Here is a 72,089-nt window from a genome sequence, read left to right on the forward strand (position 1 = left end):
GCACCCCTGACTTGTGATAACACAAAAGGTCTCCAGGCATTGTCAAATGACCTGAGGGGAGGGGGAAAGTCACCTGTGTTGAGACCCATCACCTTCAGGGTCACCTGGGACCTTGTTACAAACACACATTCTCAGACCCCGCCCCAAATTGGCAAAACCAGGAACTCCAGTGGGGCCCAGGAAACTGGTTAACTCTCTGTGAGACACAGGCACTCTGAGGTGGAAGAGGACTCGAGAAAGGCCCTGCAGTGAATCACTATTTGGTGACAGACAAGTCACAGGGGCCACAGCATGACCAAGATGTTGCACACCATGGGTGATAAAGAGCCCAAAGCAGTAGCCACCTGGGAGGGTTTGCAGCCAACACTTCCCTCTGTGCTATCTCCATGACCTTGGCCAAGTAACCTGATCTTTCAGTGCCTCAGTTGTCACATATGGAAAATGGGGACAACCAAAGCACTGTTCCTCCTACAACTATTGAGGGATGAGGAAGCTTTTATGATAAGGTGCTTAGAAGAGTGCTTGGCTCCTAGACCTTCAAACAAGTCAACTAACTGGTCTTGTCTTCATCACTGGCCTGTCTTGCCCCCGATTGTTGAGTCCCCTACAAGCCAGCCAGTCATGTGCTTCATTCTCTGCCACATCCTCAGCAGGGAGCCCTGGCCTGGCCTGGACCAGGCTCTCAATGAACATCGGTGGAGAAAGGCATTGCAGTGCCCATGAGGACATGAGAACACCAGCAGAAGCCCTCTGTCTCAGGGGCTTGAACTTTGCTGTGGATCCTGTATGTTCTGCAAAGGGACCCCAGCTTCCTAGATCCGATTCTATTAGAAGGTGTCTTTGCAAATGTGGCAACTGGGCAAAAGTGAGCTTCTCCATCCATGTGGATTAGTCGGGACGTCAGGTATATCTGCAGGCATGCTCTAACCAACAGTCAATCAACACATGATTAGAAAATCATGGAAAGACTAAAGATGGGGGCGGGGTGCTTCACATATGCCAGGTGTTTTCTTCCTCTACTTCTAGGATTCTGTCTACCCACCTCCTGAAGTCAGTCATACAACTATCCCCATTTCAGATATGCAAACACTGAGGTCCCAAGAGGTTACAGAACATGCCCAAGCTCATTGTCTAGTAAGCAGTGAAAGTGTTCTTCTCATGCTGGTGTCTGATTCCAAACCCACACCTGCCTTTCTTCCCAGGGCACTTCCTGGTCTGCACACAGGGATTACATGCCTTAAGATTGGGAGGACAATCCTAATTTCAAACCTTCTACCTCACGTTATGCTGAAGACAATCCTAAGCAGCAGAGCACGTGTCTTATTTGGTTTAAAAACTCCATCTCTGGTAGTAATGAGATCTCTCTGCCACAGCCCTGCCAGACAACAATTTGGGACCACAGGAGTGTGGAGAAAGAGTGACCACATGAGTGTGGAGAAAGAGGACATAATTCAGGAAAGTGAAATACAAAGAAGCAAGAGCTGAATATACTAGAACAGACAGGACCAGCATAGAGAGCCCAGCTGAGAGAGGCCTGGAGCAGGGCTGGGGCGAGCCAGTGCATTCCACGGGTATTGATGAAGGTCTGCTGTGTGCCTGGCACTATGCTGAGAAGTAGACGCTGCATTGAGTACAGTCTCTGACCTTGCCCTGCTAAAGATCCCAGTCTGGGGATTTAAAGCTGGATGACATTGTCCAGCACTATGCATTTCTTCACACCCCAGCTGACCTAGAGCCCCCAGCACCATGGCCCATTTGCCTACAGTGAAGGCCAGCAGCAGCTTTCTGCCATGGGTGACAGGAGTGGGTAGAGAACCCCCAGCTCTCTCACCCTGTAGGAAGGCTTCCATTAGTAGCATGATCTACATGGACCCCCAGCACTCCTTATCAGAACTGTGCTTAGTCACTCAGTGACAACAACTGGCTGGTACACCCTGTCTTCCAGTTCCTAATCACTTCCTGTTCCCACCTGGAGTTTTCTAGCATCGCCTTCCAAGAAAACTACTTTCTAACAAATCTGGATCCCAGAGTCCCCACACTTTACCTCAGGGAAGCCAGAGCATGAAAGAAGGTTCTAGAAAGATGTACAGTGATCCCAGTCTATCTGGCCATTTCATGCCTGAATTTATAGTACTCCTTGGCTGCTCTGACTGCCCTGATAGGTTTAGGAGAAAAGACAAGCCATATTTTGGCATGTAAAATGCATTTAGGCCAAGTCACTTTCACACAACCTACCAAGTAGGGGTAGAATCTCATGAAATTTTAAGTACAACAGAATGCCGAATGCCTACTCATTGCAGTGAAGAGATGCTGCAAATAAGACTTAGAAGACGTGCTGCAAACAAGACTTACAAAAGTGTCCTCAGAGAAGATTCTGTCATTCTGCATTTGCTTCTGAAATTTGAAGCACACAGTTCTAATGAGCCCAGGAAGACAAGGTTGATACCCAGTTGAGTTGGCATATGATGTGCCAGAGCTCAGGACTTCAGGGCTGCTGTCAGGTGGTTCCTGGGCTCTTCTGGTCCTCACCTTCACTCAGTGTCTTTTTGTTGGTGATGTAGTTCAGCAATGGATTACTGGCCCCAGAGACTTGTTCAGTATTGCTCAGCAGTAGCAAAACACTGTCACCAGCTGTAGGTAGCCAACTCCAGGTGAGAAACTTGAAAGATGTTAATGCTCATGGCTTCACACCGGCAAGCTGCCCCTCAGTGATCATGCTCTCTAAAATATACACCATGCTAAATTGTGTGGAAGAATTCTACGTCTAGCCAAACCACAGGAGCTCTCAAAAGCCATCCCAATAACATTTAGAGAATTCACTCTCCAAAGCAAGCTTGCCAATGCCTGAGTGCCCACACACTCTATTGGCGCCAACCTCACCTCCTTTTAGAATGCATACATACACCAAGATATCACTGCCTGTGGTGGTTGAACGGCCTTCCAATGGACGAGGTGGATGTGAATGTAACACGTGAATGAATTAGCATTTACCAACAACTGGAAGAAAAAAATCCATTCTCTAAGATATGATGATGGAGCTGCTCTGTAATCTAGACCATCCTCCGCTCTCCTGCATCCTCTCTGTTTGCCTCTGCCTGGATGGACCTCCAACTCAGCCCAGAAGGATGTGTCCTTTCTAGTCAGAAGCCCTGACATGGCTTCCAATTCCAGGCCCTGATTCCTGGTTAACTGCAGCCAGAGCTCGCTTTCAAGGTAGTCTCTTCAGATCCCTTCCCTACCATAACCACTCTGGCCCCACCTTTACTCTCTACACCACCATTCCACATTATTGTCTTCTTCTCCCTCATTGTGGCCCAGGACTACCCATGACCATGACCAACTGTTGAACCAGGTGCCTCAGAGGGTAGAAATGACCAGAGATTGCTAACTTGAAGATTTCACAGATAGTTAATGAGACATCCTGACTAGTCAAATGACATAAGAGGAAGTCAATGAATTCTAACCTCAAGGGCAAATCCTACAGTACACTGGCTGTCAAATTCAGCTACACACTGGAGCCACCTGGGAGCTGTGCATAGTACTGACTGCTGGACCACCCACTGGCCCTGGGCTGATGGAATGGTTCTGGGTTAAGATGGGACACTGGGGTTTGTAAATTACCAGTTGAGTATAATATAAAGCAAACTTTGAGAACACTGATTTTTCCCCACATGAAGAACTGTGTGCATACAGATGCAGAAGTACACAAATCTGCAGCATAAGGCTCCTTGAGATCCATAGATTAAATGCACTGCAGTCACCAGCACCCTGGCTAGGAACACCACCAGCCTCCTATTTTTGCCTTCCCAGGTGATCACAGCCCTGCCATCCAAGCATGGAGGAGTCCTCCCTGCTGAGAGATCTCAGTGTGGAGAATGGAGAGCCCCTCTCTCCTCGGAGTCCCTGCTTTGACAACAAGTGCACTGGAGAAGTTTGAATCCAGTGGGAGGCACATGGGCAGGCTCCCTAGATGAGGCCCTATTGAAGGGAATCTACATTTCCAATGGAACAGATGCTTAAGAGAGAAACTGAGAGTGCCGGCTCTGAGAAGCGGTTCCACTTCATGCAGCTTCAACCAGAAACAAACCTCAATGTGCTTACAGAGAACAAGACCGTTCCTTCAATTGGAAGCTGCATGCACAAAATGCTTCTGTTCTGCACTTCCAAGCTTTTCTCAGCCAGCATGTTCAGACGACGTTTATACCCAAAGTGCAAATTGTGCTACCCAGAGATCCCTTGGGACATCACCAATATTCACGTGGAACATTGGATGGTTGACAAGATTAATGGCCCAGAGTTTCATTGAAATATTTTTCTCAAATTTTTTGAAAACTCACTGGAAACGAAGGTACCCATGAGCAACAAACTCTGCTTTATACAAGACACAGAAACTTCTAAGTAAAGCCCATAACTGCTGGCTCTAAGAAGGATTCCAATTCCTACTAGTTCAACCAAACCCAAATCCCAATATGCTCTCTAGAAACACTTTTACATCCTGCAATTGAAGCTGTTTGTACACCCTGCTTCTCTTCTGCACTTCACACTCTTCTCATTGAGCACATTCAGAGAACAGTTCAGGCTCAATATCCAAAGTGTGGTAGCAGGAGAGCCCTTGTACCTCGGAGCACTTGCTCAGATAGGAAGTGATAGGCCTCATGGGTGGGTCAATACCTCAAAGATTCTTCGGAATCCATTCCTCAAACGGATTCTGAAAACTATCTTGAAGTTGCATGACCCTGTCTCCAATGACCTCTGCTTTATTGAGTGCATTGATGGTTCCAAGTGAAATGGTGCCATCAGCTCTGACAAGAGGTTCTGCTTCCTGCATGTTCAACCAAGGAAAACCCGCCACGTGTTCACTGAGAACAAATCTACTTTGTGCACAAACTTTTTCTGTTTGCCCCCTACAAATGCATCTCAGGATGCACATTCAGAACACATTTCCTGCAAAAAACATGAGAAAGTATCATTGCAAAAGTCCACTCTGGTATAGCATCACCAACATTGATTAGGAAATGAATTACACAAGTTTCATTTATCCCCTTGGTCTCCTTCTTCTAAAAACTCATTGAAACTGCAGGTACCTGACAGTAACCAACTTGCCATTGACCAAGAGCACAGTTGCTTCCAATGGAAACTGGGCCTGCCAGCTCTCAGAAGCCATTGGATTTAAGGCTACTTCAGCCAGGTACAAAGCTCAATGGGCACGATGAGAAAAAAGTCATTTCCTAATATGAAAGCTGCTTGCCAAAATTCTTCTGTTTTGCACTTCCAAAATATTTTCAGGAAGCACACTCAGAGCACAGTTTCAGCCCATATGCAAAGAGTGCTGGCAAGAGAGCCCTTGGACCTAGGTTCAGCAACTGGAGGAGAACTGTGGGCCCACTGGGAAGAGCAATTCCCCAAGGTTGATTGAAATCCATTGCTCAATTGTTTGTCACAGAATTCACTTGAAATCCAAGTGCCTGCCTGCATGGAACTCACATTGACCAATTGTACAGATGCTTCAGAGGGAAACTGCCACCTCTGAGAAGCGGTGGTTCTTCATGCTAGTTTAAGTAGTGACAAACCCCAATGTGCTCACTAGGAACAAAATGAGCTCCTGAATGTTGAAGCTGCTGAGAGACTGCTTTACTTTTGCACTCCCAAACTACTCTCAGCAAGCACATTCAGAGCCGAGGTCAGGTCCAAAATACAATGTTGGCTGGCAAGAGAGTCCTTGCGCCCAGGATCACCAATTTTGAGAAGCCAATGAGGACTGCTGAAAAGATCAATTCCACGAAATTCCATGGAAATCCACTCATCAGACCTTTCTGAGAACACTTAAAAAGAAGGTTTCTGCATGCAAGGAACTCTGGGTGACAGATGGCAATGTTTGCCAAAAGCAAACATGCCTACCAGCTCTGAGAAGCCATTCTCCTTCACACTGCTTCAACCAGGGAAAAATCTCCATGTGCTCACTGAGAACAAGTTAGCTTGTGCTACTTGAAGCTGCTTCTGCAAACAGCTTCACTTCTGCACTTCTAAACTGTTCTCGTCAAGCACTTTCAGAGCACAGTGCAGGCATGAAACAAAGTGTGACAGAAAGAGATCACCAACTTGCAGGAGGAAAGAAGACCAGCTAAGAAGGTCCGTTCTCCAAAGTCTCACTGACATCCATTTGTCACACTTGTTTACAATATACAGTTGAAGTGCAGGTGCCCACATGAGTGAACTGTTTTGGATCAACAGCACAAAAGCTTCAATGTGAAAGCATGCCTGTCACCTGTAAGAAGCAGTTTTGCTTTCTTCTAGCTCGCATAGGAAAAACACCATGTGCCCACTTACAACAAAGTTAGTCCTGCAAGTTGAAACTGCTTGAAGCAAATGGCTTCCATTCCCCACTTGCAGCCATCACTGGTTGACAGATGGCACAGAGGCTTCAATGTGAAACCGTGAATGCCAATCATTACAAGTGCTTCTGACACTCTAGTTCAACCAGGGACAGCCTAAAGTGCTCAACGAGAACACACTTTGTTCCTGCAAGTGGAAGCAGCTTGCACGAACTGCTTCAGTTAGAAAATTCCAAGTTCTTCTAGCAACCACATTCTGAGCACAGTTCTGGCCCAATAGAAAATGGGTCCTACCAAGAGGATCCCGTATCTATGATCACCTTCATAAGGTAGCTTCCCAACTTCTGTGTGGAAGTGTGTTTCTCCTTGGCCCTTACACTGTTGTGGAGACCACTAGGAGTTCAGCTTTGTGCAGGATCATCTGACCTGGACTTTTTGCAAGACCTGTACAGCCCTCACACATGCTCAGATGCTCAGGACTTTTCAGACCAGTCCAGGCAACAGTAGGCATCCATTCATTGTCTGCAGTCTACAGATTCCTAGATGCATGGCATTCATTACCATCAAATGCAGAATTTTCATCAAAAACTAATATATATACATATATATATATATATATATATATATATATATATATATATATATCTCATTCCAATCTGAATCAAGAAAATCGGAAATATCCCCAAATCCAAAGAGTGGATCCCCATTGTGATGCTACAAGTTGAAATTCCACAGCTGACCTCATGGGATGGTTCACAGTCAAAAGACAGCTGCATGAAAAATATTACATGACATGACCTTCCTGCTATGTGAAAAGTGGCATGTGAAGTACACATGCATGTCTTCCTCAGACATGGGTTCATTTGCAAGACACCTTGTGCACTTGAAAATACTCCAAAAGGGGAGAAATCAGAACCACGTCTCCAAAGTATTTCAGCAGAGACCAACTCCATCTGTCTATCTATCTCTCAGTGAGAGTGTGTGCTCTTGTGTGTGTTTGTGTGTCTTTGTTTGTGTTTCTACCATGATAGCCTATACTTCATTGCCCCCATTGGAAAACTGACTCAGATAATGCCATCTGCCAAACTCCTAAAAACCAAAGTTCTTGCTGATAGAATGAAACATTCCTTCCTGTTGGTTTGTATGTGTCCTTTAGGAATCACTGCTACATTTAGTATACTCAAATCATCAGAGTAGATCAGGTAACAAAAACATATATATTTTAAAATAATAATATATTAATGGAAACAACAGATACAAGATAGAGTAACAACTGTGTTACTAAACAAGGTCAAGGACAATGGCAAACTATAGATTCAAACTTTGAAGCAAATAATCATCAATGTAAATATTCCTGGGCTGCCTCAGCCCCACCCAGGCACACAGCAGCAGAATGGTTTTGCAAGCATCCTCAGGAGGGCTGGAGCCTTCTTTGCAGGATGAGAGGGAGGTTGAGGCTGGATCCATTCATCATTCTTTTGGGAGAGGCTCCTTTTCCTCAGCACAAAGTTGGATTTTTTGGGAGGATTCTTGGCATAAAATACATTGGCCTGCGCTGGAATCCTCAGCTCTGGGGAGGGAGGGGTGTACAAAAAGAAGGTGGCACTTAGGAGGTGCTCCCTAGGACACGCCAACATCTGAGAGCCTGTGCCAGAAAAGGCCCGAGCCACATACCTGAGAGCTCTCCAATTCAGCACCAATACCAACAAAGACAGCCTCCACAGTCCTCCCTGAGGAAGAACTAGGCAGAGCACTTCAACAGACCTAATGTCTGTTCCTACCAAAGGCTTTGGACTCCAGAATATCTCAGGTCCTCTTGCATCTGCCAAAGCACACCACTAGATTTACATCTGAAATCTCCCACAAAAGGCTCCTGTGCCGAAGATTCAGTCCCCACATGAGCCATCTTCATAGGTGGGTTTGGAGGGAAGCATTGGATGGTGAGTGCTCTAATGTCAACATGAAATTCTCATTCAAGATGAATACACTACTGGGAGATGGGAGGGCCTGGAAGAAAGGTTGAGCATGGTTGGAGGAAGACCTAAACAGGGTTGTGCCCTGGGCAACAGTACCTTGTTCCTGTTGGCTCCACTGAATCCTCATTCTCCAAGTAGATGTCCTCCTTCTCCTCTCCATCTTTCTCTCTCTCCCTCTCTGCCAGCCTCGTTCTCTCTCTGCCAGTCTATGCCTGTGTGGCAAGGGCTGAGGAGCTCTCCACTGCCACACACTAGAGCTTTAAGGACAGCCTCAGTGCACAACCAAAGAGAAAGCTATGAAACCCAGAGAAAAGGCCTAGTATTCCTCCTCTGAGTTATTTTTCTCAAGTATGGCCACAGTGAGGACAGGCTGACCAGCACAGATACCACATTAGAGCCATGCTTCTGCGTTGGTGGAGCCCGCCTCCATGTGAACCAGGCTTCTGAGAATGGAGGCCACATTCCAAATGCTGCCCTACTGAGAACAATGGTTCCAAAGACCAGCAAAGGGACTGCTTCCCTCTAACATGGTGTATGGCCCAGTGGTGCCATGACCCCGAGTTGGGGAATACAACAGCCTGCTTCTCCTTCCTCTGAACACCTGTTTCCTGTCGCCCTCCTCTAACCTAGAGCCTGTTCTCCATCCCTTCTGGGATGGATGTGGGGGTCTTTGCTATGAATTTCTTAGGCTACCAAGGCCCCAGACAGACTTCCTCTTCCATAGACTCTACTAACCTAACAGTAGGTTAAGATAGGAGACAAGTGATCCTAGAACTCATAGGGATGGTGGTCTTCAGGGTACATAGGCTGGGATAATGGCTGCTGTGGTGTTTGGCTCACAAAAACCAACCAACCAACCAAAGAAAAAGCACTGGCATTATTATCAGATGAGCTTTGTAGCTAAGTGCTCAGGAAGCCCTCATCTGACTTTAGTTAGGGATCACAACCTGGCTATTGTGATCACTCCTTGGCAAGTGGACTCAGGTGCGGAAGACCATGGAATTTATGCAAAAACAAATGATTCAGGCTGTCTCCCAGGCTGTGTTTTCTTCCCAATTTCATCCTGTTACTGCTTGCTAGAATCCTGGCAATGCTCTGCCCAGGCAGTGGATTTCTGGTCACACAGAAGGCTTTCAATAGTACTGCTTCAGTCCACAAAATGCCAGTTCCATCTTTAGCCCATGCATTCCCATGTTCCTTTGAAACCACTCCTATCCCAGACCATGAAAGCATACTGCTCCTGGAAAGAGGCTTTCCTCCTCACTCCTCACAGATGTCAGCTTTGTATGCCTGTTCATGTCCAGGGGAGGGCACCTGGTGGGGAGCCGCAATATCCACTGGGGTATACTATTGGACCTCAAGACCTTCCACCAGCAGAAGTGCAGTTGGCTTTGTGCACGAACCCAACACACCTGTTGGAGTGTTCTTGGGGGTCAGAGACTACTCTTTGTTGCTAAGAGTTGACCTGAGTCCACATCCTGACCCTTGCTCTCTGCCATCTGATTGTCTCACTTACTCTGACGGCGAGAGATGATTTGGCCCAGCTCATAATCCTCTGGATTCTCCTCAGTAAGGAAGTGTAGGTCGAGGGCGCTGCGGATTACGACAGGAGCCCTATCATGGCAGGTCACCTGGAGCAGCATGGGAAACAGGCCTTCAGGAAATGGGCCTTGAAGTGACTACTCAAGGACAGTGGGCAGGGGCATTCTGGAGGCACCTCCACTCTAAATACAAGGGCAACATCCATGACCCTACTACCTGAGGCTGACCTCCTGCTCATCGTGTGGGCTCTTCCCATAGGCTACTAGCCCAATCCTTGTATATAGGACTTCCTGGGCTTGCCATTGCTCTTTGTGGAGCTGCACTCCTCTAGGAGTGAAAGGACCCCACTACCTGCATACAGATGCAATCTCATCCCACAAGTTGGGAGGAATGGGACAATAGCCTCCAAGATCCCAGGTCTGCCCGAGGATGCAGGTGGCATTGGGAATGGCCTAGGCACAAAACCTAGAGGCTTTGGTCTGGATTGCCAGGGCCAAAAACAGACCCAGGAACATGACCACACACAGGAGTGCTGAAAGATAGCCACGAGAGCTCCTGGCCTCCAGAGGCTCAGTGCTGGCTGGGATGTAGGAGGGCACCTCATCCGGCAAGGGTGGTCATTGGGTTACCTGGACATTTAGTGTGCTTGCTCCACATCCATATCGACTCTGCAGAGAGACTCTCTCAGCTCCTTGTTCAAGGAACATGGAGAACCTCACACAGCTGTCCTCCTCCATAGACGTCAGCATCCCATACAGGGGAACCTGCAACCTAGGTCCTATCCTATTCTCATCTGTCACCCATACCTGCCCCTGCCCTTCTGGACTGCATGCTGCCACCTGACACACAGACTCCCTCAGACATGGCAGTGGACAAGCTGCTGCACTCCCTCATCTCAGCTCCAGCCCTTCACACTGACTTCTCCCTTATTGATTCCCATCTATCCTCCTGATCATCCAGAAGCTCCAAATTCAAGAGGGCATGAGTCGTCCATGGTATTGGACCAGTGTCTGCTCCCCACCCAGGTGTAAGCACCAGGGGACACCCCTGCTCCCAGGCTTACCAGAACACTCTTGGCCATCTTTGGACTTTGTGTTTCTAAGTGGACACGAATTAAGCAGGTGTCTCCCTCCTGCTTGTGGGAAAGCGGCCTGGAGGACTTGCAGGTAGATTCTGAGAACTGTGGGGGATGGAACATAAGCAAACCCAGAAACAGAAAGCCACCCCAGCCTGTCAGTTGGCTCTATGGGCTTCTAGCACATATGTCCAGGTGCTGAGGCTTCTTATTTCCTCAGGTGGGAGTGGAATGGCAGCACAAGTACAGCTTGAATAAGGTAGGTGTTTACCTCCTTTCCCTTGACCTGGGGGCGTTTCCTCACGATGAAATATTTTATTCCCGGATTCATGGACAGACACATGAGTGAGTGGTCAGAGACCTTGATTTCTGCAGAGTGAAGTGGAGAGAATTGTTAGGTGGCACTCAAGGATTATACCACAAAACACCCACAACCCCTGAGTGTCTCCGCCAGGCACATCACACTTTGGTATTTTGGGGCCAAGGCCCACTTTCTCTTGGCTGTGAGTTATCCTGAGCCCACTGTGGATCATGTCTCCCCACTGTCTGATTGTCCTACTTACTCTCATCCTCAGACATCATACTCAGCAGCTCAAAGTTGTCCACATCCTCATGCTGCAACAAATTTTGGTCCAAGGCCCTGCGGATGAGGCTTGTCACCGTCTCCTGACAGGTCACCTGGATCAGGGTGGGACAAATGTCATCAGAGAATGGCTTTTAGAGGAGATACCCAGAAGCCTGTGGTCAAACATTCAGGAGAAATCTCAGCTACATATACAAGGGCACAATCTTGTTATCCTGCTACCTGAGTGTGTCCTCCATATACCCCCTGGGTTCTTGCAATGTGCTAGTAAAACAGTCCTGGTACAAATATCTGCCTGTACCTGCCATCTCCCCTCCCCCTGGGGAGCCACATTCCACTCAGGTCAAAGGACCAAACTGCCTATGCACAGACACACTCTCATCTCACTGAGATGAGAGCAATGGGCCAGGGATCTGCGCACCAAATGTGCTCTGGGATGCAGGCTGCCTTTGTGGGTGGAAGAGGCAGATGCACTGAAAATTTTGGTCCTGACTGCCACGACACAAAACAGACTCAGATACAAGAGTGTGCACTTGAGTGCTTCATGATAGCTTTGAGAGGCCCTGGCCTCTGGAAGCTCGGTGCGGGTCTGGTTGTAATGATGTACTTGACTCAGCACTGGCAGTCACTGAACATGTCTCCTCTGCAGCTGGACACCTGCAGCATTAGCGTGTCTACTGCACATCCATAGAAATTCTGCCAAGAACCCCTTTAGCCCCGCATTTACATACATGCAAAGGCTAACATTCCGAAGCTTTGGCATAACCCCCCAGGTGATCCCGACCCCAAATTCCTACACCTAGTCATGCTAAGGAGGTTCTCTTCCCTGCCACCAGGAACACATCCCCTCCTACACATGTGACAAGTCACTGCCACCTCCTCTGCTCCAACTTCACTCATTGAGAATACCAAGTTCTAGGCACTACAGCCTGCACCCTGGACATATTTCTGCCTTCATCTGTCCACAGCACTTTCGTCTGCACTTCTGGCCTGCAAAACCCACAATACACAGGCCCACTCACCACTGGAGCTGGGCATGCTGATGCTCTCCCTCCTCAGGTCAAGCCCTTAAGACGGACCTCTCTCTTCTTTATTTCCCACCACAGCCCCGGGGTTGGCTGTGTCTCCTGCCTTCCACTGTGTGGACACTCAGGAGGCATCCCTGCTGTCGGGCTTACCAGGATGCACTTTGTCTCCCTCAGGCTCTGTCCCTCTAGGAGGACGTGAACAAAGTGGCTGTCTTCCACCTGCTCGCTGGAGTGAAGCAGTGAGGAGCTGCTACTGGTGACTTTTCTCATGCAGCACTCATTGCTTTGGGTGGCCTGGGGCAATGATCCTGCAGCCACTGCAGAGCTGCTGCTCACAGCTGCTGGGGTCCTGGATGCCACTGCCACAGAAGGCTCCAAGAACTGTGGGGGATGACAACATCAGCAAAGCCCAGCAACTGCACCCCACCAAGCCTGGCAGTTGGTTCTGTGGGCGTTATACAACATCCATCCAGAACCTGAGGTTCTTGTCCCCTTGGAGGATGGGGAGTGGCACCAGGAGTAAAGAGTGAAGAAGGTGGCTGTTTACCTCATTTGGCTTGACCTTCAACGACTTGCTGGCAGCTGTTTCCCGAAGAAGAAAGTTATAATCCACTCCTCCATCCAGGGCGTAATATACTTTCCCATCAGCAGGGATCCTCAGCTCTGGAGAGGCAGGGGCAGAGGCTTGGTAGGTGAAACTCAAGGAATACACTACCCAACATCCCCCACAACTGAGAGCCTCTGCCAGCTCAGGTCTCACACACAGACCTGAGAGCCCCCGAATCCAGCTACTGTTCCACCAAAGACTCCCCACTGATTCCTCCCTGAGGACCCTCTATGCACAGGAGGTCCACTACAGGAACACCTTTCAAGGAAATAGCCCCTTGTACCCCAGAACCTCTTAGTTCACGTTGGACCCACCAAAGAGAAACAGCTAGACTTTGTATCTGGATTGGTCCCCAAAGACTCATGTGTTCAAGGTTTTCTCCCCACTGCAGCAATGATCACAGGTGGGTTTGGGGAAAAGCACTTGATGGTGGGTGCCTCCACCTTGCCAGTGGATTCATCCACTCATACAGGGCTACACTCATTTGAGGGGTGTGGTTTGGAGGTGTGTTGAGCTTGGGTGGAGGATGTCCACAGCAGGGCTGTGCCATCCAGAGCAATATATTTCTCTTGAGTTCCCCACTTCTGCATTTCCTCCTCATGAGTATAATTCTCATTCACATTTTTAATCAATTTATTGTTATACTTCTTGTTCGGCTTGTGCTTCTCCTTCTTGTTCTTGTTCTTCTTCATCTTCTCCTCATGCTTCTTATAGTCATCTTGACTTCTTATTCATGGTCTCCTCCTTCAACTTATTTTCATTTTTCTACTCCTCCTTCTCCTCCTCCTCATCCTCCTCCTCCTAATCCTCCTCCTCCTCCTCCTCCTCCTCCTCCTCCTCCTCCTCTCATCCTCCTCCTCCTCCTCCTCCTCCTTCTTCTTCTTTTCTCTCTCTCTCTCCTCCTCCTCCTCCTTCTTCTTCTTTTCTCTCTCTCTCTCTCTCTCTCTCTCTCTCCAAAAAAAGTTTACAAGCTGTGAAGGTTTTTATTCTACCACATACTTCTCTCTAGAAATGGCCTCTGGTCCTAAGTGGACTCAGTTTGCAATGAATAGAAAGATTGGAAGCCAGAAATGATTCTTCATTGAACTGCTTTTCTCATGTACTCGTCTAGGTCAGGAAAGGCTGCCAAAGTAGGCACCCTGTGGTTGTCTGTCTTCTTTGACACAAGACAAAGAAGCCTCTCTTCTTGGCCCCACGTGGATAATAGCTTTGCAATGCCTCCTCAGGCCAAGGAAAGAAAACATGATAGGCAGGTCCACAGCCCCTGGGGAACATGAAGAACCTGCAGATTTATGCCCCATCATTACACTTTGTTTTGTGCACAAGTCCCACCATACTCTTCCTGGGCATTGGGTCAATGCACACTGTGTTTTTGCTCCCAGTTATCGTGAGCCCACTGTGACTCACTGCTCCCTACCCTCTGATGGTTCCACTTACTCTGATGGTTCGAGACAATTTGCAGAAGCTCATAGTTTTCTGGATCCTCCTGCTGGAGCAAGTGTGCATCTAAGGCCCTGCGGATGATGACTGGAGTGCTGTCCTGGCAGGTAACCTGAGCAGGGTTGGAGAAAGCTCATCAGAGAGGGAATTTGGGAGTAGCTACCCAGAGGACCGTGCTCAAGGACAATCAGAGACAAGAGAGCTCTCAACACAAGGGCACCATCTTGTTACCCTGCTACCTGAGGCCTTCATGTGATCATGTGGGGTCTTCCTATGAGCCTCTAGTCCAATCTTGGTACAAGAGTTTGCTTCAACCTGCTATGCCCTACAGGGACAAGGGAATAAGGACCAAAAGGCTTTGTACAGACACACTCAAGTCCCATCAAGATGGGAGGAATGGTCCAGTGGACTTCCATATCCCTGCTCTGGTCTGGGATGCAGCTGCATTTTTGTGTGGACCAGGCACAAACCCTAGGTGCTTTGGTCATGACAGCCAGGGCACAACACACACTAGGACTCTTTAATGATAGGCATGGAAGTTGCTGGGATCGAGAGTGTCAGTGCTTGCTGGGGTGTCAGGAGGTTTGGACCCAGCAGGTGCAGTGGTTCAACATGTCTCCCCTGGAGGTGGACACCAGAGTCTTATGATGGATACTCCACACCCAGGAAAATTCTGCAGAGAGACCCGCTAAATCTCTATTCACATACATGCAAACTAGGACACTAATGGGCCCCTCCAAGGCCCCCAGTTGTCTGTGACCCACACCTACCCACCCTAATCATTCTACAATAGCTCCCTTCCCTTCAACTAGCAACATATCCCCTCCCACACACAAGAAAATGACTGCCAACTCCTCTGCTTCAACCTCCACGGTTCAATATACTCCTCCTCAATACCAAAATCAGTAGAGGATGGCCTGTACCCTCGATATTTCTCTGACCTCCTCTGAACACAGCACTCAATCCTGCACTTCTGACCTGCACACCCCAAAACACGCAGGCCCACTTGCACCCAGACCTGGCATGCTTCAGCTCTCCCACCTCTCTCTTCCTCATTTTATGCTCTCCTTCCTGACCTTCCAGAAGCTCCAGTTCAAGAAGACAGGCCTAGTCCAAGGTGTTTGCTGTGGACTCGCTCTTCCCCAGTGTGGGCTCCCAGGAGACTCCCCTGCTCGAAGACTCACCAGGATGCTCTTATACTGTGCCGTCCTTTCATTTTCCAGGTAGACGTGAATGAGGCACCTGCCTCTCACCCGCCTGTTGTACTGGGGCCGTGGGGAGTACCCAGTGGAGACCCCTGATGTCCTGGACTCTGGCTCTGCCCCTTCCCAGGGAGAAGGCTCTGGCTCTGGGGTTGGCTGAGGAGCTGTGACAGGAACTGAGCTTGTAGCTAGAGGAGAAAAGATGCCAACATGACTGCCTTGCCCTGAGCTTCGCACAGACAGACAATACCCCTGCTGCCAGGAAGAACTCAGGCCCTTAGCCCACACAGGACCTCTTTGCAGACTGGGGTCACTTCCTGAATGGACAAAGGTTTATCCTATTTTCCAGCCCAACACCAGGCATACAGACTCCCCACAGTGGGACAAGAGTTGGACCTTTCCTCATATACCCTTAGGTACTCACCCCGGTCCGCCTGGCTCTCAGGCTCTGCCTGGCTTGATATGCCATCTTCAGTTGGGGCCAGCAGGTGGTGTGCTTGATGCTCCAGGTACAAGCCAACCAGCAAGAGCCCCATATATGGCAGCAGCTGCTGCAGACTCAGAGAGCCTGGAGGCTGATGGGAAGCCTCGGAGTAGAAGTTCACCCAGGTCCCCAGGAAGGAAGGTGAGGCACTGTGGGGCGGCAGGTGTGGAGTCAGAAAAACCCTGGCCTTGCCTTCACCACGGCCTCCAGAGAGAACCTCTGACCCTACACTTCTGAACCATCCCTGGTTCTGAACACACCAGTCCACCTCAGACAAGACACAGTGGCTGTACAGGCAGGGACAGGACAGATCTCTACAGGCAAAGAACCTTCAACCAAGGAGCGTTAGATCCATGGTATGACCAGCTCTCCCCTCCTCTGGGCAGGCCTGACACTCTTCTTCCCCTTGGCTACGTGCTCTCCAACCTGGAATGCACCTTCCGGGAGTGTCTGTCCTCCTGCCAACTCTTCTCGGGGCTCAAGAGACACCTCCTCCCCTGGCGTGGGCTGCAATGCTACCTCATTCTCTGTGAGCTCTCACTGAGTCCCCCTAAGTAGCGGTGGACCTCTCTTTTTCCATGAGTGCAGACCACATCTCTGTGGCCCTGGGGGAGGACAGGGAGGTGTAGTGTGGGGGGATCCCTTGTCCCAGGGGCTTCCCAGAGGACCATGACTCCACCTACAACTCCCCGCCTTATCCCTCCTACTGTTGAAGCCCCACACCTTACACTGCAGGCAGAAAACTGAATTCGGGAGAGCAGTCTTTCCTCAGCCTTCCCAAGTCAAATCACCTTGCAGGTCCCTATTCTGGAAACAGGAGCCCACCCTCTTGACCCCAAGCCCATTCCATGTTGAAGTTGGTCCAGGGGTCCACCATAGTCACTGAAGAGGACAACGTGCAGTTATGCCTCATGGAGTCAGGGATGCAGTCACATGTAGGATATGTACTCATGGCACCGGCGGTTTTAGGCTGACCCCCATGAAAAGGGACACAATGGCAGTCATTTGCACCCCATTTTTCACTGAATTATGAAACGTGACTGGAAACGTGTCTTCACACAGTGGGTGCTTTCTCCATGTTCATCAGTGAATGAGCCCAAACTGCTGATTCCCACATATCTCTGGGGGTGGGAGCTGCCATGTCCAAAGCCCCTGTCCAGCTATGTCCCAGCAAGGACGCTCTGTCCCACTATGTATACTAACATGACTTTATTAACCCAAAAGTGCTTTTCCCAAGGCCTGAGTTTTGAGATGCCTCTGGCACAGATCTACGTTCTTCACAAAGCCAACATCAACCAGAAAGGCTACCTGGCCTCGCTGAGTCCACCTGGGAATGAGCTCAGTGCACACCATTGAGCTGTGGTGCCCAGTGTGTGGGGACTGCTCCACGGACCTCTGTGGATCAGCTGGAGTCAGGATGGTTTCTCTGCCTGAGAGGGAAAGTTCACTCCCCTTGCAAGGCTGTGGCAGGCACCTCCAGGACTCGTCCCATTCGGGGCTGACATTCCACTATGAGTGTGGTCCTCTATCTCATTAGTTATCACAAACCTTTGGGTCCCTGAGAGGTACATGGCAGCCCCAAGACCCAGGCATGAGGGGGCTGCACACTTGGGCTTGGTGGTCTGGTGCTTACCTTGGGAACAAGAGATCCAGCACCTGCTGGGTGGGGATGGAATCCCAGGAGATTAACCCCATGTTGCTGCTGAAATGTAGGTTCCTCCCACCAATGACAGGCAGGAGCTCATTCCTAAGCTGATCCTGCCTGTAAGGTTCAAGGCTCTGTACCCTGAAGGGCTCCTCCGTGTTCTGATCATTTTCACCCTGGGTTGGAACGAAGAATGGTGGATTCAAAATGGAAATGGTGACAAACAGAAAAATGACTTGTGCCAATACACTAGAGTCAAAGCACAATGGGACAGTTCCCATCAGTACAAACACACACACGCACACAAACAAACACACACACACACACACACACACACAAACACACACACAGAGTAAGAATAGGAGTCCTTTGCCATTCATCAGGGATCAGACTAGAGGGCCTGCTGGGCTCACCTGCCCTGTGCTACTCACTGTTACTCTTGAGCTCCTCTGCGACAATTGCCAGAGGATCTGGCGTCTAAGATGAAGCCTCACCCAGTGTAACCACAAAAGGGCTAGTTGGCCCCCCTGAGATTCCTGGGAGCCTGAGGCTCGGCATTGTTTGCAAGGACAGGGGAACATCCTTCTCACTCCAGTGTCTCCAACCAAGTGAGCTCGGATGGCTTGGTCAGTGAAGTGGGTGCCTGGATACCAGGGTTCCATGTTCTGTTTGATCCATTGTCAAGGCAATGATGTCATTTCCTGTGCCCATACCTGAGCCTCTTTTCACATAAGACCACTTTCAAAAGCCCTATGGGCTGCTGATTTCTCCTCCATGCCTACCCATCTCAGGTGTGCAGGTGTTCAGCAACAACTACCCAAATACCCCCACCAGCATCTGCCCTGCTTGGTGCCAATAGAGTTCCAGCTTGGAGGCTTCAAAAATGCATTCACAACCAGTCCTTCCCTCTCAGCAGCTTTTGGACCCTGGTCCCATCATTGTGAAACTCATGGTGTGCCCAGTCTTTTCTGGAAAGTAGGGTAGAATCTAATCAGGGATTGGTGTCCCTGATTCATACATAGCATATGGTTTCTATGAAATCCAGTGAGGGAGCAGGAATAACAAAGCTGATTGCACAGATGACCTCAGGGAATACTGACAGGCCAAATGAAAAATATGTTCCAGCTAACCATTGGTATTTGGGCTTCTCATCCCAGTCCTGTTTTTAAAAAAGGTGCAGATAGGCAGTGTTCATTAAAAAATGTCTGCCATTTAAAAGTGGGTAATTTGAATGGCATCTAGTTACACATCTGATAGAATGGTCTGGCAACATATGAATTTCATTCAACAACAACAAAACATAGAAAAAAAATAGACATAAAGATAAAACCTTGTCTTCACCAGGATGCCTAGAAATAGGTTTTATTTGGCTCATGCAAATATCTTTCAATAGAACTTCTAATTTCTGAATGAACTCATTCAATTTTATAATGTCTGAAATCCTCTGTGATGGGGACCACTGCTGACAAGACACCAGAGGGCCAGAGCACTTGTGCCCCCTGTAGGGGTGTCTCTTGGCTATCACCAAAGACCATTCCACTCCCCGGGGCAGCTGAGAGCAAGCTGGGCCTTGGAGCAAGGATTAGTGCTTCAGGTATAGACTATGCAAGCAAGGGACAATGTCTTTAATAAAACTAAAATTAAAAAGTCACTTCGAAAAAAAAATTTAAAAAGAAGAAGAAAATAAGGTCAAGTAGAGGAACGGGCAGAGGCATCCAGAGGAAGCCCATTTTCACAGGAGAAAATCCCCCAGTGAAAAGCATCAGAATAGATACCAAGAAAAATACCAACAAAAACAGTGTGCTCCCACTATGTATCTACTCCACATGCAAAAGTTAGAAAGCTAGATAATACAATCCTGGCCACAGGTAGAGCTATTCAGAAGAGCAACCTGGCAGTGCTTAGTCAAATAAGTAAATATGCACACTTTGACCTAGAAATTCCACCTGTGTGTAAACCAGGTGGTGCTTAAGCAGTTTCACAAGGGGACATGCACAGGGAAATTTATCCTCAGGTTCCTTATAGAGTTGTCTGTGCTTACAGAAGGTTGAGGGCTGTCAGGGTGCCCACAATTGGGAAAGTGAAATGCTTAAAAGGTAATGGATGCCAACCTGGATATATTAATAGAAATCAATGAAAAACAATAGATTTACATGACAGTAAAATCCCTGAGTTCAAGTTCTTGCTAGCCTACCTCCCAACAATCATGCTTGGTTAAGACACTGACATACTTCAAGGCAAAAAAAGGAGAAAATATAATGTCATTATTACTTTTCTTAAATGCAAAAAAGGAAATGGTAATATTTACCCAGCCATGACCTGTTATGCATAATATGTGAGATTATTGTGGACATGTTGGTAAATGATTATCTACTCAGATACGTTCCATGACTCACCAAATGCAAAGGTCCATGAAGAATTACCGTCTCCATACATGAATTCATCGTCAAAAGCCTTGAGACAACAGGGGCTTCACAAAATGGCTTCTTGGCCAACTTGATGGCCAAGGACAATTCTTCCACCTGAAAGATGTCACCAACTTGTTCTCATTCACATTTCCACAGTGCCCCAAAAAAGAAACAAAATCTGATACTCTATTGAGTGAATCCTCAAGTGGACCAAACACCATACTTCCTTCCATATTTTAGAATTAACAAATGCAACTTCAACTCAATAACCTGCATTAGGCAACATGCAACCACAACCTCTTACACGTACTCTTTTACACACTCACGTGTCCTAGGTTCTGATCTAACTGTCCATTGAGCATTCAGAACACGTGCTACTTCACATTCCTTACAGGCAACCATCCCATTCTCTGCCAAGCTGAATACAAATCCCTGGTCACAGGAGAATGGAAGCCTATCTCCCACAACAACATGCATCAGGAAACATCGGGTTCTCAATAAAAACTCCGGGGACACCCTTTTGAAAATCACTTAACCCCTGAAAAGGCGCCTGCCATTCTCCTTGCTGTGGGGGGGCGGTGTATTTGAGTCGATTTTCAAACACCTCTTCACAGTTGAGAACATCACTGCACACACACAAAATAACAACAATTATTATTATTATTTAAAAAAATCACTGCAGAATGGCACAGAGTAGGGAAGCAGCTCAGGACAGGTCACCCGGGAAGCTGAGAGAGTGCTCCCCTCACCAGGACAGAGTAGCAACCCCAGGGGCAGTCCCCAGAGACCCACCTCCTCCAGCCACACCCTACTGCCTACAGTTACCACCCAGTTAGTCCCCACCAGGGGTTCAATGCACTAATTAGGTTAAGGCTCTCCTCACTTGCACTGTCTCACACGGGAACTTTTGAGGGACACCAACAAACCATCACATCTGTGAGCTACAAACATCTGTACCCTCACCCTTTCTCATAGGATGTATTCCTGAGCTGTCAGCCCTCAGGCCTTCTGTAGTTTCATGGATTGGAAATCTCACTTATAAATGGTGCATCCAACTGAACACACTGTTCTACAGGGAGCCAGGTATTTCTGGTCCTATATACACTGGACAGAGAGATGTTGAGGTCCTACTAGGTGTCAGGTACTGTTCAACATTCCGGGATACAGCACAGACCTGGCCTTGGCCTCCCAGAGTCTGTCATTTAGCTACTTGTTTATGTGTAGCCTGAGATTAAGCAAGCTTTGAGGGGAAGGTAGGGGTGTGTGTGTGTGTGTGTGTGTGTGTGTGTGTGTGTGAAGATTGTCACCATTCACAGATTACATTTAACTAATTAGTGTTGGGAGCATCAAAGGCAAATGAAACAAAACCTCTTCCCCAGGGCAAAAGAGGGGAGATAGGGTGCATACTCAAATTTTAGTAATTTTATAGGTTACTTCCGATACACTGTTATAATTTTCCTCGGGTCTCTATGGTTCTACCCCTCATAAAAGAAGTCTGTATTTGTTGTAGAGGGATCTTTAAATAATATATTATGGAAAACATCAAAAGATAATGCCTTTCTTAAGAAAACAGCAGGCATACTAAAAACATTGGGGTTTTTAAAGTCAGCATCCTGTTTTATACACAGTCTACTGCTAAGAATTACGCTTCCCACCTGGTGTGGTGGTGCAAAAAATATGTGGTTGGCCATTACTTTTCACATCCAATGGACTGGTTTTTTTTAGTGGATTGATGTTATATTTTTATGAACAAAACTTCAGTTTTCATGAAGTCCAATATTTCTATTTTTTCTAGTTGCCTGTGCTTTTGGCATCTTATCAAAAAAAAAAATCATTGTCAACTCCGGTGTCCTGAATCTACTGCCCTATGTTTTCTTTTGTAGGTGTTGTATTAGGTAAGAGTTCAACTTCATTCTTTTGCATGTGTATGTCCAGTTTTCCCCAAAATGATGTGCTGAAAAGACTGTTCTTTTCCTCACTGAATGGTCTTGTGTCCCTTATCAAGAGTCATTTGATCACACACACCAGGGCTTACTTCTAGGCATTCTATTCTGTCCCTTTGGTCTCAGTTTGGCTTCCTGTCAACACCGCCCAAGGAGCGGAGGCCACACAGTGGGCACTGCGGGCCAGCCTTGTGACTGGAGAATGATGTGAGCTCTGAGGCGCAGGCCAGCGTTCTGCCAGGTTTCCACCTTAACACACTGAGGAGACTGAAGTACTTTCTCACACAGCCTGTATTGCCAGAGGCCTGTGAGGCAAGGCCAAATCCTCTGAGTGGGGTCTCACAGGCGCCCATAAATGCACGGGCTGAGCCCTGCTCCTTCCTGGAGGCCTGGGGCTGCCCCTGCAGGTGGAGGTAACAGCTTTCCAACCTGCCCAGGGTCCTTGGTGGGCTTGGAGCGGTTCACCTCCTCTTCTGTCCTCTGCTGACATTAAGAGCCCTTGGGATTCCATGGGGCCAACACAGGTCATCTAGGGTGACCTCCCTATTTTTAAAGTCACTTGATTAGGAACCTGAATTACATCTGTAAACTCCTCATTTGTCTGAAAAGAAATAGATTATACACTTCCAGGGATAAGGGATAGAATCCTTGGGGCTGTAATTCTGCCCATCTTTCTCTCTCTGACCTTGACCTTGCCAACCATCAAGACCTAGAAGATTCCTGCTGAACCATCCAGAAGGACAGTATGTGCCTACAAACCAACCAGCAGACAGACAGACAGACGAAGCAGCTGTCTCCTGACAGAGCATCGCTCAGAGAGGGAAAAGGCAGACTTGCTGTTTAATCATATTTATTGTACAAGCATTGAAGGATATAAAATTTGACAGTAATGGTAGCCTATATTTAGACGGGTTCTTTTAAAATGGAAAGCTACGAGAGGTATTTCTAGATATTCTGCTCTTAAGTATTGGAACCCACTTTCTATTCTGGAATCTTCTCTGAGTCTTGATTTAAGGGCCTGCTCTGTCTTTGGGGGGGGGGAGCCATGGTGGGTTCTCCCAAGCATGCTTGTCGTCGTTTGGCCGCAGGAAACAGGAGAGGCAGGTGAACAGCAGTTGGCATCGCCGTACCCTTCACGTGCCAGTTCTCCGCCTGTGTGGATGCTGCAGGGGAGGAAATCCTGTGTTTCTTTCTGGTGTCCTGTTTGTTATGGATCTGCCTGGTTCCTGGGGCTGAAGAGATGGAGCCATGCTGCTCTGAGCAGAAAGCCCTTCCAGAGTGTGGGCGGGGCTCTCCCTGCACAAGTCCCTGAAGTGTGTGGGGAAGGGGAAGGCATCTGTCATGGAGTGATGGGCAGGACCCTCAGTGTGGCTCTCGCTCCTTCTGGGGCTGGCCCTGGTGAAAACATAAGCCAGGGAAGTCCCTGTCCTGCTGTGTTCTCGTGGGTCTTTTCTTCCAGCCCTCCAATCCCTCCTGTAGGAAATCCAGTTTCCATGGAAGTGGTTTAACTGTCGCGTCTCCTCCTGGCCAGGCGTTCACTGTGCCCCTTTCATTCTTGCTGACATCGGGGGAATCTATCTGCGCCTCCCTCCATGCAGCGTGACCACGCTTCCGGTTCCCTCCATCGCTCAGGGCAGGTGGCTCTCCTCCTAGGTCTCCATAACTGCATGCGAGGGAGAGAGTTGGACAGCGACATGGCTCAGGTCCTGTCCATGTTGAATGCTGGAGCCTTCCTAAGGCACCGAGAATGTCAGAAGGGCAGGTTTGGAGCGAGCTTCAGCATTAGGGACAGGGATGGCTCTGAGGACCCTTCGCAGCCCACAGGGGAGAGGGAGAGTGGGCAGGTTTTCCAGGGCCTGTGGGAGGGGGGATGTCGCCTGAGGCCAGCCTGAAAGGCCACAGAAGCAGGATGGGCACTGGGAAACATGACCGAATCCTCCTAGGATGCCTCCCTACACCTTGCATTGGTTGTTCTCTTCGTACTTCATGACCTGCATCATCATCAACAGCCACATCTTCATGTCCGTCTTCCTGGCCATGGTCTACAACAACAACCTGCAGGTAAGTGCCTGAACCTGGAGCTGGGGGCCGCAGGGAGGTGGGAGCGCCTCTGCTGACCCTTTGGAGGCGTCCCCTATTGTTTACTTGGGTGGAGCTGAGGGCTCCTTTGACGTCTTGCTCCTTTCTGCTCCATGGAAGTCTCTTACCAGTCTTCCTGATGGGGCTCAGGATGTATCTGAGGAGATCCGAAGGACAGTGGTTAGCCAGGATACCCACCCTTGTGTGGCAAAGCTCCTGGCTCTGCTTGTTGCTTTTAATGCCTCCTGAAGCTCATGGCTCTTTGCAGTGTGCATGTGCAATGGGACTGGGTATATTCTCCAAGCTTCCACCCCTTCCCCCTCAAATGGAAGGGAACACTCTAGAGCCAGCCCTGTGTGCTCTGCTTGTGACCACTGGCCTCCTGTGGGCAGAGGCTGGGCAGAGGTTTCTGAGTGCCCGGGTGGTAGGGAGCTGCATTTGCCTGGAGCTGCCCAACGCCCAGCCATCCCACTCCCTCGCTGCATGGACCTTCTTTTACTGTAAAACTTACTGCACAGAGAAACCTTTCCTGAAAGGTCAGTTTTCCTTCTGGCTCTTGACTTTTTGGTCCTGTTTTGAATTTCCTGTTGCTGAGGGGTGTCCCCACTGGGGGCAGGTAGAAAGCTGGGGAGAAAGACAGGGCTTGTGGTAGAGGGCAAGAGAGCAGTGGAACTGAGTCTCAGAGCTGGACTTTGAAGACATTTGGCTCTATCAGGGTCCCAAGGAACCTCGGGGCCTCCTGGCACCAAGGCCAGGCCTCCCCTGGTGGAAGAGGCTGCTCCTCAAGGTCTGGGTCTCTCTTGGCTTGAACTGCTGGACAAACAGTTGATGTGCCTCCTATGCCTCGAAACCAGCCTTCCTTAACATGCATCATCCAGCACACATGTCTTAGATGTGCTTTTTGTGCCTGGAACCACCCAAGGTTCTGCGGAATCCACAGTGACTGAGACCCTTTAAGCTGGTACCGTCCAGCTGTGGGAGTCCATCACCTGGTTGCTGTGTTGTGGGACAGCCTCAGGGAGCAGTAGGACTGAGTGCAGAAGCTGGACGGCTGGTTCTAACCTGAGGGGTGTTGTTGAGTTTCCTCCCCTTCTGGAAAGTTCCCTGTGGTCAGACCAGATGGCAGCTGTAGGAGTCCAGCTCCCACAGGGGGTCTCAGGAGACGAACAGATGGTGAGGAGTCGTTGAAAGGGGGTGCAGAGACAACGCAGACACCAAGATGAAGGTGCTGAATCCAATCTTTACTTGTGAAGTTAATCATATATACTTTTCATTTTGGCAGGCTCACAGTACTTTGTGGTTACAAAACAGAAATCATTATTCAAAGAAACAAAGTATTACATAGCTACAATTAGAATAGAAGAATGTATCTTGGCTTATGCATAAGCAAGCATTTTTTACTTTCAGTTCACTTTGCTTTGAGCTGTTTCCACTTAGTTTTTAATAATAGTTAGAAATGTCCCAGACTACTGGCCTACACCTTGACTATTCTTTCTTGACTAGAATTGGTGCCACTGTTATGGTAAGCAGTTAACTTTGAAAGAGAGGCTACTAATTTTAATCAAACAAGAGCAAGAGCACAAACCATTGTGCACAGGAACAAGATCAAGTTGCCCAGTACTAAGCACTAATCTGTCTTCTTAACATTAATTCTTCTTCTTTAGATTTTAATTTAATTTCTCAAAAACTTCCTCGACTGTTTTTCCTACAGGGGGTTTCTCATTAAACATTAACAATTTACATTCCACAGTTGAATCATTGCATTTAGAGCAAACAGATCTATTCTTTAGAAGTAGTTGCATTAATTGGGAAATTCATGCTTTTTCCTTCATACTTAATGGTCATATGAGAAGTCACAACTAGACTTATTAAAGGAATACAAAAACAAACCAGCCCATTCCCAGAAACATACTGCGCTCCTCCAGAGGATGGATGCCTGGCGCCATCCACCTCAGTAGGGCCTTGCCATTGCCTGAGTCAGGGGAGGCGGGCAGCAGGCAGCCTCAGCTGTCTCCTCGTCTCTCTGGCTGTCTTAATGGAGCCCTGTGTCCCTCTACCTGTGTCTCTCTCCCCTCAGTGGTGCCCCAGCCCCTTCCTTTCTGGAATCCTTCCTCTGGGGCGGAGTGGAGTCTGGAGCCTTCTGCTGTCGGTCTGTTTCTCACCACAGATTGTCCTCCACGGGTTCCCTCATTGACACTTGGTATCTGTGACCGCAGGCGTGGTCAGCAAAATTGACGTGGAGCAGGGAAGGTGACGTCCTGCTCATTGGCTGACCCGTCAGTGACTCTCCCTGAACTCCTCCTTGACCTCCACGTGTTTGGTGTTGAAGAAACGGACATCTTCTTGAATCTTCTCTTAAAATACCCAACTCTGCTTTTCTAAAAACGGGGTTCGAAAACTTGCCTCCCTGAAATGTCCCCAGGTGCTGGAGGCATTCTGCCTTCTGAAGGTCAAGGTGGGCACCGAGGTTGCGGTGAAGGAGGCTGCGTGGAAGCAGCTGGTGCCCGACATCAGCACCTCCCACCTGACTTGGCCTAGAGGTGGTTAAGGCCAGAGGGGACTCAGGGATGAGACTGTTGTCACATTGTACTGAGGAGGAAACTGAGGGCCAGAGAGGCCCTCCTTAGGGCAGAGCAGGAACTCCCTCCCAGGACTGGGTCTCTCTCTGTGACCCTGTGGTGCCTCCCAGAGCCTGGCAAGGGTAGAATGAGGGCTGACCAAAACCAAGGGAGTCCTGGCTGTGGCCTGTTCTGAGTGAGCAGGACCCAGTGGGGGGAATGAGAAGAAGGAGTCTCCCTCACCTGTGGACGGTGACTGGAGGACCAACACACACACACACACACATACACACACACAGACACACACACGCACACACACAACACGTCTCAGGCTCCTGCAGGGCAGGGTTGGCCTTGAGAGAGGCCGCCTCCTTAAAATTTGCAGCCGGCTTGCTGGTTGTCTTCATTCCAATCCTGCATATATGACACACACAGCACTGTTGCACAGATGTGCACATACAATGTGTGTGTACACACTGCTCTCCTGCACACACATTAAACATACTGAACCATGTGTGTGCGTGCACATCAAACACTGTCCTAGGTCCTTCTCCACGAAGGCCCTAGAAGCCCCTGCTGTTATAGATGCCCAGACACTCAGCTCTGAAATCACAGGTGCAACTGAAGAGTCCCAGCTGGACCCGCAGTTGCTAGGAGAAAGTGGTGGTAGGTGTGGTAGGGCAAGTGGGAGTCCCCTAGACACAAGGTGACTGACCTGTGACCTCCCTGGTCTTGCAACCTATGATGCAAAGGAGCTCCAGTATCCCAGCCATGCCCACCATGCCCGCCATGCCCACCCTGCAGATCCAGTCCCTTGTTGATGTTTTGGACACAAGTGGTCACTGAGGCCCTGTTCAGACCTTTGGGTTCAGCATTCTGGTTTTCAGATGAGGTTCGAGGACAGTCAGTCATTGGGCAGTGTCAGCCCCTACCATTACTCTGGGGTGCGTGCTGGTTCTTCCTCCCGGGTGGACAGTGGCAATAGCAGCAGGACCCATCCTCTCCAGAATTTGGTCTCTCAGGTCCCCTGAGGACCTGAGGATGGACATCAAGGACGGGTGGCTGAGGGCTGTCTCAAGCAGGCTCTTCTGCTCAGGCCATGAGAATGTCCTCCCTAACATCTGCCTCACCCAGAATTCCCAGGAGCTCCACGCCAGGGGGACCCTCAGCTTTGGCCCCACAGCCTAACAAGCAGCATGCCCCAGCTCACACACTAAAAACTGAAGAGGAAACATGGAAGCCAACCACAGCTGCAGATTGCCCCAGCACCCGCATGAACGTGTTCACAGCTATTACACCAATATGCTGTCATCCTGGACCTCTTGCACATCGGAGCAGTCAGGGTCAGTGGAACTTCCATAAACCACTGATTCTCTCACAGGGAAAGCAGAGATACCCATAGATGAAACCTAAAACACTAGCAGGAACAAGTACTTTTATAGATAAAATACCTTTAAATTCAAGGTGCACATTTTTCTATTTAGGAGCCACTACACCATTTTCCCCTTAGGATCGGGGATCTGATTGATCAGCACATTACAGTTTTGCCATGTTGAGCTCCCTGTTCTGTAACACTCTGTGCAGAACACATACCTTCCAGGTGCCCCATGTCCTGACAGGTGTCGGAATAGCGGTGTCAGCTTGAGGCTGGATTTGTCTGATGGCCACATAGTGATCGTAGCCCCCTGATTATGTGAAATGCTGAGCTGGACCTGCCTCTCTCCCTCAGAAGGAATCCCCAGGATACCTTCACTCACCTTTGCTTTTCCTAACCAAGGCCCCCTTCATTCCAGGCATATGGTAGAGCAGGTGTGCAGTGATCTTTTAAGGAACTCAGGTGCTTTGCTGGAGCACAGTCCATCTCAGAGTGTCCTGGGCAAATTCTCACCTTGACCCCTACCATCTCATTTACTCTATTCCTATGACACCCTCTCACCCAATTATGCATCCCCTGGCTGTGCAAACCCTGAGTTCCAACTCCGAATTGCTTCAAAGAGTGTAATTAGGTGACCGTTCAGTTCAGTAAGTAAATGTCTACTGGGCCCCTTCGTGGGGCAGGCATAGCATTGGGCTTTGGGGTTACAGAGCTCAAGATCCATAGTCTCTGCCTTCACGTTGACATTCAAAAGAGAGAAAAGCAAACTGGACTTTTAGCCACAGTTGGAGAGAGAGCAGAAAGACCTCAGTCTAGACAGATTGAAAATGCTGAGCAAGGGTGGAGGGAAGCGCTGGGCTGGGAGCCATCCCGTGGGACCCCAGCAGAGATGTGTGTGCCCTTGGGAAGGACAGCACTGGGGAGGTGGGCATGGTCCAGACCTGCTGCAGGGGCCCTTTACAAGAGAAGCCAGTCCTTGGCGTTGACTCTAAGCTGCTGTTATAAAGTCTCAGGCCTTTCACTGACTTGTACGTGAAACTTCCACCCTGGCTTGACCTAAGGCTTTGGGGGTTGGAATTTTCATATTCTTTTTAGCTCTCTGCCAGAGCCACCTACCTCCTGGCTGTGCCCCCTGGGCTTGATGATGTTTTTTATTAAGTAGAACAGCTGTGGCAATAATCTGTGATAGCTAGATTATTCACATCATCAAAATGTTCCAGTTTCTGTCTTCTCCTGGCCCTGTTCCAGAGAAACTTCACCTGGTGATTTTCCAAAATCATCTTAGATTCCTGTTTGCACTTTCTCTTAATCCAATCATTAACAAACATTTGGGGGCCAACTGCTGGTGTCCAATCTGACAAGACTATCCCACCTCCCTGACCCCATTTCCCACCATTTCTGTGTGCAGACCCAGGTTTCAGCCAACTGGTCCTTGTTTAAAACACTCCCACCACTGGGCCTTTGCCCATCGGATGCCAGCAGCCTGGACCACCATCCCTACGCCCTGCTCCTTCCACAAATGCTGCTCACGCTCCACCTCTCCACCCTCAGCCCCCTTCAACCTTCAGTGGCCATCCCGTCTGACTTGCCATTTCCTGGCACTCAGTACTTGTAACAAACCAAGCTTGTCACTCGGCTTTTTCCAGTGACATCCTACCTCTAAGCCTAGATAAAACACCTTGTTCAGACCCAGCACCTTACACAAAATCCAATCTGGAGTGAGGACTGTGAATGTCTGTGTTGATAATTTTCACCTAATTCTCTAATAACGAGCTTTATTGTTTTACTGGTTGACCTAATTTGCCCATTTGGGTTTTGTCTGTAGTTTTCTCAATGTGAAGCGCACCTGATCCTTTCCTGTGATCTTGCTGTAATTACTCTTCTAGTTCCTTTACCATGAATGAAGAGCAGGGGGCTGAGGAAATGAGGAACAAGGCTCTTTAGAGATGCTAAGGCAGCCATCAGGGCTGGAGCTGCCCCACTACGTCCCCTCCCTGGTCCTGGGGCATCTTTCTGGCACACGAGCCAGGTGGCACACAAGCCTCAATGCAGGGTAGCCAGGTGAGGCAGCAGCGTACCACAGAAGCTGCACACACACAGATTTGTGCAGCTGACCCTGTAGGGCACTTGCCTGGTGGACATGGGCATCAACCTGGCAAGGTGGTTAGTTAGACTTCAGGTGAGGGCACCTGCAAGGACCAAGGGTTGCAAGGTTCTTGTAAGCACTGAGTAGAGTATGGCTAAGACTCCAACCATGTTCGGCGCATAGTAGACAAATACTCGGTACTTAAAAAATATCTGTCATGTGGAGGAACCGCCTTTCCTCCTCTGTCTCTTCCTCCACTCTCTTCTTTGTTTTTCTTGGCTATAGAGAAGGGTTTTTTTTTTTTCAATTTCATCTCTAATCTAGCATCAGAAACCCCTAAGACCTGTTAGTAAATGTAAGACCCTGGAAATCTGCATCCTTCACAAGCTCCTGTGGATGCTTTTGCGGGCTCTGTGATTTGAATATCTGGATTTGGATATGGTTTGTCCACCCAAGGTTCATGTGAACATAAGGGCATTGAGAGTTGGTAGAAACTGTAAGAGGTGGCACCCTGGCACGGGAGAGGTTGGTCCTCCCAGGACCAGATTAGTTCCCTCGAGAGTGGTCTCTGACAAAGTGAGACCCGGGATGTGGTGGGTCGATGCAGCATGAGCACCTCAGCAGAGATGGGCAGCCTGATTGTGCACTTTTCAGTCTCCAAAACCTTGAGTCAAAATAAGCCTCTTTTCCTTATTAGGTGCCCAGTTCTGAGTATTTTGTTTTAGTGACACCGAACAGACTTAGAAAATCCACTTTTGAGAAACTGATCTAGAATCAGAGGCCCAGTGGAGGCTAGCCGGAGGCCTGTCCCCTGTAGAGACTCCCATGAAAGTTCACTAAGTACACAGCCCTTCTCCTTGGACAATGTCTCCTGCTTCCAGAGACTTCCATCTGGTCATGGGCAGGTGCAGATCAACCTGGATGTAACCTTAGATTTGCTTGTAACTGGCTATGCACAGCCTACTTACCCCTCCAAGATGCTGCTTTTGTCTATGAGTGGGGCTCCCAGGGCCACCTCCCTTGTGGGCTGTTGTGACTTCCAGCCCTGCTGCAACCGAGGCCCCATGAAGGTTTGCTAAATTGGACTAAACAGGAACCGCTTCCCCGACAGCACGTTGACAAGTCCTGTGGACATGCGGCCAGTGCAGAGCCCCCCTGCAGACTGGACCCATGTGGGAAAGGTCTGAAAAGGAGGAGAGCCTGGGTGTCCTGGCAGCCTGGGGGAACCCAGCCCAGCAGGCAAGGGTGATGGCTGCCTGCCTGGGGCTTTGTTACGCTGGTTTATTGATATTCTTCCATTAAAGAAGAAGTTGGCCACGTGATGGAAGACCTCATTTGAAAAGAGCATTATAGATTTCAGAAGTAACTACTGTTTCTCTAGTGAATAATTTGTATAGAAATCTGCTAAGGTCTTGGAGTATGCAAATATATTTGAGATGCATCAGAGAGTACATATGAAAAAACAGCACTATTTATCATGTTATTTAAATAAAGTGAAATATCATACCAAAGATTAAAAGAATTAACTTTTGGGAAAAAAAAGCAAAAGGGTGCACTAGTATTTGAAATAAGGTAATAATAATTTTTACTATAATTAGTTGTTTCTGAGCCTCATTTCACTCTTTAATTTAATTATCTATCCATTGTGTTAAGAACACCTATAGGTGTTAAACTATATAAGGTACATATATTGTGGTGTGAGGTGTTGTTGGAAAATATTGGCATTCGGTGAATAATGCCATCAATTTTCTGTTTTGCAATATTAAAGAACTATTTCAGATTAATTGCAATGGATAGTTTTGTTTAAAGGTAAGAGTAGTTTTTCAATGTAGAAATTACTAAGAAAAATTTAGATGTTCTCAAAAAAGTTTGTAACAACCATATTTGATGAACTTTGTGTCATAATGTATACGAAAAGTTGCTTCCCTACCCCAAACCAGACATCATTGGAATAACCTTGTATAGTATCAGCACATACAAGTGAGGACTTTTGCATCTTTTCTCCTTTTACTTACCACATAAAACATGGCCTATTTTTCATAAGCAAATTTCTATGCTTGATAAACATCTCACACATCTCAAAATTCACTAGGAGGGATCCCTGACATACAAGAAACAAACATATCTGAGATAGTGTATAGATTAATATCTGAAGAAGTTCAAGAAAACATTGATCTGGCCATGAGATGGTGCAGTAACTATATAGAAAGCTAAAAATTGAAATTGAAAGAAATATATTACTCCTGAGAATTACTATGAATCAAATAGTCTTTGGAAGAAGATATTTTAAGTAGGAAGCTCTTGAGACTGATGTCCACTGCATCTTTTATATAAATATTTGCTCTGGTTTTGAGGGCCACAGATTTTAGCCAGTAAACTCTTGGCCTCGTATAGAATAATCAGAAAGCCCAGCATTCTCTTTTTATACCTAGGCATGGTTTACTAAATATCCATTGAGTTTTTGCAGACTTTTCCCTTATTTTGATATACAAAGCCCATTAGTTTTGTCACATTCAAATTCATTCATTCTTCAAACAGCAATTTAAAGAAATGAGATCTAGTAAATTGTGGTTAGATCATTGGGGGAGATGCTCTTGGAAAGGGTTAATGTAACTTTTGTGGGGCACAACATAGTTTTATTAAAGCCCGTTGTTAAAAAAGAGCAAGGCTTTTTTTCTGAATTTCTCTGACTTCCTGTCTCATTATGTTCTCTCTATCTCTCAAATGAGCCCTCATCATAATGCCACCTCATGTGTAATGCAAGTGAACGAGCTGTCACAGGAGCTGAGAAGATTCTGGTAAAGTGCACTTAAATCTTCAGAACTATGTACTCAAAAATATTTTTATTTATTTATAAGTTGTAAAAGAACTTTATTTAATTTATTTGTTTTTATTTATTTATAAGTTGTAAAGAACTTTATTTAATTTATTTGTTCATTTTTATGTGGTGCTGAGAATTTAACCCAGCTTTTTGCATGTGACAGGTGAGCACTCTATCACTGAGCCACAAACCCAGCCTCTCAGAAAATGTTTTTATGCATTTATCTCTCTTTATACATTCGCATGTTTCTGGTATTTTTCTATAAGATTATAAAACAGACTAAAACAACCTCTGTGTCTGAAGAAGACAAATGAGACTTTGCAATGTATTATCAAAAAGCTCTCTAAAAGCTTTAGAATAAGAACTGCTATGCATTCACTGAGTGACCTTTAGTGAGTGATCTTTGAGTCTCAGGCATCTTACTATGAGAGTGAGTAGAAAATCTAAGATTTCATTTTAAAAGCTCTGGTATAGTTTAGATGGTAATGGCTTAGCATTTATGATTCTTATTTGTTTTTATAATTCAAAGGTGATATCTTGTATTTCTTATATTCCTTATGGTGCTTAGGTTAATGTATTGCCATTTACTTTGGGACTCAAATATGTAGAATTTATTTTGTTGAGTAAAGCAAAAGCAAGAGTGGTTCCTTAGAATACAGCAAAGACTCTATAGAATGTTTTTATTTTTAATGGGAAGAATTGTCTCATTGCTAATGATTATAGATAGAATTCACATCTTGATGACACCCATTAATCAGAAATGGTCTGAACTGACTAGATCAAAACCATTAGAAAACCATGAATAAAGAGGCAGATTAAAAAAATAGGTTTGTCTAGCACCATTTTGAGTCTCCTATTAGAGTACAAATTATAGTATTTTTTTTTACCAGTGAAAGGACTCAAACACATGTAGCTGCATTTTAAGCCTCCTGTAATCACACGAGTCACCATCAATCATAATACCATTGTAGGAAGAGAAATGTAGATCTTCACAGGCAGAAAAATCAACTACAAAAAGTGCAATTTGTCTTATGCAAAAAAAAAAGACCTCATTATTTATGTCATACTTCTTTTAGCTCCCAGGTAACATATCTTTGAGCTCAAGATATTCAACCAGAAGAAAGTGGATTTTTTTTATGCTAGATGAGTTAAGAACTGATATAATTAGAATGTAAACATATTTTGATATGGGGTTCAGTTGCTTCAAGAATGATGGCTTGCCCAGGAAAACAATACAGGAGATATTGTCCTCCACTTCACCAAAAATTTTATGGCAAAATTATTATTTGTTTAAATTAAAAGTGGAAGCCACAGGCAATCTACAAAAGGTATTGAAATGTCATGATGAAACATCAAACTGCATTTTTTTTGTCATGTTTTTGTATCATTGATTGCTGTGGAATTTGAATGTTTGATATATAAAAATTTATTTAAAAATAAACATTAATATTCTTTTGTATTTTTAGGTAATTTTAAGGCTGATAGCCTAAGGTCATAATACACAGTATAATTACCTCATATTTTTTAATGTAATTCCAAGACAAAGGTGTTGGGATATATTTTTTTGAAAAACAATATTTTTGCTAAGTATAATTATGTTGTTCCATGAATCATACTTTTCTATGCAGTAGAAAATTAATAGAAGTGAATGCCTTGATTGGGGCTGCCAAAAGGTTTATGTTATCTTGTCCTGGTGAATTTTGTGGCAGAATATATGGAAGATGAAACAGAAGATTTCTGAAATTGTGTATTTTTGTTGCTGGAAACTGTTGAAAGGTACATCATTTTATTAATGAAAATGACTGACTAAAAACAGCAATGTTGTTTAAGTGTACATACAGGAACAAATTCTTTGTTAAGCCAAAATTCCCTGTGTAGCCAGGGATGGCTGAAATACATTATACTTAGACTCTGGTAATATCAATTCTTTTTAACTTTAGTAAATTTTTCTAGCTCAATAAATCTCTCTCTATTCCTTTTCTTGCTTTTCAAACCAGAGGAGCAATACTTGTCTTTTTTAACTTTCTGATTGTTTCCCAATTTGACTGCAAGAAAATATGCAGAAAACTTTTGGAAAATATTACAAAGCATACTCTTTTTCTTTCAAATGCTGTTTTAGCTCAAAGTGGATAACTTATCTTTCTTCACTTACCTTTAACTGATTATATGTCCATTTTCCCCCTAGCATTTGGAAACCACACTTCATCCACTATTGGTCTCTTGGTCTTTACAAGTTTTTATTTCTATATTGTTGTATGTTGATCTGATTGATTTTTCTTCTCATTTAGTGTAGTTTCATGTATAATTAAATTGGTATAAATATGTCTATATTGGAGAGTGTACGATGTCCCCAGACTTTGTTCTTAGGCATATGTTGCTGTAAACTCAGTTCTTCATGAATTATATGTAATGTTAATAAAATTGTGAACGATATTCAATATGATTTTTGTATGGATTCTGTGTATAAGAAGCTTTGACACTATTGTAGCTGAAAAGCCAACATTTTATGATAAGAAACTTGATCTTAACATACAACCTCCTCAGTTTACCTCTTACTACTTGGTCGAGAAAATTAGACTATAAAACATAACTCATTGATTATTTTTTCATAAGTATATATCCCAACTCCTTTGTGTTGGAATTACATTAAAAAAATGACTCCAAATCCATTTCTCTAACTCCTGCCCTGAAATAACACTACCTATAGTATAACAAGAATGTCAGAATTTACTAATGTACATGAAAACACTGATCATTGACCTCATTCACAGAAAAATAAAATGTCTCCAATGAGGATGAAGTCTAGAAGGCCATTATGCACACAAGAAAGATAAAACTCTTCTCTCCTCTAAGAGCTACCATTAAGTTTGTGGAAATTCAGTCTATTAAAATCACTAGGAAATGTTAAAATGCTAAAAAGTTAAAATTTTAAAATTTATAAATCAAGACATAAAAATCTGGAGCTTATTTTCCTATATCTATATCCTTCTTATAACTCTTAATTTCACCATAAATACAAACAGAAGCAAATAAGGATCTGATTCATGCAAATTGTATTCCACATTAAGTTTGATTAAAATGTGTAAAAGTATTAACAGACGCTAGAGTATTATTTACTCAACAGTATGTTTTACTGTTACAGAGAACATTTAGCCAAGTGGAACACTATGATGTCTGTCATTTAAAAACAAGATGCAATACATGAATGTTAACATATAAGCAAATATTTAGTTAAAAAGACATATTGCATACATAAGGTAAATAGTTTCAAAAAATGCACTGCAAACCTGGCATGATGGTCCATGCTTGTAATCCAAGCAAATTGGGAAGCTGAGTAGTTTCAGAAGTTTAAATTCAGCCTCAACAACTTAGTGTGGTTTCAAGCAACTTAGCAATACAGTCTCAAAATTTGAAAAAGTGGAGAAAGGGCTTAGGATTGTGGCTCAGTGTATAAAAATACCTAAACTTAAACTGAAATACAAAAAAAAATAAAGTTTAAAATATTACACTTCAGTGTTAAACATCAAAAATAGATTTCATATAATTCTGTTCTCAGTATTCAAAAGTAAAATAGTAATTTTTGACTTAGAAAAACAATTATATACTTTGAAAGATGAGGTTTCTTCACTATGCATGTATGATATTTATGACTGATATTTCTAAACAATAATTTAATAATGCTTAATAAATTTAAGCAAAAGTTAAAGACAACTACTTGTTTTCTAAACTTAAATGAGTTCTGTATTTTACTGATCCTCATATACATCAAGGTGTAATATATAGATAATAACCTTACCATACTCTCACAATTATTATAAATGTTTCATTGTTATATAAGGCATACATTTTGGACAAAATCTGTTCACTGTTCACTACTAGTATGAGTTTTCATATATTCAATGAATTTAAAATTTAAATACATTTTGGAAATATTATTTAACTTTTTAGAGTTTCTGGGCACAATAAATTCTCCAAAAATAAGCAGTGTTTAAGAAACATGTAGCTACAATTTTTTTTTCCATTTGTATTCTCTCTAACTAGTATGTATCCACAGGTGCTGAGTATTGGTGATTAAATTTTAGAGGCATTGTTACATTGTCAATTTTCACATTTCAATTCTTTCTCTATGCTATGCTTATTGTAATGAGGATTAAATAGTGTCCCTTACTTAGAGTAATGGTACAATGTTCTCATTTGTAGAGCTTCTCTCCAGTGTGTTTTCTCTGATGTCTAGTAATATATGACATATAATTTGAAATGTTTCTACATTCTCTACATTTATAGGTCTTCTTTCCAGATTAAGTATCCTACTGGTGAAAAGAATTGATTTCTTATTAAAAGCTTTGCTGCATTGTTTCAATTTGTAGGGGTACTTTTCTGTATAAATTCTGGTGTTAATAAGGTTTAGTCTTTCTCTTTTTTTAATGTTTATTTTTTTAGTTGTAGTTGGACACAATACCTTTATTTCACTTATTTATTTGTATGTGGTGCTGAGGATCAAACCCAGGATCTCACACATGTGAGGCTAGCACTCTACCAGTAAACCACAACCCCAGCCAATGTTCAGTCTTTCTTTAAAAGTATCATCACTTTATTCACATTTCACATTCACCAGGATGTCTTCTGCTGTGGTGAATAAAGTTTTAATTTTTATTAAAAGCTTTTCCTCATTATTCACATTTGTAGGGCTATTCTTCAGTGTGAGTTCTGTTGTGGTGAATAAGGCCTGTTATATTGCTAAAAGTTTTGGCACATTTCTTATATTTGTACGGCTTCTCTCCAGTGTAAATTCCTCTGTGGCAAATAATGTGTAATATTTCAGTAAAACTTTGTCACATACTTTGCATTTCTGAGGCTTCTCTCCTGTGTGAGTCTGTTGTGGCAAATAAGGTGAGATTTTGGACTGAACACTTTGCCACAAGGCTTCTCTCTTGTGTGAGTTATTCTGTGGCAAATGAAGGTGTTTTTTTTTTTTGAGTAAAAAAACAGAAGCCCTACATTTGTAGGGCTTCTCTCTAGTGAGTTCTCTGTGGTGAATAAGGTATATTTTTTGATCAAAAGCTTTGCCACATTCTTTACATTTGTAGGAATTCTCTCCATTGTGATTTCTGCTGTTACAAATAAGGTTTGATTTGTCACCAAAAGCTTTGACACATTCTGTACATTCGTAGGGCTTCTCTCCACTGTGAGTTCTACTGTGGCAAATAAGGTATGATGTGTGACCAAAAGCTTTCCCACATTCTGCACATTTGTAGGGCTTTTCTCCAGTGTTATTTCTCCTGTGGTAAATAAGATCTGATTTTCAAACAAAAGCTTTGCCACAATCTTTACATTTGTAGGGCTTCTCTCCAGTGTGAGCTCTTCTGTGGCCAATAAGGTGTGATTTTTGACCAAAAGCTTTGCCAAAATCTTTACATTTGTAGGGCTTCCCTCAAGTGTGAGTTCTCCTGTGGCGAATAAGGATTGATTTTTGACCAAAAGCTTTGCCACATTATTTACATTTGTAGGGCTTCTCTCCAGTGTGAGTTCTGCTGTGGTAAATAAGGTCTGATTTTTGACCAAAAGCTTTGCCACAATCTCTATATTTGTAGAGCTTCACTCCAGTGTGAGTTCTGCTGTGGCGAATAAGGTTTGATTTTTGACCAAAAGCTTTGCCACATTCTTTACATTTGTAGGGCTTCTCTCCAGTGTGAGTTCTGATGTGGCGAAGAAGGTATGATTTTCGACCAAATGCTTTGCCACAATCTTTACATTTGTAGGGCTTCTCTCCAGTGTGAGTTCTCCTATGATAAAAAAAGGTGTGATTTCTGATCAAAGGCTTTGCCACAATCTTTGCATTTGTAGGGCTTCTCTCCAGCGTGAGTTCTTGTGTGGTAATTAAGGTTTGATATTTGACCAAAAGCTTGGCCACATTCTTTACATTTGTAGGGCTTCTCTCCAGTGTGAGTTCTTCTGTGGGAAATAAGGTCTGATTTTCGACGAAAAGCTTTGCCACAATCTTTACATTTGTAGGGCTTCTCTCCAGTGTGAGTTCTTCTGTGGGGAATAAGGACAGATTTTCGATGAAAAGCTTTGCCACAATCTTTACATTTGTAGGGCTTCTCTCCAGTGTGAGTTCTGCTGTGGCAATTTAGGAGTGATTTTCGACTGAAAGCTTTGCCACATTCTTTACATTTGTAAGGTTTCTCTCCATTGTGAGTGCTCATGTGGCAAGTAAGGTACGATTTTTGACCAAAAGCTTTGCCACATTCTGTACATTTGTAGGGCTTCTCTCCAGTGTGAGTTCTCCTGTGGCAAATAAGGTGTGATTTTTGACAAAAAGCTTTGGCACATTCTTTACATTTGTAGGGCTTCTCTCCAGTGTGAGTTCTGCTGTGGTAAGTAAGGTCTGATTTTCGATGAAAAGCTTTGCCACAATCTGTACATTTGTAGGGCTTCTCTCCAGTGTGATTTCTTCTGTGGTAAATAAGCTGTGATTTGTGACCAAAAGCTTTGCCACAATCTTTACATTTGTAGGGCTTCTCTCCAGTGTGAGTTCTGCTGTGGCAAACAAGGTGTGATTTCTGACCAAAAGCTTTGCCACAATCTTTACATTTGTAGGGCTTCTCTCCAGTGTGAGTTCTGCTGTGGCGAATAAGGTGTGATTTCTGACCAAAAGCTTTGCCACAATCTTTACATTTGTAGGGCTTCTCTCCAGTGTGAGTTCTTCTGTGGCGAATAAGGTATGATTTCTGACCAAAAGCTTGGCCACATTCTTTACATTTGTAGGGCTTCTCTCCAGTGTGAGTTCTCCTGTGGGAAATAAGTTCTGATTTTCGACGAAAAACTTTGCCACAATCTTCACATTTGTAGGGCTTCTCTCCAGTGTGAGTTCTTCTGTGGGGAATAAGGACAGATTTTCGATGAAAAGCTTTGCCACAATCTTTACATTTGTAGGGCTTCTCTCTAGTGTGAGTTCTTCTATGGCAAATTAGGAGTGATTTTAGACTGAAAGCTTTGCCACATTTTTTACATTTGTAAATCTTCTCTCCAGTGTGAGTTCTCATGTGGCAAGTAAGGTATGATTTTTGACTGAAAGCTTTGCCACATTTTTTACATTTGTAGGGCTTCTCTCCAGTGTGATTTCTGCTGTGGGAAATAAGGTCTGATTTTGGATGAAAAGCTTTGCCACAATCTTTACATTTGTACGGCTTCTGTCGATGTTGTGTTCCTCTGTGGTAAATACGAACTTTTTTTTTACTAAGAGCTTTGCAACATTCTTTATATTTGTAGAGCTTTTCTCCAGTATACATTCTCTGGTGGTGAACAAGGACTGATTTTTTATATGATTTCTGGTGTTCACTCTCACTTGTAGTTTTCCATATTTTCTTTTGAGGTAAATAGTTAAGATCACAACTTCTATATTTTCTACTTATCATTTCATGAAATATATGTTTTATGCACTTTTCTGGTGAACATTCTTGGGTATGATTAGGAATCATGGCTGAAATAAACAAAAATTTTAAAAAATACCGAATACACTGGGATAAATATATTTTGCATACATAACATGAATGTAAGGTAAAATAAGTACATCAGGAGTGTAGCTGATTAGTAAGTCCAAAGTCACCATAAATCCCAAGAATATATTAGTTCAATAAAAATGTACAGAAAAAATTACCATGAGAATATTACCCAAATTCCTGTAGAGACCACAGTATCCAAGAGGAGTACATTATTAAGAAGAGTAATATAATAAAGGGTAGAAAAGTATCATTAACAGCCTTTTGTCCTTTATAAGATAGTATTGTGTATTTAGGAAATTTCTACCAGCTACCTTCACTGTCAGTAGAATAAGAGAAATGTAAAAAATATACAAACATTCCTGGCTTTTTCAAAGAGTGTCCAAAATATGGTTTTTGTCTACCATGACACAGGGACATGAAAATAACGAGTACATTTTGAGTGATAATACCATAAATATTCAACAAGGGTACAGAGGCAATGGACTCTTAAAAAATATGAACAAAAAATTTACCAAGAAATATACACATATGTCTATAAATTTTTCATAAAAACATTTCAAAAGACTATAAAAACCTTGCACAGTCAATGGCCATAACACTTGGATGAATTCAACACATTACACTCTAGTATAATAAATTGATTTTTATATTTTTACATTCGTGTGATATGAGAATTTCCTTTATTGACAAATACAACATTGTTTATTTATAAGTATATCACTTTATACTATATATACAAGGTAAAATGACTAAATAGAATAAATTAACACAATCATTATTTCATATAATTATCAATTTTGTCCTTACAAGGTATTGTATTTTTTTCCACTAGTATTTATGAAGAACATAATACACTCACTATGTGGTAAAATAAAACTCTTGACCCTATTATGCTCAATAAAATTAAAATATGGAGACTTTGACTATAATATTAACCCTACAAAAAACACAGTACCTGGTCAGAAAAATTTTGCTCGCTAAAATTCTGACATCCACATGTGAATCAAATGCTCCTACAACTTAATATCTGCCTGCCACCTTTCACTTAATTCAAAGTCCTGCATATATTTCTTATAACACTTTAAGACACAAAATAAATAAACTAAATAATAATAGGATATAAGTACATATTTTTACCCATTTGACATTGATGGGCACACACATTGAGTCCCTAGCTTTAATACTAAGAAAAATGTTTTCACTAAACAGAAGCAGAGGTATCTCTTCAAAATTATGATTTAATTGTTCATGGATACATATTGAGTAGTGGCAATTCTGGATCTTTAGGTCATCCAACTTTTAATGTTTCATGTGTAATGCTTAAGATTACCCCAAAAATTCTATATCACAAATTACAACACAAGTCTTTTAAAAATTGTTTGAGCCATGCTCTTTCTAAATTCCTGTGACTTCTCTCAAACATGAAGTACTTTTGCATGGCCTCCCAATTAGCAAATATTACAAGAATTCAGCTCTGTTCTTGCCTATTTTTATTTATTTAAATGTTTTTATACTTTTTTCCAGAAAATGGACTATGTAATGTACTGATGGCTCCTTTAATGAACAAATAAAAAATAGTAAAGCAACTATAAACAAAGAAAATCATGGCTAAATCCAAGTGACAAAAAAAAGAAAAAAAAAATTAAGAATTTATCATTAGGATACTGACAGTTATGAATTACTCAAAAAACACTAAATAATTATTTAAACAAAGTTCATAGAGTGAAATTCAAAAATATTAACATCAATGAGCACAATGTTTATGTGAATAATTCTTTTAGAAAAAAATGACAGGGGTATTCCTAGTGTGCAAATCTGAAATTCTACCAATATGCGAGAGGCTTATCAAGCAGTACCAAGTTTAAGACAAGTCTAAGCAACTTGTAAAATACTGTAAAAACTAAAAATATATAGGGCATATAAAGAGAAGTGGGATATATATATATACACACACACAAACACACACACACTGTGTTTTGTTTAGGGTTGATATTATTGTCAAAGACTCCATATATATTTTCACACTTTATGTATATATAAGTATGAATGAAAACAATCCAAGCATGCAACAATAAAAAAACAATGATCCAGAAATTAAAACACTAATCAAAATAAAAAAATATATATAAAGTAATTACAAAGTAGAAATATAATGACTTATTCACTTCAGAATATTTATGATTACTAATGCTTTATTGCAAAAGACAAAAAAAGAAAAAAATTTACTAACAGAATTGAATCTAAAAAAAAAATATATATCAAGTCAGTTCCAGCAGAGGGCATGGAAAAAAAACAAGCATGATCTGCTCCCAGAGGCCCTATTTGTTTAAAGATGGATAATGCTCCCTGCCTGTACATTCTCATTCTTTTGCACAATTTTTAATCAATGAGATATAGTATTAAATCATGAAATTTCTCATAATTCTTTTGGACGAGCTTTTGTTGAGTGAGCAAATTGTATCCTAATATTTGCCTTTTAAAACAGAAACAAAGAAAGATCTAGCCACTTTTATATTAGTATGCATTAAATATTTTTTTTTATTTACAGTTAATGTGCTCAATATACAACATAAAGTTAATACTCAATATTGGTCATCTGCATTGAATAGACATTTTATTTTCAAACAGCCATTACCCAAAAAATTTTGTAAGGTTTCACCAGACCAGCATGACAAGATCCTATGCCTTTGATAACGTGGGAAAAAGCATAGACTGCTACACTTTTGCCAACATGTCCTTTTTGGACTCTAGCTTCATGCATGAAAAATAGCAATTATAAATGTACATCAGGAAATTCACAAGCTGATTTCTAAGTTTCATTTAACCCTGGAAGATAAGAGTTTATCCAAACAAGAGAATAATTATTCTCCTCAAAAGAGGAGAAACATTAAAAGAGGACCCCAAGATACTTGAATTCTAGTTACTTGGGGGGATATAAAACCATTAACAGCCTCAGCTCTACAGTCGTTGGCTAAAATGGGGTTAGAATGTACTCTAAATGACTTTGTTACTGCTTTGATTGCTAAACTCACACAAAACTCTGTAAATGCTTTGGTATTAATAACAAAGTTGCTCTGTTTTTGTACACCAGCTTGGGGAAATTCAGTACTGTCAGATCCTGGACTTCTAGAACTCATTACAATATCTTGACTCACTTGCATAAAATTGTTATATTCCTGCAAAAAAATTTCTCATGGTATTCATTGTTATCTTAGCAAAATAAAGTGTCCTTACCATTTACATAGTATTTAATAGGTCACCATGCTGTGCAATTTATTCATAAAAGGTCTATTCCTCTTGTGATGATTCAGTAAAGCTTCTTTCTAAGGCAGAATTTAATGCTTTGACATACTCCTTAGTTGGTTTACATGGACTAGCTCTACGGGCTTATAAAACTATTATGAAACACACCTATGCTATTATAAACAGTATTAGTCATGCCTCCATGGATATAAATATGCTTAATAAAGAACAAAAACAACATTGTCAAGTCATACTTGACAATCATGATGCAATTGATTGTCTGTTATTGTTATATCATAAAGGATATCAGAAGTTTAATAATATGAGTTCCTTCAATTTAAGATATAATAGTAATTTTATTTCAAAAGACTTAGATTACCTGAAAGATATCATTAATAAGGTTCAACAAAAGGTTGGATTTTGCACTTGTTGGATTGGTTAACTTCATGTTTACTCAATTTCATCTGAGTAAAAAATATTCATAGGTGGATGTTTACTGATGTTGGAACTTGCAGCTGTCTATTTCTGCCCTATTTTTGCCCCCACCAGCATTAAGGAGATAAGTGATATTATTTATTCAAAAGGCCTTAAAAAAAGAGGGGAGGTATTAGGTATTCTGACCTTGAAAAAGACAGGAAAGTGTGGGGGTGATTGTAACTGGCACCCTGAGGTCCACAATTGTAATGCCCAGCAGTTTCTCCCTGAAGCTATTAAGATAATTCTACAGGTGCACTATCTAGTTTCTGTTGTAATGTCCCTAGGGAGAAGGGGCTCTATATTTGTATTAACTGTACCTAATCATGGTTAGCTAGCACTTGGAGTTAAAGAAATACTCGGTTAGAATGTAGTCATGATATCAGAAGCTATGTAATTTTGGGGTATTATATGTGCAGCTGTTAAGAGGGGTGGCCAGTTTTTTTTTTTCTTTTTCCCTTTTCACTGGGTGTGTGTCTCTCTCTTCTGTTTGCTTTTTTAAAGGTTTCCTCACAAGAATATTTGAAACAGATCATGCTGGCCCTCATAACAAAAGGTAAGTTTTGATGGTAAATCTGAATAAACTGGGATATCACTAAAGAAGAAAACAGAGAACAACAAGGAATTTGAAAATGTGATAAATATAGGGCAGTATGTGTTCAATGATTACAATCAAAATAAATAAACCTAAGCTTCTGAAAATTTCTTCTGCTGGATAACTACTCTTTCAACATTTTTCAGTTTGGTTTTCTCCTTGACATTTGAATGACTCAACTTTGTCCCCTGCTATGCGTTATCTACAATAGTTTACATCACTAAATTATACAAGGTACTACTTATCTAAAGTGAAGGATGTATAACACACAAAGAAAGAGACAGATTAAAGAGTAAAATTATATATAATATATATATATATATATATATATATATATAGAGAGAGAGAGAGAGAGAGAGAGAGAGAGAGAGATCTGTACTAAGAATGCCCTTTTTTTGAAACACAAATATAAAACTCATTCTTATAGAAAATTTCCCAGAAGATACTCCGCAAGAGAAGTAAATTAAATAATAATTAGTAATTAATAATTTTAAAGGGAAATTAAACTTACCCAGGAAGGCCAAGTTTCTATAGTTCTCTAGCATCACATCTTTATATAATTTTTTCTGTGCAGGCTGAAGGCATTCCCACTCCTCTTCAGTAAAATCAATGTATATATCCATAGGTGTTAAGAGTTCCTAAAATAAGAATAGGTAAATAAATAACACATTGACCACATGAACATTTGCAGTCTGTAATGTAATTAAAGTTGAAATGAGAGTTAGTAGGCTATCATGTAGATAGTGTTTTGGAACACAATGATACTATTATCTACTACTGCAGAAAAAGTATACTTGGAGCTGGGGATGTGGCTCAAGCGGTAGCGCGCTCGCCTGGCATGTGTGCGGCCCGGGTTCGATCCTCAGCACCACATACCAACAAAGATGGTGTGTCCGCCGAGAACTAAAAAATAAATATTAAAAATTCTCTCTCTCTCTCTCTCTCTCTCTCTCTCTCACTCTCTCTCCTCTCTCACTCTCTCTTTAAAAAAAGAAAAAGAAAAAGTATACTTACTCCACATTTATGAAACACAATATAAAACTCAGGCATTATCACAAAAATATATATTTTGTAAGTTTTTATATCTTGATCTAAATTATACATATTTTTCAGATGAGAAAATCATGGTAATGAAGAAGGAAATACTCAAATTTAATTGTAAGACCATTAATCATAGATTTACTAATGTGTAAATGTGTAGTGGGATCTCTACTAATTCGAAAATCAATGGTATAAGAGAAATTTTGAAATATAACAAGGTAGACAGACCACTTAATGGAAATATATAATAGTTTATTTAAGTTCAAATATTTTATGGTTTTTATGTATTTTATTAATATAAAAAATAGCAACAACAATCCTGTTTGAATTTTCCTTTTTATAATTTTAACATTTTTAACATACAAAATTATATATATATATATATATATATACACACACACACACAAATTTTTGTAATCATAAGTATATGATACACCCACACAGGAAACAGAGACTAAAATTACAGCAACTGTACATGAGAATACAGCCACATTCTTCCAGAGTTAAAACCAAGGGCCATGGCTAAAGAGGAAGAAATAATTATTAAATTTTTTAAAATGTAAATTCTAAGAGGTAGAATTTTTGTTGATGTATTATATCCAGATTGACAAATACTATAAAATACCATGTATGTTTTATGCTGATGTCACATGAATGTTGCATTTCATATGCAAGTATGTTTACAAAAGGAATATGCAGTATTTGAGAAAATGAAAATACAGAAAAAAACATAAAAGACTCAAATATTCAACATATTTACAAAGCATAAAACTATTATGAAAATGATCATTTTCCCCAAGGTACTCTTTAATAATAACTGGTCATAATTTTACCATTCTTTACTTTTTGATAAAAAGGAAATCAAAGCAAAAACTTCTAAAATTTTCCTGGAAAGTTGAATGTATATAAAATTAGACAAGAACTCTCTCATATATAAGAGTAAATGTACTAGTGATCATTACCTGACACTAATGCATGTTATAATATTAAAACAGTGTAGTAATTGTTCTTTTTTTTTTAAAGAGAGAGTGAGAGAGGAGAGAGAGAGAGAGAGAGAATTTTTTTAATATTTATTTTTCAGTTCTCGGCGGACACAACATCTTTGTTGGTATGTGGTGCTGAGGATCGAACCCGGGTCACACGCATGCCAGGCGAGCGCGCTACCGCTTGAGCCACATCCCCAGCCCCCAGTGTAGTAATTGTAAGATAAAGAAATCACAATACAGAAAACTACATAGGGCAATTCATATGTATCCAAATATCTTTTTATTGTTAATTATTGTAAGTATATAAATCAAAACATATCAAAAATATTTAATGTGAGTGAATGATACAATCCAACCTCAAGGTAGATGTTAGAATAAAAGGCATAGATTACAAAAGCAACTTGTGTGCACAATGTGTGTGACACTGGAATTATACACAAGCATTCACCAAACAGCAGATATAAAGAGAGATAATTTTAAAAAATAAAATAAAAATAAATAAAAGCAGAATATAATCCTCCCTCCATTTATGGATATACCAAATAAATATATACTCCTGTTTTGAGGCCTTCTAAAAACTGTAAAGGAATTAGAGGAACACAAATTGGAAAACTGAAAAAAATAAATATTGATGAAGAGACAAGAAGAATTTACTTGAAGAATTTCCTGATTTGAACAATATGCAAAATTACTGGAACAAAATGCCCAAGTCCAGTGTTAATATAAATTAAGGCAGATTGATTTGGGTTTGAAATATATTATTTAACTCCAAATGGCCTGTAGTTTAAATGCTAATTTATCTGTACACCCAGAGGAAGGAATAAGATATACGTGAGTATTTACTCCAGCAAAAATAAATAAATAAATAAATAAAATAAGTGGTTTTCTATGGCCATGCAAGATCCATGGGCTTTATTCCATTAGATCAGAGTGGAAGAGGTGTTAAATCTTAAGGTAACCCCTTAATCCCTTAGGGGGATTTGCCAACATTCTCTAAAAATGCAAAAAAGCTGTTGCTGACAGTTGAACTTTTATCTAGAAAGTACCAAAAAATTAACAGGGAAACACAGAACACCACCGAAACCCAAAGTGGCAGTTTAGCACTTTCTGAGCTCTATCACCCAGCTCACTTTACTTATAACACCAGACCTAACCAATTCTATCTGTAAGTAATTTGTCCCAATATTAACTTTCTCCATTCAATGGACTACATCTGAAACCTCAAAGCATTGAAAGCATTGATAACTGTGCAGGGCAAATCTCCCTAGATCAAAAAGGAGTGTTTTCACATTGGTGTGAAAACATTGTAATGGGCTAAAATCTCAAATATTAGTGAAGAAAAATGGTTACAATCACAGATCACTCTTTATTTTTAAAATAGGTGCACATCAATTTTTTTCCAGTGTGAATAAGGCACCCTGGAATCTAAAAAGCTTGCATCAGAATTTTAGTATACCATCCAACTATAAGATCTTCTGCATGAGCACAGCTGTTAGAATGGCTACTCTCAAAAAGTGAAATAGTAAGTAGTACTCCAATTATATGAATATGGAAGAAAGAAACACTGTGCTAGACTATAAAATTAGTGAAGACATTTAAAAAATGGAAGTTGAGAGTTCTCTCAGTTATTTTTTTGAGAAACTAAGCTCTCTACATATATACTGCTCTTGAACAAGAAAAGCCCCATGTACTGTTCTGAACTTGTGAGACGCATTTGATGTGCCAGCTGTGTGATCCTCATATTACATAGTTCTGACACACAGTTCCAGGAAAATACTAGAGTAGGGAATGAGAATGATTTCATATACATTCCACTAAAAGAAATCTGAGCATAAAGACACTCTGACAGGTTGTCTGCCTTTGGAGACACAAAGGAAGAATAGAAACACATGATTTTTCCAAGATCAAGGGATTCTTCTTTACTTTTCAATCATGTAAAATGCTCATAAACAATAACAACAAAAAATTTTGCTTTTGATTTTTTTCTATGATACTGGGGATTTGAAACAGCAGAATGTTAATTCTGGGCTACCATGTTTTAAAATTTTGAGACAGGGTTTTCTAATTGTCTAATTAGTCTACCTAAGTTCCTGATGTTTACCTTAAATTTGCAATCTTACTGACTTAGCCACTTGAGTGTCTGGAATTAAAATGCATGTATCATTACACCCAGAGAGAGAAAAAAATAGCTTAAAGTCTCATCTAGTTTTTGGTACAACAATTGAAAATTGAAAATACCATGTTCATTTGAAATATAATATGGGTAAAGTAACTGATAATACTACAAAAATGTAACTGATAATACTGGGAAATGGGGAAGTTGTCACTGAACAGGAAGCTAAAATTTTATATATAAATACAACTCACAATACTGGAGCATAAATTTAAAATCAAACTCAGCAACTGTCTGAAGATAAAAAAAATAAAAGCATACCAAGTATGTAGCTATATGGTACAGTACCTCTGGCTCAATCCACAATACCACAATCTCCAAAAAGAAGGAGAATGAATTCAGGAGGAAAGAAAAACTGAAATACCTATAGAGTATCTCACCCCCCCTCCTGGAGGAAAAAACACATGGAGTTGTAATTGGGATGATCTCCTCACTCCAGAATCCACATCACAATCTGAGAAGATTCGGAAATATTGCCACAAATGTTCTCACATAGAATTTAAGGTAGGGGCTGAAGATATTCTATAGGATACTATAGGACTTCCAGTGTCTAATTTTAATACAGGGTCTACTTGACTGGCCAGTGGAAATTCATGGCTGACCTTTCTCAGAAGAAGACACAGGACTGCAGAAACCAAAGATTACACCAGGGATTCTAGCCAACCATTGCCAGTTCCCACCATAACCAGTGCAGCCAGTTTCAACCAGACTCACCATCAAGTCTCAGGATTTCAATGCATACTCATCATTTACTGTATTTTTAGAAACCACGTGTCCTCTGTATAAATCACAAAGTATCTATACAGGAGAAAAAATCAGGTTCACTGGACATAAGTAAGGAAGTCAAGAAATGGATACCCACTCTGGAAGACTTCACACCAGATGATCAAAACTTGTTTCTCTTTACTGACTATGTGTAGATTGGACAATGCTTATATAAGAGGTCTGGATTGGACACAACTTATGTCTTCATATGCTCAATATGAGCCTAGTGAGTTTTTTGAGAGTCAGGAGATAACCACAAATCCAGAAATAAATGATGTCACAATTGTATGGTCTTGTCTGAACATTTATTTATTTATTTATTTATTTTTGAGGCTCTGGGAATTGAAATCCAGATCCTCAGGCTGAAGTGAATGTAAGGCAAGATATCCTTGGAGAAGTAAAATCCAGTCACCCCAGAAAAGCATTTGCATTTAAACTTGCATATGAGGCCTTTTGAATTTGTAGATTATATATGTAAATATATTATTTATGGATGGAAATAATACAGTGACAAGGCTGTAAAATTTCAGTTAACTTCTCTTGTATTGAAACAGATTGAACATTAAAATTATATGAGGTGGAAAGATAATTATTTTTTAGAGTTCATATAAAAATAGTAAAAATTGAATTTTATAGTATAACCCATAATTTCCACTATGTGAAAATTACCATTATGTATTTAAAATATTACTAATAAAGCATATATATATTTTTGGAACAGCACCCTCAAAACTATTTCAAGACTGCAGAAAATCTCAGTTCACAGAACCATATTTGAGAGTAATGCTTGTCCTGAGTTCAAGAAGATGAAGGACATGATCACATCTTTTAACGCTACAGGTGAAAGATACATTCATTTTTTTTTAGCAATATTTCTCCTGAGATATAAAATACTAGAGAGAAACTCCTCTGAGTGGGGGCAAGGAGATTTAACCAGAAAGTGGATGGTGTATTTTATATATATATATATATATATATATATATATATATATATATATATATATATGTTTTTTCCCAGATCCAAAGATTTGAGTATATTATTTAAATTGATTAATTGTATATTCCTTATTTTATGACATGGACTCAAACCCAATGGCCTGTCTATAACATTTTCTTTTTCTTCCTAAGATAAAAGCCCCTTAAGAAAGTGGGCTTGAAATGAAGATGAATTGTGTTGCTATCATGATGTCATGTCAGGTAGGGGATTTGAAATTTTGCTTCTTCAAGAATACTACTAAAGCACAAGAAATAGAAACAAGAGTCACTAGATTGGATGAATTCAAACTGAAAAGATTCTTCTCAGCAAAAGAAACAATCAGTGAGGCGAAAAGTGATATCAGAGAATCGGAGCAAATTTTTACCACATGCACATCAAATAGAAACCGAATTTCCAGAATATATAAAGAACTTAAGAAACTTAATACCAAAAAACAAATTTCCCAATCATTAAATGAAATGGGCTAAGGAACTGAAGAGACAGACTTCTTAGAAGATAAACAATCAATCAATCAATAAAAAAATGTTCAACATCTCTAGCAATTAAAGAATTGCAAATTAAAACTACTCCAAAATTTAATCTTACTCCAATCAGAATGGCAATTTTTAAAAATACAAGCAAAAATATATGTTGGTGAGGATAGGAGGAAAAAGGCCCACTGCTACACTGTTGGTAGGACTCTAAATTAGTGACATCAATCTGGAAAAGAATAAGGAGATTCCTTAGAAAACTCAGAAAGAAACCAAAATTTACCTAGCTATCCCTCTCCTCAGTTTAGACCAACAAGAGCTAAAAACAGCATAACACAGAGGCATATCCACATCAATGACAGCAAAACAATTCACAATAGGTAAACTATAGAACCAATATATATGCTCTTCAATAGATGAATGGATAAAGAAAATATGGTCTATTAACACAGTGGAATATTACTGAGCATTAAAAGAGAATAAAATTATGGAATTGGGAAGTAAATGGATGGAGTTGGAGAATACCATGTTAAGGCAAGTAAGCCAATCCTCCTAAACCAAAGATGTTTTCTCTGCTAAGTGGATGGTGATCTACGATGAGGGAAGTGGGAGGTAGCATGGAAAAAATGAAGATAAAGTGGAGGGAGGTGATCGGAGATTGTATAGAGGTAGATAAAATGGTGGAATGAAATGAATATCTTGTTGTACACAAAGTAGAGTTACATGGGTTTTTTAACTATACTTTCTGTACAACAAGAGAAATAAAATTTTGTGCTCCATTTGTGTTCTATGAAGTGAAATGCATTCTGCTCTATTACCAAGTTAGAACAAATTAATAAATTAATTGATTTTTAAAGATTCAGGAAAGAGACTTTCCTTTCCCTAGATCTATATAGAAACATATATTCATAATATATTCTATATATAACATGCACATTATTTAATGTATATAACTTATGAACAATTTTTTTCATATTTCTATCGATTTTTTTTAAAGAAATGACAACGAAGCATTACAATTTTTATTTCATGTATAGAACAAATTTTTCATATCTCTGGTTGTATATAATGTATGGTGATACAAATTTGTGTCTTCATTCGTGCACTTTTTATGATGGTCTCTATCACATTACACCATTCTTGCTAATCCTCTGCCCCCTTTCTTTTCCTCCCACTCTTCTTCTTTATTTAGAATATATCTATTTCTCTCATGCTCCCCCTCCCTACCACATTATGAGTAAGCCTTCTGATATTTGGCATTTATTATTTTTTTAGAATTGGCTAACATCACTTAGCATTATCTTCTCCAAAGCTATACATTTACCTGCAAATGTCAGATATGATTATATACCTAGAACACTCAAAAAGCTCCACCAGAAAACTTCTAGAACTAGTAAATAATTTAGCAAATTAGTAAGATATAAAATCAACACCCATAAATCAAAGAATTTCTGTATATCAGTGAAAAATCTTCTGAGAAAGAAATGAAGAAAACTATCCCATTTACAATAACTTCAATAAAAAGATACTTGGGAATCAACTTAATGAAAGAGTTGAAGGGTCTATACAAGGAAAACTACATAAGCCTAAAGAAAAAATCAAAAAAGACCTTAGAAGATGGAAAGATCTACTTTGCTCATCTATAGGCACAATTAATATTATTATCAAAATGACAATGCTACCAAAGCACTATATAGATTTACTGCAATTCTGATCAAAATTATAATGGCATTCCTCATAGAAATAGAAAAAGCAACCATGAAATTTATCTGGAAAAAGACGAGACCAAGAATACCTAAAGTATTCCTTAGCAGAAAGATTGAAGCAGGTGGTATCACTATACCAGACCTTAAATCATATTACAGAGGAATGGTAAGAAAAACAGCATTGCATTTACAAAAAAAAAAAAAAAAAAGACTGGAGATGAATGGTACAGAATAGAGATCACAGAGACTAACCCACAGTTATAATTATTACATATTAGACAAAGGTGTCAAAACATGCACTTGAGAAAAGATAGCCTCCTCAAAAAACCACTATCTCTCAACATGCACAAAACTCAACTCTAAGTGTATCAAGAACCTAGGAATTAAACCAGATACTCTGTGTCAAATGGAATAAAATTCAGGATCTAATCTTCATCATGTGGGATTAGGCCCCAATTTCTGTAATAAGACACTGATAGCACAAGAATTAAAACAAATAATCAATAAATGGGATAGAATCAAACTAAAAAGTTTATTCTCAGCAAAAGAAATAATCTGTGAGGTGAAAACAGAGTCTACATTTTAGGAGGAATATTTTACCCCTCACATATCAGATAGAGCACTAATCTCTAGGGTACCTAAAGAACTCAAAAAAACTAAGCAAATAATAATAATAGTGATGATGATGATGATGTTAATAATAATAATAATAATAACCCAATTAATAAATGGGCCAAGGATCTGAACAGAGAGTTTTTAGAAGAGAATATACAATCAATCACCATTTTTTTATATATCTGATTGGTTATGGTCCTCCCATTTCAGGACCAAGAATAGTTATGGTTCAGTTTGTAAGGAAGGGAAACACGAGCAAGAATTATTCAACTCTCCTTTATAAATTAACAAATACAATTATCTATGTCATTTTCTAAACATAGCTAGACATGGGAAATATAGGTTTGGAGCAGAGAATATTTTTATTAAAACACAGTGTAAAAAAAAGTGAAAATCATAATTTTTTGTACCACATTGAACCACAAGAGAAACGGAACCTGGAATTCAGAAAAGAAAGATTCAAACATTTATATTTGGGAATGTGGATGACATGGATGCTTAAAGTAAAAAGGTTATTACAAGCTTTTGAAAGAAAATTCATGTGAGTGGCAGGTAATGGTTAACCAAATAGAATCTGCACAGTGTATTCCAGGGGCTTTGTCAGCTGTACACTACAGAACATACAGGTATTCATAGCCTCCATGAAGAGCATTATTCATCTGTGCCCTTTAAAATTATTCCCATAGTACATACAAGAAAACATGGGTATCTGGATATTAAATAGCAATTCAGCAACCCACAGAAAACTACCCAGAGACAGAGATGTATGAAATTACTTCAAAGACCATCAATGTATTGTTAGCTCCTGACACAGGGATGTCAGTAAGGGGAAATATTATTTTCTCTGCATTTTGAAGAGAGTGCATAGAAAATATATTTCAGGGGCAACATAAAAACATATCAGTGGCCCTGAGTGACTCAGTTAGGAAATAAATCTAAAAGGTTTATTAGAAACTGAAAAGCAAAAAAGTAACTATTTATAAAAATAAATATGTTCATTAGTGGCTATCTCCACAACATGTCATTAAGTAAACAACAAATTATGTATGAATATTTCTAGAATTGGCCAAATTTTATTCCATATGATTTTATATTAAATCTCAAAATCCAGATAATAGAATTCATGATTCACTGCCAAAAATATTACAGAAAAAAATTTTTTTAAGGAGTGGGTGTTTAGTAAGTATGTCATTTAACAATTTTATTACCATATGATTTTTAAAGAAATTTATTCATTTTTCTGCAGCCATAGTGTAGAGAAATTTCTTATTTATTTTTCCTGCACTAATTAACAAAGATAAGCCCTATAATCCACTTTAAATAACCTACCCTTACAATCATACAAGAAACCTATAATAAATGATGAGTAGAGAAAAAAGTCAATTTAAAAAAAAATAATTTAAACCTTTTTCTTTTTTTTTTTGAAATCAATCTCTAGCTGCATTTTTGGATACTTTTCTCATCTTGTAAGTCAAAAATATATAAAAGACAGAAGTTTGAAGTTCAAATTTATACATGAGATATGTTTATTAACTATAAAAATTCAAAATCTTTAGAAATTTAAGAAATACAAAATAAAAACCCATCACTGGAAAAATTAAGTAATATTGATGAACATTTAAAACAAATTAATAGGGCTGGGGATGTGGCTCAAGCGGTAGCGCGCTCATCTGGCATGCATGCGGCCCAGGTTTGATCCTCAGCACCACATACAAAAAACAAAGATGTTGTGTCCGCTGAAAACTATATATATATATATATATATATATATATTAAAATTAAAAAAAAACAAACAAAAAACAAATTAATAATCATTATCTCAAAAGGAGTTTAAATTAGTATCTATTTGTGGAAACTATTTTGCTATTGAATATACATGATACTCCCCATCAGAGAGACTTACTGAAATTAGAGCATATGTGATCATGATAACATGTAAGTATGCAATGGTACTCATCGAAACACTTGAAGCCCAAGGGCATGGCTCAATACAATATACATCTTGGAAGAGATAAATAATAATCTGTAGGAAAAATGGTCACTGGGGCCAGTCACATTTCATAATGTATCCAGTTTTAAAAAGAGCATAAAACGCTATGTATAAATTTTACATAGGTGCCTTAGGCAAGTGGTATTTCACATGCGTACATTGTTAGAAACAAAATATGTAGAATTTATGAGAAAATAAAAGTCACAAAAAGCACATAAAAGACTGAATTATACATCCCATGTAAATAATAAACTCATCATTACAAAGGTGATAATTTTCTTCCAAATTAACCGACAATATATCTCACCAAAACTGCTAAGTATAAATATGAATATATCACAGTGAAGTCTACTTTTATGTGTATTCTATAAAGCAATAATTAAAAAAAACTATAAATATATGATAGAAGAAAGTAGGAGAATAGGGAAAGGGGAACTACTAGATACTGAAGGGGTGCAAATTATATTTCATGTTTTATGGTTATGTCAAAATAAACCTGACTATTAAATACAACAATAATGCAATAATTTAAAAAATCATCAGGTTTTACTTTAAATGACGTAAGAAACCAAAGCATAAATTTTTAAAATTCATCTACAAAGTTATATTTAACTTCAGCCAAAAACCTTTTCAATTATAAGAGCAAAAAAAAAAAAAAAACTTATCATGGCCTACTATTCATATATATATTGTGAAAATATAATATTATAATAAAGAATCACAATATAAATAAGATCCCCATATTAATACATATGTATGTAAAAACAGTATGCTTTATTTCAATAGCAAACTCTGGATAAATCAAACCATAACAAAAATAATCTCAGCAACTTAACTAGGGCCTTTCTCAAAATAAATTTAAACCTCTTAGGGCTGTTTACTGGTGAAGATTCCTTGCTTCACCAATGCTGAGGTATAACACCAGAGAAGTGTGCCAAGGCAAGTTTAGAATGGAAAGTAAAAGCTTTATTAAAGGACAGTAGAAAAGACTTCTCCCCAGAAGAAAAGGGGGACCAAAGAGGTAGAATCCATGAAAGGGATTTTTTTAAACTAAGGTCTTTTTAGCTTTTTTTATAACTAAGATCTTCCTTCAGCTATCCCACATTCCTGTCACATTGCTGTCCTTTGTTCTGTTATCTTGCAGTGTTGGAATGTAGGTCGGAAGACCCAAAGTGGTAGGCTGAAGGAGTAATCTGGGCAGGAAGGGATTTTAGATTAGCATCTGATGTTTGCTGTGAGCTGCTTCATTAAAATTTCCTTGGGATGGGCTCAGGGCCTTGGGGACATTTTCAATTCCCCTTATCCTGGACTCCATCCTCAATGTGGTGTTCATTCTTGATTTTACTGGATATTAGACCCAATTTACCTAACTACACAAACTACCTATCTGTAAATCTGGCTCCACTACCAAGGATATGGCTAAGTAGTACAGTATCCCTGAATTCACCTAACTTTAACAAAATAATAATAATGAAGAAAGTAAAAATAAAAGAATGTCAAAATGAAAATTAGGTAGCTCAAAAGGAAATTAGGTACCCAAAAATGACAGCTCCTTTCCTGCAGGAAAATGGACCTTCGAGATTTGATTTTGATAATTATTCAACCTGTCAATCTCCAGCATCTGGTAAGACACTGGGCTACAGGAACACACCTGCCACATAGTATTTTATGCAGATTCTGAGGATGCCCTTTGAGCATAAGGAAGGCAGCAAAGAGTCTCTGCCACTGACATGTTCCCCACCTGGTTGGCCAGTAGGACTGGGGAAATAGTGGCCCAGTGGAGGAGTTAAGCCTACAGACTCCAGAGACTGCCCAGAGTTCCAATCTGCTAGCTCCTGTTTTCAACACAGCCAGTCTTGTGGTTCCAATAGTCTTCCTCCCCCAGCCTCCCTTGCTAGGCCAAGGTACACTCACCATTTCCTGGTTCTCAGGAGTAGGGCTACTTGGGATCCTCAGTTCCTGCACAGCAGAACAACCTGTGACTCTGAGGTGTGAGACTACAGATGGCAAAAATGGAGGACTCAGGAGATAAGAAGTGAAAGCCCACCCTCCTCCCTGATGACACACGATTGGACAGTTCCCACAAAATGCTCTTGATTGGAAGGGGCTTCAGATTATGAACATTGAATCTGAGAGAAGTGAGCCCTTTTTTTGAGTGACAGGGAATATTATCCAATCCAGGCATGAATAAGGGCTAGAATCTCAGGTTGTTTAGTGCTTTTTTTAATCTGAGAAATGTACCCCAGAGTCTCAGGCTGCTGTTATTTTAAGGCAAGGTTGTTTTCCTATAAGTGGGAACTAACCCAACCAACAGAACATTTTCATTTAAACTTACATATAAAGTCATTTCAGTTTATGGATTATATATGCTTGTATATTATTCAGGAATTAATATAAAATAATGACAATAATTATCAAATTTTATTTAAATTTTTTTGATCTCTGTTCTTTATAGGTGACAAATTGAACTTTGAACTGGGAAGAAAACCCCTAAAATAAAAATGCCCAACAAAAACAACACATAAGGGGCTGGGATTATGGCTCAGCAGTAGAGTGCTCACCTTTCATGTGCAAGATCCTGGTATCAATCCTCAGTACCACATAAAAATAAATAAGTGAAATAAAGATATTGTGTCCAGCTACATCTTTAAAAAGTACATAAAAACATAAGGTACAAGGTGAGAAACCAGCCTCTACCTCAGAGAAAAGACTGTCCAAGGAAGGGGGCATGACTCTTGTCCTTGGAAAGACACACAAAGCACTCCTAGGCTCATACCCAACCTGCTGAGTTGTTTATCTACAAATAACAGGAGAGATCTGCTTGCTGTGCCTGGTGTCCCTGACTCAGTCAGGCTACGTGGGGATCCATAGCAACCCCCTAGCAGCCACCAATCAACATGAGACAGGGAAAAATTTTGGGATTCCAAATGAAACTTCCAGTAGTTTATGGTGGTTGATAAAATTTTAGGAAACCATATAGTTCAGCATATAGTCCCCTCATGGCCTAAGTCAATCTGTTCAAATGAATCCCCATCTTGTACTAACCAATCATGCTTACCCAACTTGTTCCCACCAGTGAATGTGCTAATCATGTTTTAGAGTTGTTTATGATTTTCCCAAGGTGTGTGATGATTTGCTAAGAGATGCTATGATGTATGTGGGGTTCCTGCCTTCCCCAAAGAGTTATAAAACTGCTGCAAACCCCAGGCTCAGGGGCTCTAAGTCACCAGTTTCTGTTTGCGTGGAAGACTGACCTAGCTTGCAATAAACACCTCTTTCGTGCTTACATCAATATTGGTTTCTAGTGGTCTTTTGGGGGTCCCTCATTTGAGGATTACAGTCTCTCCTGAAACCCATGGAAAAAGAATTCAGCACTCCAGTTCTCTAGGACTGTAGTTTTATAGCACAAAAAGTTACAAAAGGGGGGGTGGACTTGAGAACTTACATGAATAACAGGATTTTCACAAGCATAATACAAAGACTCGTAGTAGGTTAATGGTCTAAATGGTTTAGCACTTAGGGAGTAAATTTAGATCACAGCATCAGAATTTATGATGCACCACTAAAGTTTCAGAGTGAGGTTTTATTTGGTCAGGGAAAGCCAGAATTTATGAGTCATCACTAAAATTTCAGGGAGGGTTGTTATCTCATCAGGGAAAACCAGACATGGGTGAGTTCAAGGCACTGGTAGGCATTTCAAGCAAATCACAGTAATTTATAATGAAGCAGAAATTAACTTCATGCCTTTGTGATGAGATGGCTCCCAATCTTAAAAGGAAATTAGGCTGGATTTTTCACTTCCTATAGCCATAGCTTTTAAAGTATATGTTTCATACTTTAACAAATATGAGAATTAAATTATTAATATTGATTACTACTAATTTTTTAAAAGACTTAATAAAATAGGAAATTAGATATTTGTTATTAAATGCATAAAATTTTGATTAATATATTTATAATATAAATATGGAAAATTTTGACAATAATTAAAAGACATTTAATATAAGGGATTCAATATTATAAGTCCCTCATGTTCAGTGGGTCAGTCCTTCAATGATATTTTTCATTTTTTTTTAGGTCATTTTGAATTACACTTCTGCAAATGTTTGTTAAGTATTCAAATTTAAGATTTTGTATTTTGTAAAGTAGAAAAATGGCAGATTTGAGCTCCTTTCAGGATTTTAAAACTTATAAGCCATTTGGGGCATCTTAGCACTTTTTTTCATATTTGCACACAGTCCAATTCTAGAGATGAATGAGTTGGAGATATAGTCTACTGTTCTGAGCAAAAGAGAAATTGCCTTAGGATATTTCTAAAGCTTTTAACTTTTCTAACTTTTCAGAATTATTGGTGATTTGAAAAAAAATTATTTATTTTAAGAAATGAATTGCTTGAAATTAATTATTTATCTTTCCTGCATTATTTTTCAGTTTCATTGATTTTTTTAGAAGAACTAACAGAAGAGAAATCCAAAAGTGTTCCATGTAAATTTAAAGGTATGTTTCTAATAATCAAGATAGAAAGCAGAAGCAAAACATCATCTAGTTTGTTGCTTCTGCCTCAAACTAAAGAGTTACTTATTTATTTGTGTTATTATTCACTAGGTTCCTGAGGTTGCAGAAATTACCAACCAACACAGATAAAAGTCTTGTTAGTTTGATTCTCACAACCAATTCAAGCTAAAATACACTAGTATCACTGTAGTTTCAGACCAAAGGGTGTTTCTAAATAATAAAAATATGTATACATAAATATATAAATAAATATAAAATAAAATACAATATTAGATAGATTTTTTTTTCCTGGATAATCATTTTGTACATATTTCCCTTTAGACACAGTTCTGGGAACAAAGTGTCACAAATAAGACATAAATCCTACATTGCTACACAGAGTAATTAAGGCACATACTAAGAGCTTGGTATAAAACTTGGCATAGAGAACATCATAGAGAATTATACCTAAGTGCTAAGTAGCAAATTCATAGTCTTTAAGTACATGAAGAGACAAGTGATCATAGTAAATTTTATAACTCAGTTGCTGCTAATATAGAGATAGTTATTTATTAAGAGATGATTTTATGCAGATTTTTGGTTTAAAAGGGGAAAGATCAAATAATGGAGGTGATTTAAACATGAGCAATAATATTTTTCTGCATTCAGTACCTATTTTGCAGATATATGAATTATAATTAATTCCAACCAGTAAAATGCAGAAATAGTGTAAAGATTATTCACTAGGAGTAAAACTACTTAAAAAGATAACCAAAACTTCCATTCCTGTCCAAATGTTTATTCCTGACAAAAACACTGCTTCTTTTGAACCATTTCTTTAGATATGATTTTTTGTTTATAAATACTTTGGCGATTTTTGCATATTACTTAATATATTTATGCTTCACATTTTCTCTTTTGTCCTATTTTACTACCTATATTCTGAAAGAAAAAATTTCTAACTCCTAAACTCACTTGATATTTGAGATATCTTTTAATTTTTAACCTTATATCATTTCTATAATGAATTCTGTGCTTTCAGTAAAGAATGACTATTTTTATGCACCTGGCTCATTTACAGGAGTGTTGTTGTGTTCTTTGCTTTTATTTACAGTGACATTAAAAAAAAAGGTTAATGTTAAACCAAAACACAAAGACCACCAACTCAAATTTTAAATCAAATTAAATCAAGATTGTATTGTGTACACAAAAGCTGGCCAGGACTGTCTCTTACAAGATTCCATGCTAGAGATCATTCCCCTGATCTTCAGGAAAACGTTTTTATAGCACAAAAAGTTACAAAGGAGGTGGGTGTCTAAGGTACTTACAGCTAACAAGATTTTGACAATCATAATGCAAAAGCAAATAGCAGGTTAAGGATCTACGAGGCTAACATTTCAAGGTGGAAAATAAATTCAGCTCCAGACATTAGAATTTATAAGTTGCACTGAGATTTAGAGAGAATTGTTATTTGGTCAGCAGGAGCCAGAATTTATGAGGCACCAGTAAGGTTTTAGAGAGGACGGTTGTCTTGTAAGGGATAGCTAGACATAGGTAAATTCAAAACACAGGTAGAAATTACAAGTAAGTTTAAAACATCAAAATATTGTGAGGCCAAAGAGAAATTTTAGTTTTCTTACACAAAACAGAAATAAACTTTTTACCTCTAAAAGCTCTAAGAGAAGATTTTATTTATTTTTGTATTTTCTTATCTCTAATGGCTTCTGGCATTCCTTTGTTTGTGACCATAAATGCTTCTCTTCTGTGTTTATGGGGCTTCAAAACAAAAGAAATATGGATAAGCCCTTCTCATAGGGAAAATTTTTCAAACATAGCAAGTAACTACCCTTTAACCTATAGGGTCTGACAACCATATTATAGGATATGAAAGACGCTCCAATATGCTTGTTCTTCCAACCATTGTTTGCAAAGATAGACAAAAGTCAATTAATTGCACAGAATGAGTGAGGTGAGTCTCTGCTCTGCAGTCCAGAACAGGATGTAAAAGAGCCCCCAGAGTGAGTTTAAGAAAGGGCTTTACGTGACATAGCTGACAAAATCCTAAAAAACAAAACATAAATTCAGAGAGAACCATACCCACATAATCTCATTTGACAGAATCAAATTTATAAGAGGAACAGAGGACAGAGGTAAATCTAAAGGGATTTAACTATATTTTCTTTTTCTAAATTGCAATAATGTCTCCCAGGATTATAGAGTTCTGGATCTCCTCAGTTACTACTTTATCATTACCTTCAACCTACAACGCATGAGGCACACTGAATTTACCCTCATACTCATGTACTTATCACTTATTTTTTTCTATAGAAATGCATATGTATATTAATATATTTTTCCCACATTTCCAAGATTTTACCCTGAAAATTTCTGTGATATCACTTCCCTGAAATGCATTTTCATTATTTCATGTCAGTTCATCTAAGTATTCCATATCATGTGTTGGAAAAGTTGAGACAACTTGAAGGCCCTTTTTATTTGACTATTTATAAACTATAATTAAACGTCAACCTCAGTACATCCAAAGAACTTAAGTCTCATTCACCTTTCTCATTCATAGTGCTTTATTTTTTAAGTAGGTAGCAGAAGTTTTATTTTGAAGAAGAGAATGTGATTTAAAGCCATTCAGTGTACTTTAGAAGATCCCAAAAACCTATGGTTTTGGTTCTTAAACAACCTTACCACTGAAAGATCTAGATTACACTCCAGGTTGGACACTGATACTATGCTTCCATGAGAAATGGTTTATTGGTTGTGAATATTGTCTTTCCCTTTCCCCTATAGTCTTGGAAATGTGTGGACTGTGTGAAGTTTTAGAATCACTATTTAACACAGTTAGCATGGACCCATTTGATAATAGAAGAAATCTATATTCTGAAAAAAAAGACCCTTCACCAAGGCCTAAATAAGTGATAAAATAATCCCTGAAAATATAACAGTCATCCATTAGATTATTTTTTAAAAAATACTAAGAATAAGTTTAGTTAGTACTACATTACTGTACTAGGAAAAGTGATATAAAATGCAATTTTAATTTTTAAAGTTGCTTTTGATTATTACAAAGAGAGTATAAAAATCTGGGAACATGGGCTGGAGTTGTTGTAGACTACTTTGCTAGAATGTGCAAAGCACTGAGTTTGATTATCAGCAATACATATAAAGATTTTTTGTTGTTTTATTTTTTAAATACATGACAGTGGAATGCATCGCAATTCTTATTACACCTATGGAACAATTTTTCATACCTCTGTTTGTATACAAAGTATGTTCACATCAATTCCTGTCTTCATATATGTACTTTATTTTTTTTTAGAGAGAGAGAGAGAGAGAGAATTTTATTATTTTTATTTTTTAGTGTTCTGCGGACACAACATTTTTGTTTGTATGTGGTGCTGAGGATAGAACCCCGGCCGCACACATGCCAGGCAAGTGCACTAAAACTTGAGCCACATCCCCAGCCCCATATATGTACTTTAGATAATAATGTCTATCACATTCCACAATCCTTGTTAATCTTTACACAACACTCCTATACTGGCTACTTCACATAAACTTGCCTCAGGTATTCAATGCATTAATCAAATAGATTTTATTCAGCATATGCGATGCTGTTGGAATGGCTATTATAAAAATCTAAAATTGTCATGTGTGGTGGCATATGCCTGAAATTCTAGAAGCTATGGAAAATGACACAGGAGAATTGTTAGTACAAAGACAGCCTCAGTAACATAACAAGGCTACAATAAACTTAATGAGAGCCTGTCTCAAAATATAACATAAAAAGGAATGTGGATGTATCTCAGTGGTACGCACCTCTGGGTTCAATACTCAGCACCAAACCATACAAAACCAAGCAAATAACTCATAATTACTAGGGATTCCAGGGTACACAAATATGTAAAAATGTTGGTGACAATATAAATTTAAATAATATATTTTTATAAAAGTGTTAAGGTTCTTTAAAAGCCAAAAATAAAAATGCCACATAATCCATTAGTAATAATTTGGGGTAGCAGTGCAAAATCATACATGCCTGTACTCCCAGTGGCTTAGGAGAATAAGAGTTAGAAAACTAGGGACTTATTCTCAAGTTAAAGACCAGCCTCAAGAACTTGGCAAGGTCCTAAGAAACTCAGTAAAACCCTCTCTCAAAAATGAATAAATAAATAAAGTGTTGGAGACTGGGTATGTAGCACACTGGTAAAGTGCCCTGAGGTTAATCTCCAGTATTTAAATAAATAATAATTGTTAGTAAAAAAAATGCCATAAAATCCAGTAATAATAACTTTGGGTATATATGTAAAAAATTTGGAATCCTTTTTGCTAAATATATTGCCATACATCTATTTTTTATTGTACCTTTATTCACAGTATCTAATAAAAGAAAATAAATAAAGTACCTTTTAGATAGAAAGTATATCAGAAAATGCCTTCCAGCTGCAAAGCATCGAGAATTAGTCCATCCCTTCAGAAGCTACACACTTAAAATTCAAACTGGTCCCTAGAAGACAAGACTCAGAGAGTGGTGTTATCTAAATACTCCAAAAAATTTGGAATCTCTGGGAACCTTGTTTCAGATATTCTAAAACTCAGAACTAGGTCATATGGGAGGTCAGAATGAGAACACAAGACATAGTAAATTCTTTAATGGGGAATCTTAACTCAGACACTGACATAACCAAAAGCAGAGTTGCAGATAAAAAATAGATTCTGTTTCACTGATTTCTGGGTTATGGATTCAAATCAAATATATATTAGGAAAAAAGTTAAGGCTACTGGTTAAAATCTACATAAAACAGGTATTAAAAATGTACCAGGGGCTGGGTGTGTTAGTGCAAACCTGTAATCTCAGTTGCTGAAGAGGCTGAGGAAGAATTATCAAAATTTCAAAGCCAGCCTTAGCAGAATAGAGGTGCTAAGAAACACAGTGAGATTCTGTCTCTAAATAAAGTAAAAAAAAAAAAAAAATCCTGGGGATTTGTCTTAGTAGTCAAGTGTTCATGTGTTCAATCTCCAATATCCCCCATAAAAAATGTACCAGGGGGGCTGGGACTGGGGCTCAGTGGAGCTCACTTGTCTGGCACATATGAGGCACTGGAGTATAAGGTCTATCAACAACTTTATATATATAGTACCAAGATATTGACATGGACTTTGACCTAAATAGTGTGTACTTTAGCCCTTAAGATTGAAGTTGGTTGGGGCTGGGGATGTGGCTCAAGCAGTGGCAGCCCCACCTGACTTGTGTGCAGCCAGGGTTCCATCCTTAGCACCACATACAAACAAAGATGTTGTGTCCGCCCAAAACTGAAAAATAAATATTAAACTTATAAAAATTCTCTCTCTCTCTCTCACACACACACTCTCTCTTTAAAAAAAAAAAAAAGATTGAAGTTGGCCAGGCATGGTGGTGCATGCCTGTAATATCAGCTGTTTACAAGACTGAGACATAAGGATCATGAGTTCAAAACCAGTCTCATCAATGGTGAGGCATTAAGCAACTCAGTGAAACCCTGTCTCTAAGTAAAATACAAAATAGGGGTAGGGATGTGGCTCCGTGGTAGAGTGCCCCTGACTTCAATCCCTGGTCTCCCCGCCAAAAAAAATGGGGCTGAGTAAATAGCTCAGCTTATAGAGTGCTTGGCTTCTAAGCATGAGGCCCTGGGGTCAATCCCCAGTACAGAGAGAGAGAGAGAGAGAGAGAGAAAGAGAGAGATTGAAATTGCATGTAATTTAAATTCAAGTTAGTCCCACTTTTATTTTTTCCTGCCACACCAGAATAAAAGAGTTTCCTGAAATATTTGGAATGTTTGTGTGGGTTACTTATTTATTTATTTTTTATTTACTTATTTTTATGTGGTGCTGAGGATCGAACCCAGGACCTTGCACGTGGTAGGTGAGTGCTCTATCACTGAGCCACAACCCCAGATTGTCTGACCATAAATAAATAAACAAACAAATAAGTTAATAAATAAATAAACCCTCAATTGATGACCAGTTTTTAAAAATCCTTAATTGGGACACATAAAACACATTTAGGAGAGATTCATTCTTTTTAATGTCACCTAATTTTATTCTGCTTTCTTCTCATGTAAAAAATCTCAGAATGATAAATTAAAATCTTTTAAAAATGCCCTCCAGTTCTTGAAGAAAAACATTATAAATGATGCATACATTTGAAATAAAACATGGGAAAATGATTAATAATTCTGAAAGTGGAGTTTTGAAATTAACCAAAATTTCTCAGTTTGCAAATTGAATCTGGGCGCTTGTCTCATAAATTTTGAAGAAAAAAAATCTATTTAAGCACGAAGAAATAGAACACCCACCATGTGGTATGAGGAATAATACCAGAAAAAAAACTCATTTTTGTGTGCCATCTTAGAAGTTTACTGATGGTTTTGGGCAGAACAGGAAGCATAATGCATTTAGAATATGCTTTGGAAAAGGCATCCTGACTACCATATGGGTTCACTTTCATTCTTTCTATGACCCATCCTTTTTTCTTCAAATTCAATCAGGAATCACCCCTGGGACAAAGGACTTTGTTGAAGGTGTTCCCACAAGTGGGCTTCAAGGTCTTTTACATTTGAAATAGACCTTAATGGTGCTCATTAACATCTTTCAGTGTTTGACTGAGGCCCATTATCCACATTACTTGGTCATTTTACTATCTATTCTATTTTATACTTATTTTCTGTGAACAGAGAACCCTAGTTTTGGATATGTGAACAGAGAGCTAGAAAACTAGGGGTTTATTTTAAGACCTATGGAGAGCTAAACTGAAGTTCTGGATTTCAGATTTTTGTTTTGGATTTGAGATACAGCTTCTGCTACATTTAAAAATCTCAGGACTCATGAAGAGAATGAGTTAAAAGCCAGCATAATCAAAGTTGTGAGGCCCTAAGAAATTCAAAGGGACTCTGTCTCTAAATAAAAATATTAAAAAAGGGGTGGGAATGTGAATCTGTGGATGAACACCTCTGGGTTGAATTTCTGGTACCAAAAAGAAAACAAATAAACATAATAATAATAATAATAATAATAATAATAAACAAACAAACCCTCATGAGTAACAAGTCCTAGAATTAACAGCCTCTCTCATGCATGAATACAATAAATGGATTTGTAGTTCTCTCCTGGTAATTATCTCAGTCTTCACCATGCAATCTGGAGACATGCTGGACTGATGGCACATGGAAGCCCACAAAGGGCTTTAGAAAGAAGCTGAAAACACCATACAATTATGGAATAAAATGCCCAGGTTTTCAACTGCTGATCTAAGCCTCACTAGACTAGTCAGAGGGAGGTGAAGGCTAAGCTACCACAGAGAGACCCTCTGGCCACAAGACTCTGGAGAGGACCACGAGGAGTCCCTAGCCATGACTGCCAGTTTCCACCATTGCCACTCCTGTAAGCTTTAAGCCACCTTCCTACACAGTCTCAATAGAACAAGGCACACTTACCATTTCCTGACTCTCAGGGTTCTCAGCGTTCTCCCTGTGGTTTCTTTTCAGATTCTGCATAGCAGACACCTGGGCTCCGGATCCAGGACAGAAGCCTACAAAAAGATTTTAAAAATGGCGGGTTCCAGACACCAAGGGAACATTAGATTGTGGAAGCCCTCCCCTTCATCACTGGCTGCCTGAGGATTGGACAGTTCTCACCTAAGTGACTGATTGGTCAAGGCTTGAGGCCCTGCCTCCAACCTGAGCCAAGTGGGCACACAATCAAAGTCTGAATGACAGGCTGCTCCATTGTCATTGTTAACCGACTACAGATCAGGGCTGAGAATATAGCTTAGTCAGTAGAGTGCTTGTTTTGCTGATATAAGGCCATGGATTCAATCCCCTGCACTACACACACACACACACTCTCCCCAACCCCCCAAAAAAAGATTAAGTAAAGGACTTTGGGGACTAGGGTTATGGATCAGTGGTAGAGAACTTCCCTAGCATGCATGAGGTACTGGGTTGAACACGAAGCACCGCATTAAAAAGCCACCCAAGAGGGGGATGTGGCTCAAGCGGTAGCACACTCACCTGGCATGCGGGCGGCCCAGGTTCAATCCTCAGCACCACATACAAACAAAGAATTTGTGTCCACCAAAAACTAAAAATAAATATTTTAAAAAAGCCAACAAACAAACTACTAATGATACTGTGTCCATCTACAACAAAAAAATATTCAAGAAAAAAACAGACTTTGTATTGGACTTGTGCACCCTCACTACAGAACTAATAAACACTTTGTATAAATAATAAATACATATATGTCTTCAGACAATGTATAAAATTCTCCTGTGATGTCTTTTCAAGTAACTTATTTTACAGGTATGCTTCACAACCTGAAATCCTCCCCACCTCACTTCTTCTTCTTCTTCTTCTTCTTCTTCTTCTTATTATTATTATTATTAATATTATTATTATTATTAGAGGCCTGTTAATTGCATTAAATGCCTCTGTATGGGGTTCTTTTAAGGCAAAGTTTTCTTCTAATAATAGGACCTAGCCCAGAGACAAATGTATTGACACTTATAACTGTTTATAAAGTTAAAGCAATTTGTTAATAAATATGTACATATATTTTTATGAAAATGATATCACAATTACTTTAATATGTTTTTTAAATTTCTCTATTCTTTGTCTCATAAAAAAACAGTTTGAATTTTAAACTCTTCAGCAATGTTCTTATATCCCCGCCCCCAAAAATAGTGACTCACAAGTATAATTCAAATTATTGAGACTAATAAATTTTTGATCCTATATTTTAACTAGTGATGTCTAAAGATTTTCTTTTTATTTTCACCTTTAAATGAAGCATACTTTTATAGCTTTCTTGTTGTGTAACTGACCTTTAATATTCTGCAATTTTTCCCCCATTCTGATCACTTTGGACTATTGATGTTTTCATGGAGGGTATCTCAAAGTGGTCATGCACAAGGTAGGAAATGGATATAGTAAGATATAAGACTGGTGATTTCTGAGTATGTAGATTTTGCTATACAAAATAAGTATTGGTGGATGATATGGGTGTAGGGAGAAAAAGAGCAATGAAAAAAAGAAGAAAAACTTGAACAGTAGAGGGGTTCACATGCTACAAGTCTACAATAATAGTGTGAATATAGAGGGTAGTGTTCTTGGAAGTAGCAATAAAATTTGAGGGATAGAAAAAGGTAATTTTTTGCACAGTTCCCAAGTGAGAGAGCCAGGTGAATGGGTTCTGTGTTCAACTCTTCCCACCTAGGAGTGGAATTTATAGTTCATAGGGTATGTCTCAGTAAGTAGTAAAACACCATTTCTATGTACCTTTACACTTTTTCATGGCTACAAGCTGACTTTGAGAATTCCAGTCACATTACATCTTTGAACTTGTTCGCTATTCATTAATTATTTCATTCACTACATTATTTATTCGTTTTTTATTAATTCACTTTTTCTTTAGTGTCATTGTTTTTACATTGCTGGTGATTACATAATTGCATAAATATTCTGAATGTTGACTTTGGTTAAATATTGTTTTATGTATTTATTCATACATTTACTTTTCATTGAAATATTTTTCCTTTGCCAAGCCTGATTTATATTAGACCTCAATCTTCATTTATGAAGACTAGATAAAATCACATTATTCCAAATTACTCAAGGATTTATCATCTTTGTAGAACCCTAATCACCTGCTAAAGTTGACCCAGTCTGGGTCAACTAAAAGCTGTGTCAAAACTCCTCTTTTTTCTTATATACACTTTAATAAAGGATTTCTCTCTCACTTTTATATTTTGGAGAGTAGACTAACTTCTCTAGCAGTAGTTAATAACCTAGATGAGTTTTCCAACTAGCTCACTATTACTTTTAAATTATTTACATCCTTGACACTAACTGTGTCACTGATTACTTTTTTTAATTTTTGCAAGATCTCTCTCTCTCTCTCTCTCTCTCTCTCTCTCTCTCTCTCTCATATGACAAATTGAAATCAGATCTGCTTTTTTACTAAGAAGCACTCTCAGCCATTAATAAAATATTCTATTAATAAAAAGGGTTTTGCTGATTTTCTTAGAGCCTCACTAAGTTGCTGAGGCTGCCTGACTTTAATCTAATGTTATAGAAGTTTGATCTATCTATCTATCTATCTATCTATCTATATATATATATATATATATATATATATATATATATAGAGAGAGAGAGAGAGAGAGAGAGAGAGAGAGAGAGAGAAGTGTTCATTTGACTCTTTCTCTTGGGGACTGTGCCAGAGTTACCTTCTTCTTTCACTTCTATCTTATTTCTGCCTCCAAAGAAACTACCCTTTACCCTCATACTACCATTGATCCACCATTAGACTTTTTAAATCTGAACTCTTTAGCTGGTCATTCTTTCCCTCTTTCCTTCACAGCACTTTTTTCTCTACCCGTACCTATTCCACCAATACTTTTTCATGAATACTCACTACTACATACTCAGTATCCACCAATGTCACATCCTGATCCATCCCTGTTCTGCCTTTTCCATGGATAAATTTGAGATCCCCTCCACCCAGATATCAATAGTCCAGAGTAAGGTCAGGTAAGGGTGTTATATATGCAGGTTTTTGAAAGTCATTTACATAACAATAAGCCTATTAAAACTGGGATGTATTTTGTCTTAGGTTAAAAAAGAAAATCTATAGGCTGCACTGTTATACTGAATTGTTTAAAATTTCTTAATCTCAATAATTTGGAAAAAGAAATTTTATGAAAAGGAGAATAAAGAAAAGAACATAATACATAAAATTGACAAATTTGAAGACACACAAAGTGTACTTATCAAAGAGTGTCATATATCAGTGCTTTCAAAAGACAAATTAATTTGAAATAAATGTAGTTAATGTGAGATGTAGTAATCATTTATTAATTATATAAAATGGTAGTATACATGTATATGTGCAAAATGCATCTCATATAATTATGAGAATACATTGCAAAAAATAAACTCTACAGTATTTTTTAAAATTTTGCTGACAACACTATAAATACCTACATCTAGGTTTATGTATTACCAAATGTTCAGGATACATTTTATACTTCATAAAGTTTACAACTCACTAACAGACATTTTTTTTCAATTTTTAAAAGGAGTAGTATTTATTTTCAGTTAGAACATAATGCCATCATTTATCTTTAATTTTTAAATATTTTAAAATTATATATGACAACAGAATGCATTTCAATTCTTATTACACATATAGAGTACAATTTTTCATTTCTCTGGTTTTATACAAATTATATTTACATGAATTCACTTCTTTATACATATACTTTATATAACAATATACATCATATTCCACCATCATTTTTAACCCCATGATCCCTCCCCTCACCTCCCAACTTCCAAAAGGTCATTTTGATACACAATAATGTATGCTATAAAGTTATAGAAAAGAGTATATACCTTATAATAATATGAACAGATAAAGTTTTATAACTAATACATAGCATAATAATAATAATAATAATAATAATAATAATAATAAACTTGCCATTTAGACATTAATAAATTATACATCTAGCACTATTGACATCTTTTCCAAACAAATTGACATCTTTTCCAAAAACAGGGGGAGTTATTTGTGGGGGAAAATGGTATTCTATGCTTTCTTAATATCCAGAATAAATTATTTTCAGAAGTAATATATATTTCAATATAAAAATAAAATAGAACCAGGTTCCATGGCACACACCTTTAATCCCAATGGATTGTGAGGCTAAGGCAAGATAATCCTGAGTTTAAAGCCAGCCTCAGAAACATAGCAAGGCCCTAAGCAACTATGTGTGACCCAGTCTCTGTGTGCCCCTGAT

General features: G+C 40.0%; 1 protein-coding gene across 1 annotated transcript; it reads right to left on the reverse strand.

Annotated features, from left to right (window-relative positions):
* Nucleotides 1-23,627: 23,627 nt before the first annotated feature.
* LOC144249348 (uncharacterized) lies at nt 23,628-40,476 on the reverse strand. Its single transcript, XM_077791587.1, is given in 5 exon segments — nt 23,628-23,928; nt 24,229-24,501; nt 28,496-28,559; nt 38,183-38,978; nt 38,980-40,476. Coding segments are annotated over 5 exon segments (2,931 nt in total).
* Between the last annotated feature and the right edge of the window lie 31,613 nt (nt 40,477-72,089).

Source organism: Urocitellus parryii, chromosome 11 (assembly GCF_045843805.1).
Source record: "Urocitellus parryii isolate mUroPar1 chromosome 11, mUroPar1.hap1, whole genome shotgun sequence".
In the NCBI taxonomy this organism is placed as follows: Eukaryota; Metazoa; Chordata; class Mammalia; order Rodentia; family Sciuridae; genus Urocitellus; species Urocitellus parryii.